Genomic DNA, 72,089 nt, shown 5'->3' with positions numbered 1-72,089 from the left:
GGCCGCCGCTCTGCTCACCGGCCCGGCGCCGCTCCTCCGCGACGCCTGCGTTGCTGGCCTCGCGTCACCGCACCCGTTCCGGTGCCGCGCGCTCAACCTCTGCTTCGCCGTCGCGCTCGACCGCCTCCCTACCTCCACGGAGCACCACCAGAACCACCAGGACGGATTCCGCGGTGCGGCGGCGCCGCCGCTCTCCAACGCGCTCTCCGCCGCGCTGAAGCGGGCCTACGCGCACCACCGCCGCATCGGCGGCAGCGCAGGCATCGATGCGGGCGGCGAGGACCACCGCGTCGGCGTGCCGCACCTCGTGCTCGCCATCCTCGACGACCCGTCCGTGGCGCGCGTCATGCGGGAGGCCTCCTTCTCTAGCACCGCCGTCAAGGCGGCCATGCTCCGCTCCCTCTCCGACCCGGCGGCCCCCGACTCTGGCGTGTACGTCAGCGCCACCAGGTCGCTGCAGCAGCACCGGCAAGCGTCGGGCAACCGGGACGAGGAGGTCGCCAAAGTGGTGGACGTGCTGAAGAGGGGCAAGAAGCGTAATCCGGTGCTTGTCGGCGACACGGCGGACGTGGACGCCGTGGTGCAGGAGGTCGTAGCGATGATACAGCGGCAGCGCCTCGGCAATGCGCGAGTCATCGAATTCAGCAACTTGGTCGACATGGATAGGTCCGAGCTGGTCTCCAAGATCAGGGAGCTCGGCGAGGCGATCAGGTCGGAGCTACTTGCGCCGTCGATGGCGTCGCAGAGCTCTGGCATCGTGGTCAATCTCGGCAACCTGCAATGGCTCGTAGAGGAAAGATCCGCGGCGGCCTTCGGCGAACCGCAAGAGATGAGGAGGGATATGGTGCTCGACACGGCGCGCGCCGCGGTGGCCGAGATGGCGCGCGTGCTTGAGCACTCCGGCGGCGAAGGCGAGCGCCAGCGCGTCTGGGTGATCGGCACAGCGACATGCGCCACGTATCTCAAGTTCCAGGTGTACCACCCGGCGCTGGAGAGCGAGTGGGACATCCAGGCGGTCCCCATCACGCCGAGGCCTCCGCAGCCGCCGTCGTCGCTCGGCCTCTCGCCGAGGTTTGTTACTAGGAAAATTCCTCTTTATTTTGTGTCACATCTCTCGTGAATATGTGACTAATTTTCTTGTTCGTGTCACAGTGGTGGCATTAACAGAGGCATCCTGAGCAGCTCGGTGGAGGTGTTGTCGTCGGCGATGACCGGTGCAACGACGCACAGGCCGGCGCCGAGCATGTGCAACGGCTGCATGGACGGCTACGAGCGCGAGCGCGCCCAGATGGCATCCTCTGACGCGAGCTCCCTCAATCCCGCCGAGAAGACCATGTCACGGTGGCTGCAGATCGGGACGCCAGCCAGCGCACGGCCACCGTCTTTCGACCGCGCACAGGTTCAGGAGAAGGAACGGGAGGCCGACGAGCTGCGACGTCGGTGGCTTGACCGGTGCGCGCAGTTGCACTCCTACGGCCGGCCTTCGGCGGCGGTTACCTGCTCCGAGTGGAACGGCGCAAGCGTTCTCGGCAGCATACAGGCGGCGATGCCAGTAAGGCCGTCTGCACCGCCTAGCGGCAGGGTGGTGGACACCGACCTCGCGCTGGGTCCGGTGTCTTCGACGAGGCCGGCGGCATCAGTATGCGACACGGACGTGAAGGTGCTCGTGAAACGGCTGACGGAGGCCGTCAGATGGCAACCCGAGGCTGCGGCTGCAGTGGCTGATACGATCGTGAAGGCCAAGCTCGGCGACGGCAACCGGCGATGCGTTGCAGCTAAGGCCGGCACGTGGGTCCTCTTCGCCGGCTCCGACGTAGCCGGGAAGAGGAGGATGGCCCAGGCGCTCTCTGTGGCGGTCTTTGGCGCGGACGCAGTCACCGTGCGGCTCGGCTGCATTCCGACCCTCGACGGCGGGGAAGATTCAGTCGTGTCGTGCCGCGGCAGGACGGCGCTGGACCGCGTTGCTGAAACTGTACGTGCCAACCCGTTCCGCGTAATCGTGCTCGACGACCTCGACCACGCCGATGACATCGTGCACGGCGCTATCGTGCGTGCCGTAGAGTCCGGCCGGCTCGTGGACTCGCACGGCCGCGACGTCGCCCTCGGCAGCGCCATCTTCGTCGTCATGTCAAGTTTGTCGTCGTCAGCGCCCGATCACCCTGCCGACTCGCCGTGGAACCTGGAGCTCCGGGTCCGGCGAGACAGCACGCCGAAGCGCAGGCCGGAACAACCGTTCGACGGAGATCGGCGCGTGAGAGCACGCAAGGCGCTACCGCTTGACCTGAACTTGTCCATGTCTGACGATCACATCCACGACGACGGCGACGACAGCGGTGGCGAGGGATCACGCAACTCATCCAGCGACCTGACGGTGGAGCATGAGCAGGAGTACGCACAGCCTGCCTCCGCCGCCACGTGCTCGGCACAGTCCAATATACAAGAGCTTATCAGAGCCGTCGACGGTACAGTAGTGTTCAGACCAGTCGACTTCGAGCCGCTCAAGCGGAGCGTCTCTGACATCATGACAACGAAGCTCGGGGATGACGGGTGGTCGGTGCAGGTCGACGCCGGCGTGCTCAACAGGTTGGCCGGCGCAGCATGGACGGCAGCTGGAGCATCGTCCGCCACGTCATTGGAATCGTGGGCCGACGAGGCGCTATGCCCTAGCATACGGCACTTGAAGCGTAGCCTAAGCACCAACGATGCCGACGGTGCAACGACGGTGAGCCTATCGGCTGTGGGAGACATCGGTCGGCGGAGAATGGACGGCGGTGTATTTCCGACGTCAGTGACAGTCGCCGTCGACTGAAATTGACGCGCGCGGTCCGGCGAGGGCACTTGCTTTTCTTTTTCTTTTGTTTGGTCATTAATATGATCATGCATGGTCGATGTACATTAGTGCTTGTAAATGTTTCAGCGATCGGAGGTCAATTAGGCACGGGATTAGAAATTAAGTTCACATTTCTGGTTTCATTTCATCCATATCGTCCATGGAATGATGGAAATGAGATCGACGTCTGCATGGATTGGGTGAAATCAGATTGCTCCCTCTGTTTTTATATACAAGGTCACTTTTAAAATACATTTTTCATCTATACAACCATACAAAGCCACTACACTAATTGAGGAAAATTGATTAGAATTCTATCTCCCAAGATGATACCCATTAATGTAAATGTGGCATGCAACCATACAGAAAAAAGCACCACATGCAACATGTTTAACTAGCCTGGAACACGAGAGCATTTTCACATAATTAAACGTGCTAATTATTAGTTGACTTTATTTTCTTAGTACCTAAGTTTGTGGCTTGTATACAAGAACGGATGGATTACTAGCAAGGACGACCCATATGATCACCTGAAGGTTTTGGGTTTAAGATCTTCGTTCATATCCCTCAAGATGAAAAGTCAAAGATTGATTCAAAGACACGACAGTGTATTTTTTTTTGGCTATAGAGGTGATTTGTCTGGTTACAAGGTACGAAGAAAGGTTTTGAGAAGTCGTGACATTGTGTCGGAGTCAATTTCGGTGGGCGTTCCTCCTCGAAGACAACACAAGACAACAATGATTCTAAACCAGTCCTGCAGATTCAACTAAACAACAAATCGAAGATGACGATGTAGGAGATGTGCAAGATGATGCACATAGTGGTGTAGATGACCGAGATGCTCCCGAGCAGCGAAGAGTATGACAGTACTGAAGAAGATAATCATGATCAGTAGCAAGCAACCGGCACCATATAGTCCACTAGCAAGCAAATGCCATGTTCCTTCCACTAGGTACATATCGGATCAATATGTGGTGTTATTGTCTGATGAACCTGAGTGCTTTTGAGAGGCACTGAACAACAAGAACAAAGAGTGGAATATGGCTATCCAAGAAGAAATAGATTCTTTGATCATACTTACATACTAGTAGAAAATATTTTATAGGGGTATGTGATTTGTGGCGTGGAGAACTAAAAACATGTCACAAGTAATATTGTGGTGTGGTGCATTTAGGTGCGCCACCGGTACGGGCCTACCACTGGGGTGGCACAACGAGTGTCACGCCACAACAAAATGTCCCACGAGCCAACCCCGGTTGGCCAACCTCAGCGGTGTGGCATTTTATCAACACTCCACTAAGAATTTTCTACCATGGTTGATGCATGTAAAATGCATACATAAACTTTGTCCTTTATTAGAATGAATTGTCACATATTTGCAACATATATGATGATAATACCATGTTTTACATTGATTTATGGGGATTTACCAATGATCCCATTTATTTGGTTTATAACTCTGTAGAACATGAATTCTCTGTTTTATGTATTTTTCACTTTCAGAGACCTATACAGAGTCAAATTGAGCTTGGATTTCTGGAGGGTATTTTTTCGTTGGGAGAAGCAACCCGGGCCCTGAAAGTTCACCTAGAGAGCCCTGAGGCCCAAAAGAGCCCAGGTGGCGCGCCTAGACATGTAGGGTGCGCCACCCCCTCTCTTTTGGCCAGCGATCGTCCAAATCACTTGATTCTTTTGTCCACCGACGTATTTTGACCTAAAAACCACTATATATATGGCCCCCAAGGTTCCTCGGGAGGAGAGCACCGCAGAAACACATAAACACGAATATACAAGTTGCATCAGCGAAGATTGGAGGGGTGAACTCCGCCAGAGCCGCCACCGGAGGGATCTCCAGCTTCTCCAACGTCTTCCTCATCATCACCATGATCAAGGGGGAGTAGTCCACCTCTGGACTACGGGTTTGTGGCAGTGGATTGATCTATTTCTCTCATGTTTTTCATAATTCTTAGTATCATATGAGCTGCCCAACATGATTATGGTCATATTTGTAATACCTATGTGGCAGATCTTTATTCTATGATATGATGCTATGAGATTTTGCTATACTTTGTGTAAGATGTATTGATAGATGCATATTATATACCCCGTTCTCAAGTATTAGTTCTGATCCAACTTGTATGCAAGAATGTGTGTGTGATGATGTGTGTATTAGATGGAATAGCATGGTTTTAATGATTGAATAGTGACAACAAACTCATGATCTATTATGGATTTACCTTTTATTTTTCTATCACATTAGGGATAAAGTGAATGCATGTGCTATGTTCATTACGTGACAAAAGTAATGATCTTGTTTGTTCAAGGTAGCATATTTGATATTCAAACATCATGTCAAAGTTCTTATGGCTATACTCTGTTAATTCTTAATACAAGATTGCTTGAAGTTATTCCTATCTTGTGGAGTGTAAGAGAGATGTGTTGCATCATCTCTATGTTAGGACGTGATGCCCATATGGATGCTTATCTTATACATGTTAAAGTTATTTTCTTCATATCTCATTGATAAATTTTTATTATCCACTACAACTTAAAAGAGATAATAGTCAAGTGAACCCTCGAACCCCGGTCCAATTTTAATCATAATAAACACCTTTCCATCACCTTTATCTTACTTTTTATTTGCAGAATTATTTTAATTCGAGAATACAAAAAAACTTTTATTTATTATTTGCACTCAAAAACTCAAAACAAACAAACCTTTACCGCTTTTATTTAGTTTATTTCAGTTGTTTAGTTTACTTTACTTTAGTTACTAATTTATTTATTTTTACGTACATGAAACCTTGTGCTTGACAACCACACGGTTGAGTTGGGGACATAAGGCTTATTTTTTTTAGGATTGCTAGAAGAAGGGAGGGAGAGACAGCTTTTTACGTCATTCCCTGAGAGTTCGATATAAACCCTCGGGTGACCCTTGTGGGGAAAATACTCAGCTGACAAAACACTATGCATTTGGAGTCCCAACGTCATCAGTGGTGTATCAACATTCTCGAAAGGAAGTGGTGATTGCAGCAGTTGAATCAAAAAAGTAAAACTAAACAGTAAACAATAGTAGCATATTTCCAGTTTTCACCGGAAGTAGTGAACTTGTGACTTCACTGACTAAAAGCGTAGGCATGAGGTGACAGTGGGGTGTTGCATGAATAATATTGATCACACTATGTAATACAAATAACATAGCGTTCATCGCTAACTCCGTTGTTTGTTGGTATGTGTTGTACATATAGTTATGTGTACTAACCAAAAGAATTTGCATAACATCTATTGTCCTACCTGCCCATTTCACCGGGGCCAACTTGGAACTACATGTAATTAAGGTATACCCTTTCGAATAGCTCGGAACAATGCATTAGCACTCCATGAACATACAATATCCTCAAACTACCACATATTTTCCTTGTTTTACCTAACTGTCACTTTAGGGTTCGCAGGTTCAACATAATAATATGCAATGCACTTTGCAGATACATACCAAACTCATATATGCGATGGGGCAATAAAAGTTTAGTGCTAAAATCATGCCACTCAGGCCCTAGCAATAATCATTAAATATAGAAAAGGTGTATCAACACCATACAAGAATATCCTCAAGATAAACACCTCAAATATCGATACATATGCCTGATTACATGATCAATCTCATCCAATCCCCATCCACCTCATGTGCCTATAGATAACTACTCACTCATGGTGATGGAGAGTGAGAACATGGTTGATGGAGACGGTGTTGGTGACGATGGTTGTGAAGATAGCGTCGAAATCCCCCTCTCCGACGTGGAGAGCAGGACGAATCTAACCCCCAAAATAAAGATCTTGGTGGTGGTGCTTTGTTTAACGGAAAGCTTCGTCCTCCCGTGAGGATAGGTTTTCGGGGTATATAAGGAGGTATGTGAAAGGAGGAGCTGAGACATCGTTCGAGGGCTGAAAGAGCCCAGGTGGCGCGACCTAGGGTGGGCCCCGCACCATCTGCTCTATTTACTAGCCTGTTGACCTCATGGTTTCCCACTTCATCTTATTTTGTTCCTCCTGAAAATTGCTAAGTGTGGCCTCTGGCCTTGCCCTTTTTGGAGTCTAGTAGCTCCTATAATCTTAAAATACTAACAAAAGGCTTTTCTGCCATACATAGTTAAAACCAAAATAAAGGGATTTTATAGAAAAGTCCCATAAATCATCTAAAAATTCTTAAGTAATGATATATTAATGCAAATAACAATATAAAATAGTCTTATAAGTTGTTATCATGATAATACAAAATGCACATATCAATATAACATGAGCTAGTCATAGAGGCGGGACTAGGAATATCTTATTTTGTGTTTATGATTACAAACATGTAATAGGTTTCCTCCAATATCAAAATATCCAGAGCTAGTACAATTGCAACATAAAATATAAACTTAATTATGAAACAAAAAAAATATGAATAATATAACTTTATTATGGCCTCCACGACATATTTCCTTCATGAGCAGCCTGAGGGGTTTCTTGTTGAAGGCAAAGAAGACTATGTGTGCAAGATGAAGAAAAATCTATATGGCCTAAAATAACACCAAGAAAATGGCACATGAAGTTTTATTCGGTCATGGGGAGAAAGGCTACAAGAGGTGTAGCTCAGACCAATGTATTTTTATCTAGAGGTTATCAGGTGATGATTTTACCATGTTGTTGCTCTATGTTGATGATATGTTCATTGTTGACAAGAATGTCTCTAGAATTGCTAGACTAGAGAAAGAGTTGAGAAAGTTTTGCCATGAAAGACTTGGGCTAGTAAATTGTATTCTCGACGTGAATATTGAGAGATAGAAAATCCAACAAGTTGTACTTATCTTAGGAGAAGTATATTGAGAAAGTACTTCGAAAGTTCAAAACGGACGAGACAAGGGAAGTAAGTTATCCACTAACATGTCATTTCAAGTTGAGAAAAACCAATGCCCCTCCACAGATAAGATGCAAAAGGAAATGCATAATGCTCCTTATGCTTTACCGGTCGGGAGTTTGATTTATGCTATGGTGTGAACACGACTTGACACTGCTCAACAGGTTAGTACGGTGAGAAGATTTATTTCTAATCCAGGAAGACCACATTGGGAAGCCGTCAAGTGGATTTCGATGTATTTCCGGGGCAACACAAATATGAAGCTTTGTTTTGGTGCTACTGAGCCCAAGACGATTGCTTATTCAGATTCAGACTTGACTGGAGATGTCGATGGTAGAAAGTGTGCTACATGTTATTTGATTACCCATTCAGGGAGAGCGGTGGCATGGCAATGCATATCGCAAAAGTGTGCGGCTTTGAACACAACTGAAGCCGAGTTCATAACAGTAACAAAGGCATATAACACCAATAAAACACCGTTCCACTAGTATTACATCGCTCAGAGTGGTACAACAGAAACATATGCGGGGCCAAGGCATGTCTATAGAATTAAAAATCTGACTCTTTACAAAAGATCAACATAACCTCCTACTTTACAATGAGGTAAAACTACAAATAAACTCCAGAAAAACGTCTCGTCATCTAATCTTATCAGGAACTCTACTTCTAGAGGGTTTGACTAGCTATAGAGGCTATGACTAGATTCTAGCTAATTAGGAGCTAGGTTTAGGGAGCTAGTTCCCTTTTACTACTAATCTAGATTTTCTCCTTATTGGATGTGGTATTTGACTCTTCTGACACGGTCCTGTCCCTTGAAGTAGTTGTTGACTCCTCGGCCTTCGAGTTGCACTGTAGATCCTCCTTCGATGCCTCCATATCTAAGCAGGGGATTTAAGGTGGGATGAGTACGAGCGTACTCAACAAGTTCATTATAGGAAAGAGGTGCTTAATGCACTAACTACAACCAGAGACCAAAAAGTCCAAGGCTATGCAAGTTTTTGTAATCATTTCTTCAAAAGGTTGCTTTTATTCTGAAGAACTATGTCCGTCAGCCTTCACCGGGTGTCTAGAACTTCATGGAGTTACTTTCCGGCCGCGTTCGCAGTTCCATAACCCGAAACAGGGAGTGACATGTCACGATTTGTTACACTCTGCAGAGGTGTGTTGCTTTACCCATAAGAGATCTTAACCTTGGTGCCAACCGGGCGTACTTTCCCGTCCACACTTCCATGGTGTGAGGCCCGGTATAAGGTCCTATCCAATATTGTATTCCTCCGCGACCTCGCACACCCACCCTTTGTTGCAATTCCGACCTTGGGTCCTCGCCGGTCTTGTATCACTTGGATACCTTCCGACCTCGACAACTATCAGGTTTCGCGACCTTGATACCTTCGCCGGTCATTGCAACCCCTCATAGACCGCATTACCGTGGGGAATTAGCATGGGATCCCCACCCACCGGTTGTTCTCGCAAGACACAACTGCTACGGTAAGCGCATCCGTTGATGTACGAGAGGAAGGAACACACTTGACTACTCCGTCCCACTCCAGATCTTATGGTTAACACGATTTTTACGGCACAAGAATCACTGGACGACATTTGTTGTTAATCCTAGATGGATATAAACCCATTGCAATGTAACCTCCACCATACTCACACCATGGTTCCATTGCCCACCACATAGTCATACTCATATTTATGAAATTAGCATTTTTGCTTCTCATGCAAGAGTGATAAGTATAGTACTTTGCAAGTAATTTGGTAAAACTACTCAAAGTAACATGAGCAAGCGATGAACTTTCCTTTCTTGACAGCAAGATTATGCAGCCAAGGTCTTCGATACAAAATAACTCCAAATTCTGAAATAGCATCATCGTCCGGTAAGGACGATGTTTAAAAGATTGGCAAGGATGCAATAATGCATAAGTATGAGATGCAATCGCTCTAAGCGTGACCTAACCCCGATGATTTAGGATTAGTGAGTTGGTATGCTTGGTTTAGGGTGTGTTGCACTTTTAGAGTGATTCACAAACACGGTTCTTATTAAGGGTTGATTATTTGGTATCATAATAAAGTAGTGCAATATATCACAACAATAATATTACTAGCACACAACAATAAGTTTTGATATAGTCCTAACATGTAATGAAAAGTTGTTGGTTTAGTACTAGATGGCATGGTTAATGATTACTTATCATATACTTCAAAAGAATAACTTTTAAAGAACATGTTATTTAATGAAGAACAAGTATGATAATTATGGTTGTGGGGTTCTATGGTTTACTATGGTTCCAAGTAGATTAAGGATTAGATGGATCACAACAAAGTTGGATTCATCAACATCTAGAGCTTATATGGTTTTAGTGAAGCACATCTTAAGCAAATCATTATACATGGGTGCTATCAAGGTTGGTAAACCTTACTGGTGGCTAGGGTTTATAGATCCTATTAAGTAGGGTTGATGGCTACTCCTTATTTACTTCAAAAGAATAACTTTTGAAGAACATATTACTTAAGTATTAAGAAGTATTTCAATTACGGTTGAGGTTATCTAGGGTTTGCTATTGGATCCATTAAGTAAGGAATAGTTGGCTCCTAGATATGATGGTTCATAAGTATCTAACACTATTATGGTTTAGTGGAGTATGCTATGTAAGGGCAAACATCAATCATGGTTACCATTAGGGTTGATCAAATTGGTTTGATACTAAAGGTGGTCAATTAAGGATGATGACCTTGGTAATCGGAATTAGGGTTTACACTTGCTTGATCCTATTTGATCATCTAGGTTTGATGGGTATGCATACATGGAATACTAAATTCTTTAAATTCATAGCTTGATTATGAAGTTGAATTATGAACAACTTTGAAATAAAAATAATAGTGGATTTGGCATTTTATTATTTTTAGAAGATTAATTATTAAAATAAAGACCATTTAGGGTTTAAATCCCTCTAATAAGGATTTAATAAGTTAATGATAAAGGAAATTAGTTTTAATGTTTTCCTTACTAACTTAATGGTTTTTTTATTTATTTTATAAAGTTTTCCTAATTATTGTATTTTAATTGAATTTAGGATAAAAGAAAAGGCTTAAATAATAAAGGTTAAACAATTAAATTTTAAATTAAAATAAAAATTCATATTATAGTTTTATTGGATAGATTTTATTTTTATGAACATTTTGATATCTCAATTGTATTTTTCTGAGCTAAGATGAATTTTATATATATCTGCAAAGTTACAGATATTTTCTGGATTTGAATTTAAATGGAATTACTAAATGTACCCGGGTTGGATCTAGCTACAGAGACTGACTGGTGGGCCTGTGGTCACGTTGGATACCACGTGGCTTTGACAAAGGTCAAAATTGCCAACATGGCAACCATGTGCTCCACCGGTGGCCAGTCAAGGACGGCGCCAGCGTTGGAGTGCTCCCGCGAGCGTGCGCGTGTGCTTGTTCGAACGAGGGCAACGAGGTGAACCTACTGGTGGTCGTGCCGCTCGGAAATGGTAACCGGAGCATGGCCGACGGTGAGGATCAGCGGCGGCGGACGGTGGTCGACGGTGACAGGGGTGCTACGACATGATCTAGGGCTCAATAAGATGCTCAGGAGATGCGCAAGGTCACCTGGATGCTTCCTGTAGGGTCGCCAGTGTCGATTGAAGACGGAGGCGTCGCGGCGGTTGATACGTCCAAAACGTATCTACTTTCCCGAACCCTTTTGCTATTGTTTTGCCTCTAATTTGTGTATTTTGGATGACACTAACACGGACTAACGCTGTTTTCAGCAGAACTGTTCTGGTGTCTTGTTTTTGTGCAGAAATCCAACTTTCAGGAAAAACCTCGGGATTTTGACGAAAGGGCCTATTTTCCCAGAATACCGACGTGAGCCGTAAGGACAAGTAAGGTGGAGGCCCGAGGCCCCACACCATAGGGCGGCGCGGCCCGGGGGGCCCGCGCGGCCCCGTGGTGTGGCCCCCTCGGCTGGCCTCCGACGCCCTCCTTCGGACTACTTATTCGCCTCGACCTAAAAACGCACGAGGGGAAGTCGAAGTCGCCAGAAACCCTCCAGAACGCCGCCACATCGCGAAACTCCGTCGCGGGAGCCAGAAGTCTCCGTTCTGGCACTCCGCCGGGACGGGGAATTGGAGGAGATCATCACCGCCATCACCGCCAACGCCTCTCCATCAACCAGCCATGTTTCCCCCATCCATGTGTGAGTAATTCCCCGCCGTAGGCCGAAGGGGATGGTAGGGATTGGATGAGATTGGTCATGTAATAGCATAAGATTGTTAGGGCATAGTGCCTAGTGTCCGTAGATGGTACTTTTATGATATTGTTGCAACTTGTTATGCTTAATGCTTGTCACTAGGGCCCGAGTGCCATGATCTCGGATCTGAACATGTTATTATTTCATCATGATATTCGTTGTTTATGATCTTACCTCGCAAGTTGTATACACATGTCGCTGTCCGGAACCAATGGCCCCGAAGTGACGTAAATCGGGACAACCGGAGGGAATGGCAGCGACGTGAGGATCACATGTGTTCACGGAGTGTTAATGCTTTGCTCCGGTACTCTATTAAAAGGAGTACCTTAATATCCAGTAGTTTCCCTTGAGGCCCGGCTGCCACCGGTTGGTAGGACAAAAGATGTTGTGCAAGTTTCTCATTGCGAGCACGTACGACTATAATTGGAACACATGCCTATTGATTGATTAGTACTTGGATACCGTTTTATTATTATCCGCAAATGCCCCGCTATGATTGTTACATGAGTTTCTCTCATCCATGCAACGCCCGTTATCCGTCCCCGTGCCTACGAGTATTTTAATCCCGTTGTTTACTAAAATCACTATCGCTGTCTTTGTTACTCGTCGCTGTTATTTCAATATCGCTACTCGCTATAAAACTCGTTACTACCGATAAACTCTTGCGAGCAAGTCTGTTTCCGTGTGCAGCTGAATTGACAACTCCGCCGTTAAGGCTTTCAAGTGTTCTTTGTCTCCCCTTGTGTCGAATCAATAAATTGGGTAATACTTCCTCGAAGACCGTTGCGATCCCCTATACTTGTGGGTCATCAAGACTATTTTCTGGCGCCGTTGTCGGGGAGCATAGCTTTATTTGGAAGTTCACTTGGATTGATATTGTTCGCTGCAAATTCTCCATCATGGGTAAAACTCGCGATACTAAGGTCGCCATATTACCATCCACTACAAGAAAAGGTACAACTCGAGTACCTCTCGCTGCTCTTGATTCACCATCTCGTGATTGATAAACTTGTTTCACCGCCATATGCTTCAAATGCTGGTACTTCTGCTGAATCTGAAAACTCTCATAATACTGATAATATGTCTCGCTGTGCTTGATGATAGTGGTTCATTGGGAACTTTTCTAGATGCTAAAATTGCTAGGTCTAGACAAATTGAAAATGCTCGAAACTCCCGATGTTACTACACCTGTTAATTCACCCGAACTTGAATACTCTAGTGATGATCTTGATGAAGATTATGTGGAACTTTATGATGATTTTATTGAAAAATGCCATGCTACTACCGATGCAAGAAAAATTAAAAAGTTGCTTGCGAACATACCGTTAGATATAAACTGTCTCCCGATCCTAAATTTGCCACATCTCCTATAAACATTAAGGATAAAGATTATGATTTTTCTCTTGATCTATCTCATATAGCTATTGTTGAGAAAACACCTTTTTGTGGTACTGAAAAGAAAGTGCTCGTTGAACACATGACCGAGTTATCTACCTTGAGTAGTTTGTTTTCTGATGATGTTAAGAAGCGTACTTACTTTGTTGCTAAAATCTTTCCATTCTCATTAAAGGATGACGCTAAAACTTGGTATAATAGTTTGCCACCTAGTTCTATTAAAAGTCCAAAAGAATTGCTTGCTGTTTTCTTTCGGAAATACTTTTCTCGCTAGTGCTCAACATGTCGCTTTGCGTAGAGTTTATAATTTTGATCGGGGAGATGAAGAGAAATTGCCTGAGGCTTGGGCGAGATTTTGCTCTCTTATTAGAGCTCCGCTCGACCATGATTTGGAAAAGCATGATTTAATTGATATATTTTATAGTGGACTAACCATTGAGTCTAGGGCATACCTGGATAGTTGTGCTAGTTGTGTTTTCAGGAAAAGAACTCCAGACGACGCTGAAGAATTATTGGCTAAAATAGGCCGGAATTATGATGATTGGACAACGCCTGAACCAACTCCAATGCCAATAGTGAAGAAGAGGGGTTTAATTAAATTGAATGATGAAGATATGAGGGAAGCCAAGAAGTCTCTCAAGGAGAAAGGTATTAAATCCGAAGATGTGAAGAATCTACCTCCTATAGAAGATATATGTGAGATAATTCCCCTTCATCCATGATTGAGGTAAATTCCCTTCAGCGCTTTACTAGGGAAGATATTCCGTATTCAAAACCTCCTGCGCAATGCTTAGATGAGTTTGATAATTATATTGTTAAGCAAGAAAATTTTAATATGAGGGTAGAGAATCATTTAATGGAAAATTCTCAAGCTATTAGTCAATTGCATGATATTGTGGAGAGAACCTCCAATGATGTTAAGATGCTTGTTAAACATTTTCATATGGTTCAAACTCAAATTGATCAACTCACTAAAGTGCAAAATGACTTGCTAGGAAATAATTCTAAAGAAAAACATGCTTATGAAGTAACAACTAGAGGTGGTGTCTCTACCCGAGATCCTCTATATCCCGAAGGGCATCCCAAAAGAATTGAACAAGATTCTCAACGCATTGAACCTAGAGCTCCATCTAAGAAAAAGAAGAAGAAACATAAAAATGTTGTAGAATCCTCCGAACCCGCTAATGATCCTAATAGTATTTCTATTTCCGATGCTGAAACTGAAAGTGGTAATGAACATGATAAAGATAATGATAAGAATGATGCTCCCGATAAAGAAGAGGTTGAAAAAGAACTCGAAAAGCATGCTAAAAATAAAAAGTATACTAAAGAAGATTTTATTACCGAGAAACATGGTAATGAAAGAGAACCTTGGGTGCAAAAGCAAATGCCTTTTCCCTGCTAAGAAACTAAAATCAAAGGAAGAAGAACACTATAATAAATTCTGTGATTGGATGAAACCTTTATTCTTGCAAATCCCTTTGACTGATGCTATTAAATTGCCTCCTTATTCAAAGTATATGAAAGATATTGTTACTAACAAAAGGAAAATCCCCAATGAGGAAATTTCCACTATGCTTGCTAATTACTCATTCAATGGCAAAGTTCCAAAGAAGTTGGGCGACCCAGGTATACCTACTATTCCTTGTTCTATTAAGAATAATTATGTTAAAACTGCTCTATGTGATTTGGGAGCCGGTGTTAGTGTTATGCCTTTTTCTCTTTATAAGAGACTTTACTTAGACAAGTTGATACCTACCGATATATCTTTGCAAATGGCTGATAAATCTACTGCTATTCCTGTTGGTATATGTGAGGATGTTCCTGTTCAAGTTACTAATAACTCGCTTGATATTAACCGATTTTGTTGTGTTGGAAATGCCTGAAGATGATAATATGTCTATTATTCTTGGGAGACCTTTTCTTAACACCGCAGGGGCTGTTATTGATTGCAATAAAGGAAAGGTTACTTTCAATGTTGATGATAAGGAACACACCGTCTATTTCCCCAAGAGGATTGAAAAAGCGTGCGGAGTTAATACTATTTCTCATGCGAGAACTATCAAAGTGGGAACCATCGATTGTCCTATATATGAGCCTAAAGAAGAATATCAAACTCTTGTGATTGGATCTATATCAATACAATTCAAGGTAACATGATTGATTTGAGGTTTATTTCTTCATATGCTATGTAAAATTTATTTGGTGGCAAGACTTGATCAACCTTGTTAACAAATACATCTTATATGCATAGAGGAGGTAAACAACATCTCTTTCTTCCTCCACTTGCTCTAGTTGCTGTAGCACTTTTATTTTGCAAAGTTCCTTAGTTGATTAGAGATTTCAAAATTTTCTCGGCCGTAATAATAAACTTAATACCCGTAAATGTGCATTTTTCAAAGTTTTCAAAAATTCACGAAAATTACACCGTTGGTCCTATTTTTCGACGAGGCACTGGGAGCACCGGAGGATGACCTGTGGGGCACCACAGGGTGCCACACCACAGTGCCGGCGCGGCCAGGCAAGGGGGCGCGCCACCCCGTGGTGTGGGCCCCTCCTTGCCCCACTACATCATCTCTTTCTCCCAAGCATCTTCTCTCTCCCGAAAAAACTCAAACCAACTTTCTCTCACTCGCGTTTTTGCTCAAGAGCTCAGGATTTTTCGATCTCTTTGCTCAGCCCAGATTTCTGTTTGAAATTTGGCACATTTGCTCTCCGGTATGTGACTCCTTCGATTATCCAAATAGAATTTTGTTTGGTTGAGTATATCTTGAATATTTTGCTGCTGTAGGTAACATGTTTAGTGAGCTTGCATGCTTGTTCTAAGTGGTAGAAATTAGTTTTGATGCATGATTAGTACTCTAGCAAGTTCCTATGGTAGTTCCCCTCAATTATATGTCACCAAATCAAGTTTTATATTGTTTGTTGAAAATTTCAGAAAATGGAAGGAGGTAGGCACCAACTCAACCAACATGAGTTGGAGGTGCCACAGGTCATAAGAGTTCACCGAGAAGAAGGAGTATATCCCACTTACTATCCGTGTACGGATTTCATGAGAAGTGCGGGGATCTTGCAGGACGTCCAAAATTTAATCTCTCGTGCAGGATTGGATGATTTTGTTGATGGGGAACCATGCCAATATGTGAAACTGACTATATCAGTAGTGCAAGATTTTAAATTCAATTGGACACGATCTAACCCCATGGTTCAGTACAAAATTTATAATAAAACTGTCAACTTGCCATTTAGTGATTTTTGTGCAGCAATCAGAGTGCCGCAATGGGGATCATGCGAGAAGATAAAGGGATCGCCGCAAGAGCTCTTGGACCTTTTCAAGATGATTTGTCATGGGAGGAGCTTCTCGGAGGACGATGGTAAAATCAGTAGTATTCATTTCCCAGCTATTCGTTACTTCGCCTATTTCATTACCAAGTGCGTTCTAGCGAGAAAGAATGGAGGTAAAGTAACTATCCCGGATCTAGCCTTTCTAGCTGCTGCATTACAAGGTAATAGGACTTATAACTTGGGAGCTTTGATAGCCAACAGACTTGCCATTAACCGTGAGAAGGGAGGAATTTGTGGAGGTCTCATCGCTTCTCGCTTATTAGCTATGCATAATGTAGGACCTCACCATCTTGATATTCCGCTCCCCATATAGAAGCTTGACATAGCTTCCATGATTAAGCATGAATTTCTTTCTAGTTCGTCTAATTTAGGGAACCTGTCTTATAGAATAAAATTTTACAAGAAATCTTGGACAAGGACTAAGAAAGTTGAAAAATTAGTAGGATTGCCTGCACCTTCTCCGTTTAACTTTGATTCCGGGGAGGATTGGTCGAGTCACGGAAAGTGCGGTTAACGCATACATCGAGGGAGGAAGCCATCGTGCACGAGACAACACGGATGAGGTCGAGGAACACCTCGACTCGTCATCCGATGCAGCAAGCTCTTCGCATCCACAAGCTGGGTATGAGGAACCCCCACGCTTTTCTTCCGCATCGGTACCTTATTATGACTACTCCACGTATGATCCACCGGCGTGGAACCCAGGCCCTCGATGGGGTTGAACTCCACTTAGGCCAAAAGCCTAAGCTTGGGGGGAGGTATACCGGCATCACTCATTCTTTGCATATTATGGTTGTTGATACTTGTATATACTTGTTTAGTTTGTTTGAATGGTTTTCTAATGAGAGGAAGATGATATTTGGGGAAGTGCTGCCTGAAAACAGATTCTGGGCTGTTACCGTAAAAATTCGTGCGCACAGCCAGAACAGTATTTTGCGAAGCCAATTTTTGTGCATGTTCCCCAGGTTGTTATCTAACTTTCATTAGTTGAACACTTTTTGAACTGAGTAACGTAAGATTTTTGTAAAAATCGATTTCTGTACTGTTGTCAGGTTTTGGCAGATTTCTGCCATCTCGCTTTCTCGTGTTTCTTTTAGTTTGCTATTTCTTGTTTCCACTTTGTTTCTTTCCTAAAACACAAAAAGACCAAAAATATTTCTGTTGTTTCTCTTCATCATTTGTTTATCTTGGTTTCTTGCAATTGTTTCGCTTTATTTGCTATTGCTAGTTTGCTATAAGAAAACCCAAAAAGATTTTTGTTTTGTTTGCTTGTTTCCTTTTGTTCTTGTTCTCAAATTCGAAAACACCAAAAATATTTGCTGTTCTTCTTTGGTTTGTAAAGTTCATTATGAGTTCAATGGTCTTTGGTGGCTGGAGCGTGGTTTTCATTTCATATTATCCAAGCTACACAAGTGAAAAGGCAATAATGACGATCTACGACAATCCGATTGTGGTGAGAGGCTCGGTATGAACTCTATTTGTTTTCATTTTTGTACATATACTCATCCATGTGAGCATGCTTAGTTGGTTCATGTGAGGTATATGTTATTTAAGAAAGTCTAGTAGTTCATGATCTCTCATGATTAGCTCCAATTTATTAATATGAGTAGCATGTCATGGATGTTTGCTTGCATTGTTTTATTCATAAGTAAGTATGGCATTGTGGTATCCTCCTCTGAATAATTCATTTATATCGACTTGGCACATGCTCACGCATGCATATGACTGAACAAAAGTCAATTAAGCCTCAATGATTTACATTGCTTCGCAGTTCTTGTATCACTTTTATGCCTCAGCTTAATTTATTTTGCCGCAAGCATGATTATGACAAGTCATCGCTCTCCCTGATTTGTCGCTCCCTAGTCTTTTGCTAGCCTTCACTTGTACTGAGCGGGAACGCTGCTCGTGCCTCCAAACACATGAAAACCAAGTTATTCCGAGTGTCCACCATAAATACCTATGCATGGCATTTCAAACCATTCCAAAGTAAATTCTCATGCGCTACCTTTAAAATCTTCAAAATGCTTCTTAATTTGTGTTAATGTTTCATAGCTCATGAGGAAGTATGTGGTGTTTAGCTTTCAACCTTGTCATTTACTTTTGACGGACTCTCATATGGAATAGTGGCACATCCGCTTATCCAATAATTTTGCAAAAAGAGTTGGCAATGGGATTCCCAGTCCCGAATTAATTAACTTAAATAGACACTCCTCCATGGTTTGTGATTGTTGGACGGCACCCGAAGGATTCGGTTAGCCATGGCTTGTGTAAGCAAAGGTTGGGGGAGTGTCATCATCATAATAAAACTAAACTAAAAAGGCACTCCTTCATGGTATGTGATTGTTGGCGGGCACCGAGGATTCGGTTAGCCATGGTTTGTGTAAGAAAGGTTGGAAGGAGTGCCACATAGAAATGCAAATAATTCATGGGAGCCGCTCTTGAAAGTCCGGTTGGCGAGGTAGTTGGTGTACCCATTACCATTCGTTGACAACAACAAACACCTCTCCAAATAATTTTACTCTCGCTTTACAAATGAAAAGCTCTAGCGCATGTTAATCCCTCGCTTCCCTCTCGCGAAGGGTCAATCTTTTACTTTTATGTTGTGTCTCCATCCTTTCTTTGAGCACTTTCTTGAGAGCACAACTGTCATTCTTAGTATAATATGCTTGTCTCAAAATATGATTGATTGTGGTATAACTTTGATGCTTTTATCTTTGACAATCACTACTTCTAGTCTTTCTATGAACTCCGCGAGGTGCCCGGGCATTTATGTTTTGCCAATCAAATACAGGCAAGCGAGATACCACTTTATCATACTCTCTTATGAACATTGCAATCCTGCCTATATACATGATTCATGATGCTTATTATTAATTGTTGGTACCTCTTCATGATTGACATAGCTGTTAGATGATCTTATTTGCATGTACCTTATTATGAACCGCTCAAGTATTAGCCATATCATGAGAATATATACATCATATGAGCAAATGTGTTCGTGAAAGTTCTTTTATCGCTCGGTTGTTAATCGAATTGCTTGAGGACAAGCAATAAGCTAAGCTTGGGGGAGTTGATACGTCCAAAACGTATCTACTTTCCCGAACCCTTTTGCTATTGTTTTGCCTCTAATTTGTGTATTTTGGATGCAACTAACACGGATTAACGCTGTTTTCAGCGGAACCGTTTCGGTGTCTCGTTTTTGTGCGAAATCCAACTTTCGGGAAAAACCTCGGGATTTTGACGAAAGGGCCTATTTTCCCGAATACCGACGGAGCCGAAGGACAAGTAAGGTGGAGGCCCGAGGGCCCCACACCATAGGGCGGCGCGGCCCGGGGGGCCCGCGCGGCCCCGTGGTGTGGCCCCTCGGCTGGCCTCCGACGCCCTCCTTCGGACTACTTATTCGCCTCGACCTAAAAACGCACGAGGGGAAGTCGAAGTCGCCGAAACCCTCCGAACGCCGCCACATCGCGAAACTCCGTCGCGGGAGCCGAAGTCTCCGTTCGGCACTCCGCCGGGACGGGGAATTGGAGGAGATCATCACCGCCATCACCGCCAACGCCTCTCCATCAACCAGCCATGTTTCCCCCATCCATGTGTGAGTAATTCCCCGCTGTAGGCCGAAGGGGATGGTAGGGATTGGATGAGATTGGTCATGTAATAGCATAAGATTGTTAGGGCATAGTGCCTAGTGTCCGTAGATGGTACTTTTATGATATTGTTGCAACTTGTTATGCTTAATGCTTGTCACTAGGGCCCGAGTGCCATGATCTCATATCTGAACATGTTATTATTTCATCATGATATTCGTTGTTTATGATCTTACCTACAAGTTGTATACACATGTCGCTGTCCGGAACCAATGGCCCCGAAGTGACAGAAATCGGGACAACCGGAGGGAATGGTAGCGACGTGAGGATCACATGTGTTCACGGAGTGTTAATGCTTTGCTCCGGTACTCTATTAAAAGGAGTGCCTTAATATCCAGTAGTTTCCCTTGAGGCCCGGCTGCCACCGGCTGGTAGGACAAAAGATGTTGTGCAAGTTTCTCATTGCGAGCACGTACGACTATAATTGGAACACATGCCTATTGATTGATTAGTACTTGGATACCGTTTTATTATTATCTCGCAAATGCCCTGCTATGATTGTTACATGAGTTTCTCTCATCCATGCAACGCCCGACATCCGTCCCCGTGCCTACAATATTTTAATCCTGCTGTTTACTAAAATCACTACTGCTGTCTTTGTTACTCTGTTGCTGTTATTTTACTACTGCTATCTGCTATAAAACCGTTACTACTCGATAAACTCTTGCGAGCAAGTCCGTTTCCAGTGCGAGCTGAATTGACAACTCCGTCGTTAAGGCTTTCAAGTGTTCTTTGTCTCCCCTTGTGTCGAATCAATAAATTGGGTAATACTTCCCTCGAAGACTGTTGCGATCCCCTATACTTGTGGGTCATCAGCGGTCACCATTTCCTTCGCAGTACCGCGAAAGGGAATGGTCAAATTATCCCTCCTCCGATCTCCTCTTGATGCATGATTGCACCAGATGAACAAGGACATCGAGGCGCTCCTCCTGAGCTCAACGACGGGCTTCGGGGTGGTTGAATCGCTGGGGCGAGATGGTGGCTGGCGGCTAGGGTTTCAGCCATGGTGACGAAAAGAAGAAGAACGAGGCTCTGGGGCTTCCTCCTTGTACTTATACGGCCACTGCGGTCGTCGTCGAGAGCGTGGTCAGCAAGGGCGGCCGGGACGTGGCTCTCCTCATCGCACTGGCGTCCTCCCGCGCATCGTCGATGGCGAAGACAAAGACGAAGACTTCGTCTTCGGTCTTATCCAGGCGAATCGGTATTTGGGCTGGGCCGCGGTGTGGTGATGGTGTTGGGCTGCTACGGCCAGGTTTGGTCTGGTAAGCCCTTTTTCCTCTCTTTTCCTTTTCTGTTTTCAATTGCATTTTTGAATTCTAATTTGAATTCAATTCTGTTTGCAAATTTTTTTACCTATTTTAATTAGGACTTAATAGCAATGACAATTACATGGTTTTGTTGTTCAGAACAAATATTTAATATATTTAAGCTTTATTGCAATTTTCAATTAGGCATGATTTTAAGCATTCATTTTAATTTCCTTTTTTCTTGTGGAACTAATCAATTTAAATTACTTTGAACTTGACTTCCCTTTTATGGTATAAATATTATTGGTTCTTGGTAATGGCTTAACCATATTGGTTTTACACTTGCATTTAAATATAGTTAACTTTTCAAATAGGTTTCTTAATGATGATAATTCAATCTATCACTCTCTTGGCTCTAAGAATATTTTATTAAGGTTTATAAGATTTCTCATTAATGTATAAGGTATTTACCTGGTATTCCTTTTCTAATAAAATACTTTAGGGTTGACCTTATTACTTAACTTCTTATTTGATAATGTGGTTACTTGCTTATTAGTTTATGTTCTCACCTATTGGCTAAGGACTTGGAACTTATGTCAAAACTTCTCCAAAGTTATTACTATTTTATCTTTTAATTTAACCATGAAATATTTAGGGTAGTTATTATCCTCATCATGGTTTGGTCTTGGTGATAAGGATGAGTGATTAATCACCACACATGGGTTTAATTATGGGATTTAGCACTAGATGTTTCTTATGTTCAACCATTGGAAACATAAGCATGGGCTCTGCTTATGATCACCATTCATAAGTTAGGGTTGAGCTATAGGCATAAGTTCTATGGGTAACTGACATTAGGTTGACTTGACTAACTAAAAAGCTAAGGATATGCTAGGGTTTGATCTTTCTTCCATTATACGGTAGTTACTTCAAAATATTTATAAGGTTGGCTTAGCTAATTGACTAGGCAAGGTCTTAGTACAATGTCATTAATTCTCTACTCATGATATGAAAAATGGTTTAGATTTGCTAGTAGTCTCCCTATGATTTTATGTGATGGATGATATCTACTTATTATACTAGGTTTAACTTATGGCTTATTCTCCTATTTCTCCAAAGCATGATCATGGCATTATCATGATCAACTTGTTCTTATAGCTCCTTACTTAAAGTTCTTAGGGTTTATGATCATTACCCAATGGTGATGATCATGCATGGTATGGGCTTCCCAAAGTATCACTAGAAGTATTTGGCTAGGGTTATACCAATTATCTCTCTCACTCCACAAGGACTTGGATTATAATCTATGGTTCTACTCAAGGAATGATGACGTGATTATCTAAATATATGGTCTGCCTAAGAATTCTACCTTACTATCTTCTGTAGCTTGTTCTTCAGAAATTCTAATAAACCTGCATCTTGTGGTATGCCTCCACCTCCTAGCTGCTTCATCTTGGTCCTATCTAAATCATGGAGTGGCCCAACTCTTTGGTTTGCTTGTATCATGGTACAAGATGATGAAATGGATGAGGTAGAGGGTTCCTTTTATAGGCTTGGACATGCTCTAGTATCATGACACATAGGTGGGTGACTCTTGTTTTTATTTGATGAGTAAGGTGCTTGGTTGTCATGCTCTCATCCATAGCAATCTTTTAAGCATGAGGTGTGATAACCCACAAGTATAGGGGATCGCGGCAGTCTTCGAGGGAAGTAAAACCCAAATTTATTGATTCGACACAAGGGGAGGTAAAGAATACTTATAAGCCTTAACAACTGAGTCGTCAATTCAGCTGCACTCGGAAAAGCACTAGTAACAGGGGTGATGTGAAAGCAGCAGTAATATAAGAGCGAGTAGTAACAGAGTAACACGACGACAGAGTAGCAGTAATATGAGAGCAATGGCACCGGAAAATAGTTGATACTACTTCCAATGTCATGTAGAACAAGTATATGATGATGAAAGATGGACCGGGGTTCCTAGCCGATCTACACTAGTGGTAACTCTCCAATAAAAAGTGACAAGTGTTGGGTGAACAAATTACAGTTGGGCAATTGATAAGATTCAAAGCATTAAGTTAGAACATCCAGCTTATTAATCATGTAGGCATGTTTTCCATATATAGTCGTACGTGCTCGCAATGAGAAACTTGCACAACATCTTTTGTCCTACCAGCCGGTGGCAGCCGGGCCTCTAGGGAATCTATCGGAAATTAAGGTGCTCCTTTTAATAGAGCACCGGAGCAAAGCATTAACACTCCGTGAAAACATGTGATCCTCATATCTAAGCCTTCCCTCCAGCTTGTCCCAATTTCTGTCACTTTGGGGCCTTTGGTTCCGGACATAGACATGTGCATACAACTTGTAGATACAATCTAAGCAATAAGTATAGAGCTCAAATCTAAGATCATGCCACTCGGGCCCTAGTGACAAGCATTAAGCATAACAAGATTGCAGCAACAATAACTTCACAAACTTTATAGATAGACTAATCATAATGTATCATCCATCGGATCCCAACAAACACAACACCGATTACATCGGATGGATCTCAATCATGTAAGGCAGCTCATGAGACCATTGTATTGAAGTACATGGGATAGAGAGTACCAACTAGCTATCGCTAGAACCCGTAGTCCATGGGGGAACTACTCACGGAGCATGATGGAGGCGGTGGCGTTGATGGAGATGGCTTCCGGGGCACTTCCCCGTCCCGCAGGGTGCCGGAACGAGACTTCGTCCCCGAATTGGAGTTTCGCGATGGCGGCGGCGCCCCGGAGTCTTTCTCGGAGTTTCGTCAATTGGTACCGCGTTTTTAGGTCGAAAGGGCTTAAATAGGCGAAGAGGCGGCGCGAGAGGGGCGACAGGGTGGCCCCACACCAGGCCGGCGCGGCCGAGGTGTGGCCCGCGCGGCCCACCGTGTGGTGGCCCCTCGGCTCTCCTCCGACTCTCCTTCGGTGTTCCGGATGCTTCCGGGAAAAATAGGATCTTGGGCGTTGATTTCGTCCAATTCCGAGAATATTGCCCGAACAGCCTTTCTGGAACCAAAAACAGCAGAAAACAGGAACTGGCACTTCGGCATCTTGTTAATAGGTTAGTTCCGGAAAACGCATAAAAACATTATAAAGTGCAAGCAAAACATGTAAGTATTGTCATAAAACAAGCATGGAATATCGTAAATTATAGGTACGTTGGAGACGTATCAGCATCCCCAAGCTTAGTTCCTGCTCGCCCTCGAGTAGGTAAACGATAAAAAGAATAATTTCTGTAGTGACATGCTACTTACATAACCTTGATCCTACTATTACAAAGCACATGAGATGAATGAAGTGACTCAAGGCAATAATCTATAGTTGCTAACAAATAGATAACATATAGCAAAACTTTTCATGAAGAGTACTTTCAAGACAAGCATCAAAAGTCTTGCACAAGAGTTAACTCATAAAGCAATAGATTCAAAGTAAAGGCATCGAAGCAACACAAAGGAAGATTTAAGTTTCAGCAGCTTGCTTTCAACTTTCAACATGCATATCTCATGGATAATTGTCAACATAAAGTAATATGATGAATGCAAATAAGCAAGTATGTAAGAATCAATGCACAGCTTGACACAAGTGTTTGCTTCTAAGATGGAAGGAAGTAGGTAAACCGACTCAACATAAAGTAAAAGAATGGCCCTTCGCAGAGGGAAGCATTGATTGCTATATTTGTGCTAGAGCTTTGGTTTTGAAAACATAAAGAGAGCATAAAAGTAAAGTTTTGAGAGGTGTTTGTTGTTGTCAACGAATGGTAGTGGGCACTCTAACCCCCTTGCCGGACAAACCTTCAAAGAGCGGCTCCCATTTTATTTTTATTTTTGTGTGGCACTCCTTCCAACCTTTCTTTCACAAACCATGGCTAACCGAATCCAGGTGCCTCGCCAACAATCTCATACCATGAAGGAGTGCCTTTTTATTTTAGTTTTATTATAATGACACTCCTCCCCACCTTTGCTTTCTCAAGCCATGGCTAACCGAATCCTTCGGGTGCCGTCCAACAATCACATACCATGGAGGAGTGTCTATTTTTGTTAATTAATTTGGGACTGGGAATCCCATTGCCAGCTCTTTTTGCAAAGTTATTGGATAAGCGGATGAAGCCACTAGTCCATTGGTGAAAGTTGCCCAACAAGATTGAAAGATAAACACCACATACTTCCTCATGAGCTATTAAACATTGACACAAATCAGAGGTGATAAATTTTGAATTGTTTAAAGGTAGCACTCAAGCAATTTACTTTGGAATGGCGGAGAAATACCATGTAGTAGGTAGGTATGGTGGACACAAATGGCATAGTGGTTGGCGTAAGGTTTTGGATGCACGAGAAGCATTCCCTCTCAGTACAAGGCTTTGGCTAGCAAGGTTGTTTGAAGCAAACACAAGTATGAACCGGTACAACAAAACTTACATAAGAACATATTGCAAGCATTATAATACTCTACACTCGTCTTCCTTGTTGCTCAAACACTTTTACCGTAAAATATCTAGACCTTAAGAGAGACCAATCATGCAAACCAATTTCAACAAGCTCTACAAGTAGTTCTCCACTAATAGGTTTAAACTACATGAAAAAACTTAATCATGATCTACTTGAGAGCTCAAAACAATTGCCAAGTGTCAAATTATTCAAGACAATATGAGGCATTTTCTGTTTCCAACCAAATAACCATAAGTGATGTAGCTTCCAACTTTTATCATTGAACATTAAAAGTAAAACGAAGAACAAGTGTTCATATGAAAAAGCGGAGCGTGTCTCTCTCCCAAACAAGGATTGCTAGGATCCGATCTTATTCAAACAAAAACAAAAACAAAAACAAACAGACGCTCCAAGCAAAGTACATAAGATGTGACCGAATAAAAATATAGTTTCAAGAGAAGAAACTCGATAATTTGTCGATGAAGAAGGGGATGCCTTGGGCATCCCCAAGCTTAGATGCTTGAGTCTTCTTGAAATATGCAGGGATGAACCACGGGGCATCCCCAAGCTTAGACTCTTCACTCTTCTTGATCATAGTATATCATCCTCCTCTCTTGACCCTTGAAAACTTCCTCCACACCAAACTCGAAACAAACTCATTTGAGGGTTAGTGCATAATCAAAAATTCACATGTTCAGAGGTGACACAATCATTCTTAACACTTCGGACATTGCACAAAGCTACTGGAAGCTAATGGAACAAAGAAATCCATCCAACACAAGCAAAAGAGGCAATGCGAAATAAAAGGCAGAATCTGTCAAAACAGAACAGTCCGTAAAGACGAATTTTAAAATGGCACCAGACTTGCTCAGATGAAAATGCTCAAATTGAATGAAAGTTGCGTACATATCTGAGGATCACTCACGTAATTTGGCATAATTTTCTGAGTTACCTACAGAGAATTAGGCCCAAATTCGTGACGACAAGAAATCTGTTTCGCGCAGAATCCAAATCTAGTATGAACCTTACTATCAAAGACTTTACTTGGCACAACAATGCGATAAAAATAAGATAAGGAGAGGTTGCTACAGTAGTAACAATTTCCAAGACACAAATATAAAATAGAGGTACTGTAGCAAAATAAACACATGGGTTATCTCCCAAGAAGTTCTTTCTTTATAGCCATTAAGATGGGCTCGACAGCTTTAATGATGCACTCGCAAGAAATAAGAGTTGAAGCAAAAGAGAGTATCAAAAAGCAAATTCAAAACACATTTAAGTCTAACCCACTTCCTATGCATAGGAATCTTGTACACAAATAAATTCATGAAGAACAAAGTGACAAGCATAAGAAGATAAAACAAGAGTAACTTCAAAATTTTAAGCATATAGAGAGGTGTTTTAGTTCCATGCAAATTTCTACAACCATATTTTCCTCTCTCATAATAATTTTCAGTAGCTTCATGAACAAACTCAATAATATAACTATCACATATAGCATGCTTTTCATGATCCATAAACACATAATTTTTATCAAGCTCAAAAATAGTGGGATTAAAACTTTCAAATACACTTTTATCAATAATATAACAAGATGGTTGATCAATCTCAAGAGATATGGGACTCATAGATAATGTCAAGACCTCTCCAATCCCATTTTCATTAGTAGTACAATTAATATTATCAAGTAACATAGGACCATCATCAAGAGCTTTATCATAAACATTTGGTACGCAAAATTCTTTAGTACCATGCATTTCGACATCGAGCACAAACAAAGCATTATCATAAGATTTATCAAAGTAGCATGGATTATCATAAATAACAGTAGCATAATTATTCTCACAAGTTTTACTCATAGGGAATATTTCAAGAGAATCCACAAGAACATAACATTCAACCTCTTTCGGTAAGCATGGAGGACAATCAAATAGTGTAAGAGATAAAGAGTTACTCTCATTAGAAGGTTGGCATGGGTAGCTAATCCATTCTTCCTCCTTTTGTTCATCACTCTCCTCTTCTTTTTCATCCAATGAGCTTTCAGGTTCATCAATTTCTTCTTCCACAGGTCCCTGCAAATTGTGAGTGCATTCTTGTGCATTAATGAGTCTCTCTTTATAATCAATGATATAAGGATTATCAGTGTAACTTTCATTGCAAAAATTAAGGATAGAAGAGACATAATCTTTAAGGTCCTTACAAACAACACAAGTTTCATAATTTTTAACCATGAAGGATTCTATCTCGGAGGCTCCCATAAATATGACAAATTGTTCTACCTCTTCAAACCCAAAATGAATATAGCTATTCCGATTATAGTTCTTAATTAAAAATTCCTCACTAAAGCCACATTGAAATTTAAGATGTTTAGTGTCCTGTTGAGAGCAACAGTTTATATCATGGCGTTTAAGCAAGATTTTAGCAATTGTATTCAATTTTTCTATCACAACACTCATAACTTTTCCCGTTCTTGATTCTCTATAATTATTATAATATTCTATAAGCTCCAAGTAAGTTATAGGTTCTCCCATAACACCAGTTTTTAATTTTTCGGTTTTTCAAATTTTTATGGATTTTTGGGTATATGAGAAAAGTAAAACAAGACAAAAAGAAACTAGACAAAAGTAAACTAAGAAAAATAAAACAAGACAGAAATAAACTAAGCACAAATAAACTAGACAAAAGTAAACTAAGCAAAACAAAATAAAATAAAATAAAAACAGAGATAGAGGTAGAGTGTACTCCCCAGGTGAACTTATGAGTAGAGCTATGCCTCCCCGGCAACGGCGCTAGAAAACGGTCTTGATAACCCACAAGTATAGGGGATCGCGGCAGTCTTCGAGGGAAGTAAAACCCAAATTTATTGATTCGACACAAGGGGAGGTAAAGAATACTTATAAGCCTTAACAACTGAGTCGTCAATTCAGCTGCACCTGGAAAAGCACTAGTAACAGGGGTGATGTGAAAGCAGCAGTAATATAAGAGCAGTAGTAACAGTAACACAGCAGCAGTAGCAGTAATATGAGAGCAATGGCACCAGAAAATAGTTGATACTGCTTCCAATGTCATGTAGAACAAGTATATGATGATGAAAGATGGACCGGGGTTCCCAGCGATCTACACTAGTGGTAACTCTCCAATAACAAGTGACAAGTGTTGGGTGAACAAATTACAGTTGGGCAATTGATAAGATTCAAAGCATTAAGTTAGAACATCCAGCTTATTAATCATGTAGGCATGTTTTCCATATATAGTCGTACGTGCTCGCAATGAGAAACTTGCACAACATCTTTTGTCCTACCAGCAGGTGGCAGCCGGGCCTCTAGGGAATCTATCTGGAAATTAAGGTGCTCCTTTTAATAGAGCACCGGAGCAAAGCATTAACACTCCGTGAAAACATGTGATCCTCATATCTAAGCCTTCCCTCCGAGTTGTCCCAATTTCGTCACTTTGGGGCCTTTGGTTCCGGACATAGACATGTGCATACAACTTGTAGATACAATCTAAGCAATAAGTATAGAGCTCAAATCTAAGATCATGCCACTCGGGCCCTAGTGACAAGCATTAAGCATAACAAGATTGCAGCAACAATAACTTCACAAACTTTATAGATAGACTAATCATAATGTATCATCCATCGGATCCCAACAAACACAACACCGATTACATCGGATGGATCTCAATCATGTAAGGCAGCTCATGAGACCATTGTATTGAAGTACATGGGATAGAGAGTACCAACTAGCTATCGCTAGAACCCGTAGTCCATGGGGGAACTACTCACGGAGCATGATGGAGGCGGTGGCGTTGATGGAGATGGCTTCGGGGGCACTTCCCCGTCCCGCGAGGTGCCGGAACGAGACTTCGTCCCCCGAATTGGAGTTTCGCGATGGCGGCGGCGCCCCGGAGTCTTTCCGGAGTTTCGTCAATTGGTACCTGCGTTTTTAGGTCGAAAGGGCTTAAATAGGCGAAGAGGCGGCGCAGGAGGGGCGACAGGGTGGCCCCACACCAGGCCGGCGCGGCTAGGGTGTGGCCCGCGCGGCCCACCTGTGTGGTGGACCCCTGGCTCTCCTCCGACTCTCCTTCGGTGTTCTGGATGCTTCCGGGAAAAATAGGATCTTGGGCGTTGATTTCGTCGAATTCGAGAATATTGCCCGAACAGCCTTTCTCGGAACCAAAAACAGCGAGAAAACGAGAACCGGCACTTCGGCATCTTGTTAATAGGTTAGTTCCGGAAAACGCATAAAAACATTATAAAGTGCAAGCAAAACATGTAAGTATTGTCATAAAACAAGCATGGAACATCAGAAATTATAGGTACGTTGGAGACGTATCAAGGTGGCATAGCTTAGGATTCAAGCTATGTAGATATTTTCATAATATGTAGCATGGGTATTATCATCTCATGTGATTTGTTTTTGGATAGCCAAGTGGCTTTTGTTACTAAATATCTTGTGAATGATTTTATGCTTGTGGGTGAGTCACTATATCATATGTGATTGTATTTATATTATAATTGGGATCAAAATGTCAAAGATAAGGATTATACCCCAATTTTGAATGGTGATGTTTGATTTGACCAAGGCATGATCATATGAGTTTCAAAATACTCATAGTTTATTTTATTCAAATAGTTTGAACTATAATTCGTAATGTAAACGAATTTAGTTTTGTGAAATTCCACATATTTAATAAGTTATGATTAAAATCAGAATGTTTGGCTTTTATGCAATTAGGTCCTTGTGTTTTACCATATTTGGTAATAAGTTTTAAAGTGAATTCAATTATACCTCAAGGTAGTTGCTCAACTTTTAAGTGTTAATAATCCAGAGTTTGTTTCTTATCTCTTTGATGTGTATAGACCTCTCCCATATCTAGGGTTTAATGATAAGCTTGTGTTGATCTTAAATTCAAAAGTTTAGTTCAAGAAATACCATGAGGTTCATGGTAGGAATATTTATTTGTTAAAGACATGAAAAATATAAGTCAAGAATAGTTTCTCATTTGTTTCTTGTTCTTTGATTTGTAGTTGCATATGAATCAAGGTGTTGGTGCAAGGAATACCCTATTATGATCTTTTAGAAGATCAAGAAATTGATCATTGCTTAAAGTGTTGTTGTGTTGATTTTAGTTCCAATGGATCTAACCCATAGATCAAATCATCTCTACCCAAAACAAGGTTTTTGCAAAGGTCACATTGAAGTTTATAGCACTTGACTTGATGAGCTACTTCAATTCAATCGAGTCAAGTGAAACTTCGCATTCTTGTGACAGGTTTTACTTGAAAGCGCGAAAATTCCCCGGATTTTCTATGCATGAATGCAATGCCCACATCTATTTCCTCTATTTTTGTAACCCCAAATCCTGGGATATTACACATTTGTAGTGAGACCTTCCATGATATTGGGAGGGGGAGTTTGTTGGGCCATGTCCCTCCACATGGAGGTGTGCTGGCAGCCAACATCAGCCTAGAAAGCACAACACGTATCAACACATTGATCGATGTTCGCATCCAATAGCTGAGCGACCTCCTTGAGAGGTAGAAAAGAGAAAACCCTAGCCACCATTTGTGGAAGTGTGTTTGAGAGCAAGCAAGAAGCAAGCCAGAAGTTGGCCACTATTGTGAGAGGAAGAGGGAACACAATAGAACACCACAACCAAGTGAGAAGAGAGGAAGAGGAAGGAGCGGTGAATTCTGTCCAGATTTTTGAGATCTGGCCGGCCTATCTTCAAGAAATTGATTGGATGATCATACATTTTTTATTGGCTCCAAACTCAGTGAGCTTGTTCCTTACTTTGAGTACTTTGATTTGGCTAGCTGGTTTGAGATTTGGGTCAGTTGGGAATTAGATTTGAAAGCAGTTTTATCAGTTCGGGCTGATGCAGCAGTTTCAGCATAGAGCAATTTTGGGAGACTAACAGTTTAGGCAAGCAAACGGTGTCACATTGAGCTATTTTTTTTGTCAGTATGCTTTCAACACATATGTATGATTGTCTACCAAATTTAATGCTAATTGGATCTATGATTTAAGATCAGTTTACTGATTACTAAAGGGGGACATAGACTCTAATATCCCTGCTATTAATTGTTGTATCTCCTCTTGTGGTTGTTGGTGCAGGTGAACAACGAGTTGAAGTGTGTTGTAATCTGTAGATGTTCTAGAGAAGACATTGTACCTAGGTTTCTCATAGTTAAGCTTGCATGAATCGGTTGGTTCACACCCGTGTTTTTTTCCCTTCTCACGATTGCTTCAGAGTTTTCACGTAAATTCTTGTGTCACTTGTGTGCGCTTGTGTTTATATTTATGCTGCGTATATATTATTTGAAGCAATCATAGAGAATCATTTTCACACAGGCTACTGGGCGAGGTTGTGTATCTCCTCATCCCAACATTTTTCAGCGTGAGTGTGCACGGTGATAGACATCATGTGTATATGTATTTCTCGAGCTGTCGTATGAGCCACCATGAAAAAATTATGTTCCAGGGCAGCTAGTCATTGTCATGCTCATACCGTTTTCGCAGGGACATCCCTACGGCTATGCGACTGTAGGAGTAGGGCACAGTACTACCAGTAAGCAGTGAGAATGAATTGGACCCGGTCAGGTCACGCAGCAGGAGGGAAGGAGAGAAAAGTTGGAGGGATGCGCCTTGGAGGCCGGCAATGGCCGAAAAGGAGTCGGCCGGAAGCGCGCACGCGCCTGCGCTGCCTGTCTGCCGGAAAGACGACGCATATGCATGACGCGCGCGGGTTGCTAGGCAGAAAGCAAAAGGTACGTAGTAGTAGAAAGTTGCCTCGCGAAAGAAAGCGTGCGCCACTAACACTAATTTACAGTTCTAACCCTGTGCTGCATATACATTCGGACTGTTGTACAGATTCCGATTCCTCCGATCGTCTGGGGCCTCCAAAGATTTTCACCATCCCTCTCTGTACGACACCTTCACTGCCGGCCTACGTTTGAATGTCTCACGGCCTCCAAAGAGGAGCGCGTGCTACACTATCATCGTATGATCACATCTCTTTCTCTACACTATCATCCTATGATCACACGTCCTTCTTGTTTGAACAATAATAATACTCTCTCCCTCTATAAATAGACGTCTGAAATTTGTCTAAATCTAGATGTATTTAGACACTATCTTGTTTAAGCAATAATACTCCTTCCGTCTATTTATATACATCTAAAGTTTGTCTAAAATCTAGATGTATCTAGACACTAAATAACGTATAAATACATTCAAATTTAGATAAATATGAGAACATAGCTAGTACTACTCATTGGGCTTCGTTGAAGACACATTTTTTTGCTTGGCTCCTCAGGCAAAATAGAACATGAACCGCAGACAGTCCCCAAAAACGTGGTTGGCGGGCCTAATTACAACACGTGTCATCTTTGCAAGCAAGAGACCGAGATCAGTTCGCCACCTCTTTAATTCCTTTAAGAATCGGTGGTGCACCATGACAAGTGGCTCTATGCCAAACCGCAAAGCCATAGCCTCCCTTTCTTTGCTTGCCACCTGAAAAATTTGGAACGAACGGAATGCTCAAGTCTTTCACAACAAGCACGTTGCACCCTTAGTCGTCTTAGATAAAATCAAGAGAGGAGCCTATTTGTGGGTAACTGTGGGAACTAATCGCTTGGGGAAAATAATACCGAAAGTGTAGTCCCTTGTATCTTTTTATGTAAGAACTATCAAGTCCAAAAACTTTGACTTAATTAATAGAATGACGCAAAGGTTTTGCCCCCGGTTCAAAAATAATGAGCAATATTTGGATAACGGGTGGCAATGGACAACCTTAAGAGACACTACGTATGGTGAAATTGCATGCTGTAGACAGTTGAACCATGAGATCGATCTGTTAGAAGAGATTAGGCAATTATATTCAACACATCCCCTAACATCTAGGCCGGTGCTCTTTTGTTTCTAGTCGCATGGGCCTTAGACGTGTATCGTTCGAATTTTTTAGGTAGGCCTTATTTTTAATATTGAGTTGGGTAGGATTTGAACCCATAATATTGTAGGTGTCCCATAACAGGGTTTTTTCTCGCCGAGATTTCGGAGACCTCGTTGGAAACCGGTTTTTCCGGTACCCAATTGTATAAGAAAATACCGGCCAATATTTGCTCATGTTTGGTAGTTTTCTCAATATTTAAATGATTTTGATAAATTTTGAACTAATTTTAATTTTTGTTTGAAGTATCTCGATTGGTATTTGGCCTGGTGGTATCTTTTCGAGAACGAGAAAAAAACCTTGCCTGATACCATGTAAAATTGCATGCTCTAGTCAGTTCAACCAACAAAATGATATATTGGAAGAGACTAGGCAATTATAATCAACACAAATACAGTGTGTATCTTTTCCTGATGTACTCCTGTCAGTTAATTAAACAAACAACATGTTAATCAGACCAACTGAACACTCCTGCCACTGTTGCTGGAGGTAATTGACTACTACCTATGAGCACAATGGCCAACGTTATCCCCTAAAACAGAACAAACTTCTACTTATATATGCTCCTATCATTCCTGCAGTACTACACTACATATCCTATCATTCCTGCAGCTGGTAGCTAGGTATGTGCAGGGCATTACATCGATTGCATTGAAATGGAAGGGAATAGAGGAGAATGATGGCTTGTCGCCGTGCTGCGCCAGATTATTCCTCCATCTCTCTCTGCTGGTAATAACGATATCTGTCTGATACAGCAGTTGTAGTGCCTGCTACAGCATCTTTCCATGCAAGATACAGATACTCCTTTTGGCCAGGACAATATGTTTGAATTTGGTGTACTAATGGACAATGGACAACCTTAAGCTGTACTCCTGTACCATGATTGATAGATAGTACTACTCCTGGTATACTCCAGTTAGTAGTAGTTAATTAAAAACAGAACATTTTAATTAGACCAACTGAACACTCCTGGTAGTACTAGTGATGCTGCAGGAGGTAATTGACTATTGCTTGTGTGCGCAATGACCAATGTTATCCCCTAATCAGAACACAACTTGTATATATACTCCATGCAGTAGCAGGTACGTAGGTGCAGGCAGCACATCGAACGCATTGAAATGGAAGGGAATAGAGGGGAATGATGCCTTGTCGCTGCGCTGCGCCAGATTTATTCCCCAACGAGATCTGTCTGATCTTCCAGCAGCTGGTGCTGATTAGCTAGTGACCAGATCACGCTGTACATTACATACAAGCGGCTGGTAGATGCCAGAGACAAAACGGCTGCCTGTTTAGGGATAAGGGCCACAGGACAAGGTAATGAGCTGCAACTTTCGTTACCCTGCTTGCTACAGCGAGACTGAGAGGACACGCATTAATGAACAAAAGCGTTCAGCTGGCCCATGTGCATGCTCATCTACTGCCTGAACGTACACGGCCGGTAAATCAATTTGTAAAACCCACCTTGTAGATTATGTTTTGCATCTTAAAAGTTATGTAACCAATTTACCACCGCAAGGAGCTGAAAATGCATTTCATCTACACACCCTACGTTTGCAAAAAGATGCCACAGATTTGTCCAAATTTAGACAAATCTGCGACATCCTTTTTGAGGGAGAGGGACATATTTTTTTTATTTGCACACCGATTGCACTTCATTTTAGGATAGAGTGAATTCCATTCTTTACTCCGTAGTTATGTATTTGTTACACATATTACTCCATTTAATGAAAATTTATCTAGAATGTGTATCCATTGAGAAAGGTGTGAGGTGATGAACGGGATTTAAAATTTCAGAATGATGACAAGGAAATCTGATCGATGCTAACCTCCGATCTTTACACATTTTTGTCGCCGCCACATCGACGTAACATGGCGGTTCTATCTAACCAAAACAAGAAAAATGATAAAGTGGGATAAAACTATGTTAAGGTCTACTAAATAATAAGTGTCACGAATGAACAACTATAGTATAAAAAGTATAAGATGTTTTTTTTTTAGAAATGTAAACCTTTTTAGAAGGTTATTTAGCTTTCTAAAAAAGGCTTACATATGATATTAGTGTTGTGGATGAAGAATGTATGCATAGAACATACATGATACTAAAATAAACAGTGATTGATTTCTAAATTATATATACACGTAGGGATGCGAAAACTCAATTTGGCTCCCGGGTGCATATGCCATCCACCCCCCAAAAAATTAAGTATTAAAAAATTCTAACAAAAAAATCACATGTATATCTTGATAATCTATGTGCGTTCGTTTCGTGAAACTAATATTTTTTTGCTGTGGATGTAAAAAAAAACAAAATATTTCTCATAAAAAGCCTTATTTTTAGCACCAAAAATTGCTTGTATTACACAGCCTAAACAACAAGTCGATTTTTCATGAAAAGACTTTGTGCACGCGTAGCATGTGAAGATATACATGTGATTTTTGTTTGAAATTTTTTAACACTTGAAAATGTATCAAATATGCATTTCAAAATAAATTGAGCGTATGCACGCAAGAGTCAGAACATCAGTTCGGGATCAGATGACGGCAGTTTTGCCAATATAGTATAATAAATACTAGTGGTAACACAAGTTTATCCCCTTGAGTTGGAGGTGTAGTGGGTAGGTGCACTCAGCAGGTAGCTAAACAAGGAGTGACAACAAATAGTAGCGGCAAAGTGGATGATGGGCAAGCATAAACAAGGAACGCTCCAAGGACAAGACTGCTCCGTGTTTAGGGGCAAGCGCCAGAGGACAAGAACAGGGGCACGTTAAGCACGCAACAACCTTCGCTTTGCCAACTGCAGTGCGGGGACTCACTCCACTGATGATAAAGTGCTAAATTCCACGATCGGCCCTGCTTTGGCTGCAGCACAACACAACACAACAGGTAGCTAGAGACTAGAGAGATAGAGCGAGAGAAAGAGAAGAAGCTGAGCTAGGTACGTGCTCTGGGAATGTACTGATTGCTCCGCCCGGTTCCGGTGGTGCCTAGCTAGTCGTAGCATCAAAGTGAGAGCCACTGACTGACCAGGGATGCATGCATGGCGACGGCAGCTTTCGACATTTATTTTCACCCGGACCACATTCACCCATACTTTCAGTGCCATCGGTAAAACAAACCCACCCCACTCAACTCCACTTGGCCGATGTGTAAAAAAAAGCAGTGGCGCCATGGTGGCAGCAAGAAGCACCGGCTACATCTACATCAACGCACGTACCACTACAGATTACTTTTGTGCAATGCAGAAATACCCTTGGGATTTTGGAGAGAATTGTTGCAATGTCGAGTATACTCAAGCCTTGGCTTGGCTGTGTTAGAATTTGGTCTTGCCCATAGCCCAATTTGTATTGCCTTATGGTAATTTGCTTATCTTTTCAACAACATGGTTGGTTAAGCATAACAAATTCGCATATCCCGATGATCAGCCTGCAATATGTACTGAATGATGGTTTCATCGCTCCCTTCCCTTTACCTTTATGGTGTGAAGGATCGGTCCAGTCTTTGAGCAATCAGGCGTGAAATTCATGGTATCTTCGTGTGTATTATTTTTTCTTACAAATAATCACTTATATTTGCCTGAGGTGGTCATTGTCAAGCGTTTTGCCGCCAAGATTGTTCACGGTTTATAACTTCTTGGAAGTGAAATGCGGTGTAGCGGTGTGTTGAGTGGAATAGTTGGTCGTGTGCAATTGTAATAACTTGCTTCCTTAGTATATTACTCCGTCGATCTGATCCATAATAAGTGTCGTAGATTTAGCACAAATTAATTTGTACTAACTTCGTACTAAGTCACTGATATTTGTTATGGATGAGATGGAGTAGATTTTTGTTTTTCGTTGATATATTAGTTTCCAAAAAATAATTAGTAGTAAAGTTTCTTAGAAGAATCCCAAAAAAAAGAAATTAATAGAAGATGGAAAGTTGCAGTGTCTTACAGTAGTAGTGTCTCCTTTTTTCCATTTATTGGCGGGTTGGTCACTTCTTTCTAAGTATTACTACTCTATTTTCCCGAGCTCTAGCGATCCTGTTATTTTTTTTTCAAAAATGAAAATCGTATTTCAGAAAAAATCTGAAAAAATGTCGATGTGGCTATCCTACAAACATGCAAAATATTAATTTAATTGTTTTTTTATTCTGAGATACATAAAAATGAAAAAGTTTGAACCCAAGTATACTGAACAATGCTCATTTTCAAATCTCTTAAAATTATCAAATTTGTCAATCTTGTGTAGCCCACATTACAAAGAATTTTAGGTTGCCATTTTGCATGCTTATAAGATGTATATATCATATCATTGACTACGTCCATGTTTTAACTTACAAATATGATTTTGGATTTTTTAAAATAAATAAATGGATCATTAGGGCTTGGGAGCTGAAGAGAATTTTCGGGAAAAAGAAGTAGGAATGAAGTTTGAAGCATGAAGATAAGTACTTGGGCCCAAACCTGCTCATTCAACGAGCCATCCATCCAGGCTGGAAGGTAGCCCAGCTAAGAGTCACGAACAAAGGCCCAGAAAGGGAAGAGGGGGAGAACAAAACGATGGAACAAGAGACAGAAAACCTTACCCTTACTCTGATCCCATCATGGCAGGACCAAATCCTTCCGCAGCTATGGCGGCGGCGGCCGCCACGCCGGCGAGAGCTTGGTGGCGGCCGGAAATTCCAGCGACCGCCGCAGCCGCAGCTGGCAACTGCTTCTTCCGTCCTGGAGCGAAGCGCTTGTGAGGCCTCTTGTCTAAGCTCCGTTTTAATTAAGATTTGTTTCAAGGTTTCCTTATCCAATTAGTGCTGTGGATGAGTGAAATTGGCTTGTGTCATCTCGCAGCATGGGTCTGCTGATCTTTAATTTAGGGTAAAGGTGGGATCTTGGGATTCTTGAATCTTGGTCGTTGCAGTTACACAACACTGCTGTAGTTAAGCCAGGTTACTATTTATTCCCCTCCATGAATCCATTAGTATATTTTTTTCACCGCGCTCAAGTAAATGATAGTAGTCCATAGTGAACTGTGAAACATAACACTGTATCAGGATTAGAAACATAACACTGTATGCAAATTTGGGTCTGAAATTCTGAATTGAAGTGACAATTGTAGATTTGTCACCATGGCACTGACTGAATAATTACATTTTGTTTTCTCGTTAGTCTCTATGAGGTACGCTTAGTCCCCTCAACGCAGTAGTATATTCTAGTACTAGGACTTTTGCAGTCACTCCTGCCTTAATCGATTATCCATAACATCTTGTTATTGATTGAGTATCTGCCACTAGCCCACTAGGTTGCTTCCTTTCGCTCTATCCCGGTTTCAATAATTATCAATGCCTTGTACTAAGCGGCTTAACTCAATGTTAGCAGTTCAAAACTTTAAATACAACCCTGTTACTAGTAGTTTAGATTTCTTTACCCTCACATCGATGATCTCTCTCTGAAACTTTGGAACAGATTGGCATGGTAAATGTGCTGCTGACCATGTTGAACATATCTTTTCCAGCAGCACAGGGCTTCTAATGACAAGCACCCGCTTGCACCCCAAAGCGTGTACGCGTCTGCACGTCAAGAGCGGGGAGGCAGAAGGGAGCCCAAATGCCGATACCGACACCGAGACCACCGAGGCAGCTCACGTCGTAGTTGACGAGGAGACCCTCCGTCATGACCTCGAGACGGCGATTGAGGAGGAGGACTATGCCCAGGCGGCCCGGCTCCGGGACGAGCTGCGCCACCTCCGGGAGGACGGGCGGTCGTCCCTCCTGGCGGCCAACGCGCGGTTCTACGACGCGTTCCGGGATGGCGACCTGGCGGCGATGCATGCTCTGTGGGCCAAGGGCGAGCATGTGTACGTGGTGCACCCGTCGGCGGGGCGGATCGCGGGCTATGATACGGTGATGCGGAGCTGGGAGATGGTGTGCGACGCCGACTACGAGTTCCCGCTGCGATTCGACCTGCAGGACGTGGAGGTGCACGTCAGGGGGGACCTCGGCTATGTGACGTGCCTGGAGATGGTGAAGACGAGGGGCAGTGGCAGCTGGGGCAAGCAGATTGCCACCAACGTCTTCGAGAAAGTGGGCGGCGAGTGGCGGATGTGCATCCACCATGCCTCCCACCTCGACGACGACGAGTAACCATCCACTGGTTCTAGGAGATGCATGTGCAAGCTCAAGCTCGGGGAGGTTTTGCGGTACAGACGGGAGCGTATAGAGATCATACTGAACTATTCGGCAGAGTTGTTGAGACATACGATCCTATCTTCTTCTATAGTTGTTGCATTTTTGTATCATCACATTCATTCAGTATTTTTGACGAATCAGATACCAAAAACCATAATCATACAATATTTTGGGGAGTAAATATATTGGAGAGGGCAGTTTCTTTCATTGTGGGACTGCGGGTGCATCCCAGTTTTGAACAGGTTGCACCTTATTTAGAGTTGGGTTAAGAGACTTACCAGATTGGAGATGGAAAACCAGGTTGCGGGGGAAATCAGGTTGTAGACTATATGAAGAGCTTGAAACTGCAGCTCATCTTATTTTGGGGTGGTTCGTTTCAATTGGTGGCTGGTGAAAGAAGCGCCCGGATTGGAGCAACATCCGAGTTTTTTTTGTTTTTTGTTTTATTTAAAGGAGCCATCCGAGAGTTCATGATGATTCTTTTTTCAAATTGCTTGAAACATCCGGGCATGGGTCTAACTTCCTGGGGTGGTATTGTTACCTGAAGCTTTGGTGTTTTTGTTGGTGTTTCCTGTTAAGAACCGTCTCTCTCCTCCTCCCTTGGAGCGGCGGCGGTGATGCTCCTACCCACGCGTCTAGAGGGGGAACGCGGGATTCCCTCGGCCGGCGGTGGTTCCGGCGGCGGCGAAGCTCCGTGGGCAGCGAGCTGGTGTTGTCGTCACTGGTTGGTGGCGGGGTGGTGAGGCGGCGCCTGGTGGTGCCCTCCCGGCCCAGATCCGGGCCCTTTGGGCCCAATCTAGGTCCCGGTGGGCCGGTTCCGGGTGGAGCTGCTGCTTCCGGTGGGCAGGGGAGGTGTCCAGAGCGGAGCATGGCTGGGGTGGCGGTGGGCCGGTTCCGGGTGGAGCTGCTGCTTCCGGTGGGCAGGGGAGGTGTCCAGAGCGGAGCATGGCTGGGGTGGCGGCGCGTGTCCTGCAACATCCCGACGGGGGCTTCACGAGCACAGGCTAGGTGGGTCTGTGCTCGGCCGGGCCAGGTGGGCTTGCTGTGCCCCTTGTCGCTGGACTGGTACCGCCGTTGGCAGTGAAGGCAGTTCCCTCCTGCGTGTTCAATACCTCGCCGGTTCTCGGTTTCGGGATCCTCCTTGGTCCTGCTGGCCTTGGTTCGTTGGTCACGGTAAGACGGCAGTGGTGTCCCTATGGTCGTGGTGGCGCAAGTTGGTGGGCGATGTGTTTGGTGGAGCAAGATGGAGCATCCGGGGCAGGGTTGCGAGGGTGGGGAGAAATCTTTGTCGGTCTGGCAGACACCAACGCGGTGACGCCTGCGGGCGCCATCTTCCCTTCCTGAAGGGCGTTGGGTGAAGCCTTCCTCCCTTGTCCCTGCGGGCGCGTACCGTGGGAAACCCCAGGATTAGTTCGGGCAGCCGCGTCGTCGTCGCATCCCTTCTTAGATGTGTTGCTTGGCACGCGGAGCTTCAGATTGCTAGGAGCGTGGTGGGAATTCTCCGGAGGGCGCTGTGGCTACATGTAAGCAGTAATCTGAAGCCACAGCGCAGATGTTGAAGGTTTACATGTTGGGGTAGATGTGTTTGCTGCTGTTAGGGTGCTCTGCTTGGTGGGAGCTTACATGTTGAAGGTTTACTTTCGTTTCTTTTGGTAGCTCGATCGTGTGTGTTCCTAGAGCCGGATCTATGCTTTTCGGGGCTCTTGGACGAAATCAACAGAAGGATCCCTTAAGGCCAATATATGTACTCATATTTATGATAGGAAAAATAATGAAATGCTAAAAAATATAACAAATATTTTCACTAGTTTAATTAACTCAAATAAAAACCAAATACAATGATTCCGTCAACAATTACGCTTTAATGCTTCAGAAAAAATATTCTTTGTGCATTCCTAGATGCGAAATCATTGCAAACAATCTAAGATATCCTTCTCGATACAACATGTAGCTAGGCCATTCAATTTGTCTAGTCACATAGTTGACCTCAAACAATTTTTCAGCAGCTTCAATTTAGAGAAATTTCTTTCAGCCGAGGCTACGGTCACATGTATAGCTAAAAGGATACGATATGCAAGTGACATATTTGGATAACAATAAACAGTTGTAACAAACTGAAGAATCTCAAGTACCGACAAATCATCTGGCAAAGTTACTTGCGGCACTTTCATTCAGAAACAAAATAACCAAGATCAACATCAACAGCCTCTTTATGAATTAAAGTTTTTGCAAAAGTAGTGCAATCTTTTCGTAGATTACTATCATCTAGTGACTTAAGATTTTTTTAGTTGAATAAGAAACCAAAAACCTTTTCAAATGCCTCCAACCTCTCAAATCGATCATCCAATGAAGCAATTGCAGCCTCAACAATGATAAGAAAGTAATTAACTCTGAAGGATTCAATAGTTGATAGTTGTAGTTCTTCCTTGATTTCATCAAAATGCTTATTCCTTTTACTTTGACGCTTAATTTCTACAAAATTTTGGGTCTATGCCCATATCCGATGCAATGGCTTTGGCACTCTCAATACTAGTATAGAAGCCGTATTCTCTCAACGTTTGAAAGAATGATATTACCCGTTCAAGGTGTTTGATAGCATCAATGCATACAATTTCTTCCTCTAACTTTTTGAAAATAAAATATCATGCCAAATAACCATGCCAACTAAAATTTCAAATTTCTCAAGTGCACTGACCAAACCTTGAGCATCACTTATTGTCGCTGGATCATTAGTAGAACCCTTTGCCAATTCCTTCAAAGCTGATATTATATGCGGAGTTCGGTTCCATATAGGTTGCACACTCTTTATTCGACTCTCCCAACAAGTATTAGACAAAGGTTTACCAGTTAGTTTTGGAACATTATCAAGAAAAATCTTCCACCTTTTAGAAGAACGTGCAAATAATACATATCTACGCTGGATAATACCGAAGAATGAAATAACTTGTTAGTTTTGCCGTATCACGGAGAGTGAGATTCAAACAATGACATGCAGACAACATATATAATGCTTTCGGCTTTACTATAAGCAAACATTCTGGACATCTTGATTTTTTCCTTCATGTTGGAACCATCGTCATAACCTTGCCCCCTCAAATAAGGGACATCCAAATCAAGAGAATCCAGTGTATCCATTAGTACATTAAAAAGTTCCAAACCTGATGTGTCATCAACCTTCAAGAACTCTAGGAAAAACTTCTCCACTCTTGGAACGTTACTTGATAGGTTGACACACCACACAATGAGCGTCATTTGCTCTTCATTTCTCACATCCCGGGTATAGTCCAAGATAACAGAGAAATACTTTGCGTCTTTGATGATCTTTAAGATAACCATTTTCATGGCATCGACGAGGCGTGAGATCAACTCATTCTGAATATGGTGGCCAAGATAATGATGATGAATCTCATTATTTTGAATGCGCCTAATATGTTCTTGCATCACAAGATCAAATTCATCAATCGTTTCAATCGTGCCTAGAAAATTGCCTTATTAAGCATAACCAGAGGAAACAGAACCCGCGAACTTATTTGGGTCTCATTATCTGATTAATGGAGGTGGGGATAACCTCCTGGCTGTTTTCTAAGGATTGTCATCTCTTGGTTCAAGGTTTCGTCTAAACATTCATTGAGCATTCTCGCGTGAGGAAGTATTGTGGCTTAATGAACCACCATGTTTTCTCATGCAATCTTTTGGTGGATGATCTATCAATTCTTGCTATCTACAATGATAATAAGCTTGTTTATATTGTCCCAAAACAACAAATAGTCCCAGCCAAAATGATAAGCGAACATTAGTTGTTGGTGGAGAAGACCTACATTATTTCATCTGTGTAGGAAGATAAATTTTATCCTTTTTACCATGCTCCTCTGAAGATGGTGTCACACAAAAGTCCAACTGCTCAATTCTCCACTAAAGTGGTCATCTGGGTTGGTGTGTCAACCTTGGAGAGCATGCGGTGTTTTGCAGTTTTTGTCGCATTGTTTCTGACGAAATTATTGTGATATCTTCATGTGTGTTTTCTTTGGAGGCCATTACAGTGTTATTATGTTGATTGAAACAACAGCTCATACAGTTTTCAAAGCCTTCAAGGTAACTCACTGTATATGTTTATTTTACATCTTTTCATTAGAAATACTGAGACACAAAATTCGAACATATTGACAGAATACGTATGGGAGAACTGCAGTAGATATAGTAACTAACTAACTAGGCCTGGGTGTTGCCCACTCCACATGGAGGATAAGGTTATCATAACCATACCCATTGAGCTTGCTGATAGCCTTCTCAGCATCCTCCCTGTGGACGAAGTTGACGAAGCCAAAGCCCCTGCTCGATCCAGTCCTCTGATCCAATGCAACATAGACACGGCTGACCTGGCCAAATGTGCGGAATAGCTCGTGAACATCAGCCTCACGGGTGTCCTCTGATAGATTGGTAACACGGACAGAGTTCTCATCGTTCCTGCGCCTCATCTCAGACCCATTACCTTGCGGTGCGTCAGACCTCAACCTCGGAGGAACATATGATCCCTTATTAGTAGGCAGTGCTTGAGGTCCGTCAGAACTAGTAGGTCTATCAACAGTATCTGTCGCTTGAGCAAGGTCTTTGTAGGGGCACTTTGAGGTCCAGTGGTCACCCTTCTTACCGCAGGTTCTGCAAACCATGAGAACAGCACCCTTGGTTGCCAGTGGATCAGCAGAAATACTTGGTTCATCAGCTTTGCTCCCTACAATTAAGTGAAGAGTTAAAAATTACGAGCACAGAGATGCAACAAATCCAGCTAGTTTGTGGGCTCCAGAACAACAATGGTAAGTAATTATAAAAATAGGAATCAGTACTAATGGCAATATTAAGAAGATCCGTGTAACTGTTTGAGCAGAGAAAAATACATAGACAGAAAAAAATCCATGGCACAATAACGCAAGGTTAAGTTTGGGTTGGCTACAACAGAAAGACAGCTAACATGCCCAATTGATGGAAAAGTCATCATTCAGAACCAGTGTCTATGTATCAGTGTATGCATAACAAACTTTAACCTACTCAACCGCAGCACCCATTACTGAATGTCAATATGATCGGCAAGAGCAGAAGATCATATAAAACAAAATGCAGAAGGTTATGTTTGGTTTTTTGGTAACATAATCATAACATCACAGGAAATTACAATGAGGAGAACGTGGGCACCCTTAATGATATTAATTAATGCGTTAGAATCCTAATTCTTGTACTTCAAAAGCCACAGTGCATTAGAACTCGACGTGGAAAACCCATGGTCAGGTATTCTACATGGCCTGCACTCAATGTACTTCAGTCACCTACCTAACTCAAACAGAATCATAGTTTAAAATAGCCGGCTATAGCCGGGCTATAGTCCACTATAGCCTTTCCCGCATGGTGTGGCTAACTGCATTAGCCCGCTAAAAGGTGTCAAAATCCTTAAATAGCCGGCTATAGCTAGGCTATAGCCGGGTTATAGCTGTTTTGGGAGGCCGCGGCTATATCCTGTAGCCGGCTATTTTAAACATTACAGAATACAGTTATCCAAATATGTAGACCTCCTGACTCAATTATATTCAACTGCGGCTTCTCTCAGTTATTTTTCATAAGAGCTTACAAAACTAGCATTTTGTCCCCTTATACACCACACCAGCATTGCTTCAAAACACATCAACGTACAAAAAAAAGTTTTGAGACCAATGGTATAGGTTCATAGCTAGCAATCTATTTACTGTCCTCCAAATGTCCATCTTGATTTGTTGCGAACTAACTAGGAATATCTAATATACACGTAGGTTATTGCATTACTTTGAGAGCCTAAAGGCCAGTTCCTACATGTACCAGATAGATCGCCAATCTCGGTTTTATAATTATAATTCTACAATGGATGACATCAATCCAACATAACTCGATCACGAATATGGCTAGCAACACAGTAGTTGAAACGAAACAGATCAATCGACGCCGACCTAGCCGGGGATGTATACACAAAGTCGACGAACCTGGGGCGCGTGGGCGCTCGAGGCAGATCTCCTCAGTGGAGACGACGGTGAGCCGCGCGGACGCGTCATCGCTGCTGGCGGGATCGCCGAACTTGGACCAGTTGCGGCGGTCGACGGCCGCCTTGGAGAGGCGCGTGCTGGCGAGCTTGCGGACGCGGGTGGTGGTGGTGACCTTGACCTTGTTGCCGTCGTCGTCGAAGCGGTACTCGATCGTCTTCTTGAGCCCGTTCTCGTCGGGCCCGGTGACGACGCGGGGCGGGAGGAGGAAGTCGAGGTCGCCCCCGTCGTCCTCCTCTACCTCGCCCCATCGGATCTTCGCCGCCGCCATGGTTGTCGCTGGTTCGCTGGTGATTCGCTCGGGTACGTGCTAGGGTTCGGGGTGCGGGGGTCTGCGCGGAGGAGGGCTATGTGGTTTGGTTGCGACTTGGGGTTTTGTATGATGTGTAGTCGGGTTTAAGCTTCCGGAAGGGTTTTATTTAGCGAGGTCGTGGCATAGAAGAGGACTACGGTCTGGACTCTCGGAAACAATTTGAGTCGGTTTCCAGTATGGCGTCCGTCTTCTTGGGCCCTTGTTGGATCAGGGCCTAACTGGAAACCCTTTGGGCCGTAGGACGTGTTCTTAGGGTCTGCTGATGGAACAATAGAAGATGTGGGCCACCTTCCCTTCCCAGCAGGAGTTGCCGCAGGCCGTAGGGAACTCATGCGATGGAAATCTTATCAAACTCTAGACCTAGGCGCCCCGTGGCGATCTAGGGTTTCCTGACCTCGACGTCGGAGTTTCCGCCGGTGAGGGATCCTTCCCATCCTAGCTTTTGTTTAGGTTTCTCCCTGGGCTGCTCCCGAATCCGGCTGGGCTCTGTCTCAGCGTGTCTTTCGTTCCTTAGCTTTGTACCCTGGGAAAAACTAGGGTTTTGGCGTCTCTTCTGGATCGGTGATGGCAAGTCCGGCGACCTCAAGCAATCATACCAGTGGGTCTGGAAGCAAGAAGGAGGAGGCGATTGGAGATATGTTGAACATGCTAGGCATTGAGGATGATGATCTGGTATTTGAGGAAGAGGAATCTGCACCAAAACAAGGTATCAAGTGGATGGCTCTAGAAAAGGTACATACAACAAACAACTTCAGTCCTATAACTTTCGAGAATCATATGCGGAAAGCATGGTCTCCAGCTAAGAAGGTTGAGTTCAATCATCTCGAAGGGAATTTATTTACAGGTCAGTGCTTTTGTCTGGGAGATTGGCTGAAGGTGAAGGAAGGGGGACCTTGGCTATTTCGCCGGAATATTGTTTGGATTGAGGAGTATGATGGACTGGTAAATCCGGATACAATTGACCTGAATTTTGTTTGATACTTGGCTCCAAATACACAAGCTGCCGGTTGGTTACCGTAGTTATGCAATGATAAAGAACCTTACTGAAAATAAAGTGGGAAAGGTTCTGAAAGTTGAAACTAATGTCCAAGGTATGGGTAATTTTGGGCGGGTTAAAATAAAACTGGATGTGATGAAAGTCATGGCTAGGTTTGTCTCTATTGTGAGAGAAGGTCAGCGTGAAATCTACAAGATACGATATGAGAAAATGCCTCGATTCGGCGGTGCATGTGGTATGCTTGGTCATAGCCACTTAGAGTGCGGTTCTGGGGAACATGAGGAAGACAAACTCAAATGGGGTGATTTTCTGAAAGCTGAATGGGAGACTTGGTTTGGCTGTGGTTCTTCCAATTTTTGTGGAAGTGGCCAAAGGGGTGGTCGCTTGGGACGGTTTGGAGAAGGTTTGGGTGCAAGGGGAGGCATATACATTGGTCGATCCCTCGTCCCGTTGACGAGGCGGTTCCTCATTAATACCCACCATGAGGGGTTTAGGGTTGACGGAAGGCGGCGATGGAGATTCCGGGAGCGAGAGAAGGCACGACGTACCCAGGTTGACGTCCCCGCGGTGGACGATCACTACATCCTGCTAGCAATCCAGTATACGATAACATGTGTACAGGGGGCCGTCGTAGGAGGATTTGTATCTAGTCTAGTTCTAATCTGCGGGTTGCGATGTCTAGGCATATCGTGTGTATGTTTTCTGTTTCTGAATCTGCCGTAAGAGGTACCACAGCCTGGCTTTATATATGCAACCAGGCTAGGGTTTACAAGAATCCTAGTAGAATACAAATTAAAGTCTTCTTTCTTGTAGTCCAAGTCGATATTACGTGTGGGTCCAGCTTGTTGATTTATTGTGCCGGTCCATCTTGATAATCTGCACCGGGTATAGCAATGTTGGGTACCCGAAGGGTAATGCCCACATCAGTAGCCCCCGAGTGTTTGGCCAAAGTGAAGCTTCGGACAGGGACTAAAGTCTTCATCATCCGAATGTCTTGATAATCCGAAGAATGTTGAATCCTGTGCTTGATGTAGAGTCGAAGTTATCTTTATCGGGTGCGTGGCCAGCGCTCCCGATGGGAGTAGCCCCCCGAGTCTATGGATGTGTGCTTGCAACCGTGCGTAGACTTAAGTTGTACTACTCGAAGAGCTTGATGTTGATGTCGATGTCTTCAAATTATTCCATCATCCGATAATTTTAAATCTATAGGGTCTTCAAAATTGTGCAAGCTTCGAGAGAAGCCGAAGAGCTGGATTGTTAGAACCTCCAGGTCCGTTCTTTTTCTATCGACGAGGCTTCCATCTTTTTATCGGGTGCGCGGTTAGCGCTCCCGATGGGAGTAGCCCCCGAGCATGTAGATGACTATGAAGTAGTCATGTATAGGGTGTAAAATGCTGAGTCGAGTATCGTATACTTCTTCGAGTTCCAAGAACATTTGGATGTCTTTTGATGATGTTGCAGATGAATCGATGATTTTGATGATATCAAGGAGGAGTCGACGATTTTAATGATGTTATGGAGGAGTCGACGATTTTTATGATGTTATAGAGGATTCGATGATTAGTCCACGACAACACCCGAACGTAGGGTGCGATGTATGCCCGACGAACTCAAGGAGCCGTGTACTTTTGTAAATCGTCGGTGGCAACACCCGAACATAGGGTGCACTGTAGGCCCGACGGACTCAAGGAGCCGTGTATTTTTGTAAATCATCGATGGCAACACTCGGACATAGGGTGCACTCTAGGCCTGACGGACTCAAGGAGCTTTGTATTTTTGTAAAGTGGTTATCAATAAGTTGTGAGTGATCAGTTCACGTTGCAGGCCCGATGGACCAGTAGTAATCACAACATATCTTGTTGAGCCGTATTTATTTTGCGTGATTTCTATCGATTGCAGCACTCACATGTTCCTTGAGGCTTTGATGAAATCGTTCGTATTTTTGATGTATTATGGCAGTCCATAGATTTTCATCAATTGCAGCACTCACATGTTCCCTGAGGCTTTGATGAAATCGTTCGTATTTTTGATGTATTATGGTAGTTCATAGATTTTCATCAATTGCAACACTCACATGTTCCCTGAGGCTTTGATGAAATCATTGATAGTATAAGGATTCTTCATGCTTTCTTGAATTTCAGCGCTCCCAATGGGAGTAAACGCAATAGTCGAAGATCTTCCAGGACCCCCCGAGTAATTCCAGCGCTCCCGAAAGTGCATGGGGTTAATATTATATAAGATGATATCTATTGAGGATCACGGGCGATGAATCCACTGACCTAGAACTCCATCGGGTCAATATTTATATAGCCATAGAAGATAAATCCATTCATAACCATAGATGATGAAGCCACTGACCCGGGAGTGCATCGGGTCAATATTTATATAACCATAGAAGCTAAATCCATTTGATAACCATAGAAGATGAAACCACTCACCCGGAAGTGCATCGGGTCAATATTATATAAGATGAAACCAATAATAACTATATAGATGAATATGTTGCCCACATGAGATAAATCCACTGACCCAGAAGCTCATCGGGTAGTATTGTATAAGGAGAAACAAATAAAACCATATAGATGAATCCCTTGGCCCGGAAGTTCAATAACCATAGAGAATAAATCGATTTTTGTCCAATGTAGTAGTTCTTGGCCCCGGTATTTTTACTTTGCAGTATCGGAGTAGTCGGGTGTATTTGAGGTAACGATGTAATGGCACATCCCTGACTGTTCGGGTCAATTGACTCCTGGTAAAGGAACACTTAGCTCTTTTTTATATCGGCTGCGACGGAGATGACGTGGAAGCATGTCGTGCGGCAGATGTAGACAATGTAGTCGCGCGACGCTTGGCTGTAAGTAGTCGATGAAGAGGACACAATCGATGTGATGGATCCTCGATAGGCGAGCCCCGAGCGTGGTAAGTGTGCGATGTTGGGTCCTCGACAAGCGAGCCCCCGAGTGCGTCGAGTGCACGACGGCGGGCGCGGTCGACCGAGCAGAGTAGTGGAAGCTTTGTTTCAATCTGCAGTTATATTGCAATGCGCAAATATGCGCACAAATAATAGCTCGAGCCAAAAATATTTGGCCAAATAAATTTTACGAGTAATAATTAATTGGAAATATAGCACCTGATAATCTTTGTGTCGGATAACGAGTCCGTGATTTGATCAGACGGAGAATCACAACGATTTTTCAAGCAATTTTTCGTGCTTGACCAGTATCCATATCGAGGCTTTGAATCCACGGCTGCACCTGAGGTGGTCCGTGCTCCAGTCAATACGTAATTATCTTCCCATAATCGATTCGCCAGGGAGTAATTAAGGCTTCCTTTGAATAGTACTTGGAACTTGATCCAAATACTGGTTCGTCCACGAGCTGAACGCTTGGCATGGTTGATTCCCTTGCATCGGTGCCTCGTCCCGCGTGCTCGATTCCTTTGCTTCACAAAGACATATTCTAGACTCATGTTACCGGTCACCTTGCGACTTCATCAGCTAGAATTCCACACTTACTTTTTTGTGGATGTCGATGGAGCAGCTGCTATTTTTTGGTGATGACGAACCGATCGGATGCGATCTATATGTTGTCGATGATGATGGATCCCGCCGGATAACGGAATCTGGTCGCCGCGTTTTCTACAGACGGCGTCAATTGACGAGGCGGTCCATCGGTAATTCCCACCATGAGGGGTTTAGGTCTGACGGAAGGCGGCGATGGAGCTTCCGAGAGTGAGAGAAGGCACGACGTACCCAGGTTCACGTCCCCGCGGTGGAGGATCTCTACGTCCTGCTAGCAATCCAGTATATGATAACATGTGTACAGGGGGCCGCCGTAGGGGGATTTTTAACTAGTCTAGTTCTAATCCACGGGCTGCGATGTCTAGGAGTATCGCATGTATGTTTTATGTTTCTGAATCTACCCTAAGGGGTGCCATATCCTGGTTTATATATGCAACCAGGCTAGGGTTTATAAGAATCATAGTAGAATACAAATTGGAGTCTTCTTTCTTGTAGTCCAATTCAATATTACGTTTGGGTTCAGCTTGTCGAGTCCTTGTGCTGGTCCATCTTGATAATCTGCATCGGGTATAGCAATGTTGGGTACCCGATTAATGCCCACATCACCCGTGGTGTCACAATGCGCTACAAAATCTCGGGGATGATACCTTGGATTCTGAGCTTCAGGATACTGCTACTAGCCCGGGAAAAGTGAAAGACATGGAGCTTGACAAGAAGGATCACACAAATCCAGCTGCTAAGAGATGGGAGACCTACCATTCGATGACAAGGATAAAACTATTGAAACTGCTAGTAATAATAATGTCCAGGCAACGATGATCACGGAAGGGCAAATGAGTGATGGAGTGGATAATGAGAAGAATGAGAAGGATAGATACACGTGTACCAAGAAGGAAAGAGCTAACTCCTTCGGCGGAGTCTCGCGAGGGCTCTCTCCGATCGTGATACATCGCAAACGTATCTATAATTTTTCATGATCCATGCTTGTTTTACACCAATTCTACTATGATTTACATACACTTCGTTACACTTTTATACATTTTCCGGCACTAACCTATTTACAAGATGTCACAGTGACAATTCCCAATTTTCTTTTTTTAGAAAAGCTGCACAAGAAACATTCTCGGAATTTGATGTGACAAAAGCCGAAGTCAATATTTCTCCTTAACAAAGACATAGACCAAAGGGGGGCGAATAAGCGCTAGAGGGAGGCCAGGCCAACCCTAGGCGCGGCCCAGGCCCTGGCCGCACCAAGGGGTGGTGTGGGCCCCACGAGGGCTCCACCGACCTCGCCATTCCGCCTATTTATTCACGATCTCGGGAAAACCCCAGACACCCGAGTCTCCATCCACGAAAAGTTACGTCGCGGCCGCCCTCGTAGAACCCATCTCGGGCTGTCGGAGAGGCAAATCATCGCTGGAGGCATCTACATCTTCATGCCCGCCTCCAAAGTGATGCGTGAGTAGTTCATCCCTAGACTATGGGTCCATAACAGTAGCTAGATGGTTGCTTTCTCCAATTTGTGCCTCATGTTTAGATCTTGTGAGTTGCCCTACATGATCAAGATCATCTTTATGTAATGCTACATGTTATGTTTGCTGGGATCCGATGAATATTGAATACTATGTTGAGATCGATTATATATTAATGTCATATGTTATTTCTGATCTTGCATGCTCTCTGTTGCTAGTAGATGCTCTAGCCAAGTAGATACTTGTGACTCCAAGAGGGAGTATTTATGCTCGATAGTGGGTTCATGCCTCTAGTTTTCTGGAAGAGTGACAATAACTTCTAAGATTGCAGATGTGTTGTTGCTATTAGGGAGAAAACAACAATATTTTATCCGAGGGTAATTTTATGTTTACATTACACACAATGCTTAATGCAATTATCTGTTGCTTGCAACTTAATATTGAAAGGGGTGTGGAAGCTAACCAGAAGGTGGATTTTTAGTCATAGACGCAGTTGGATTACAGTCTATGTATCATGTTGTAATGCCCAAACGAATCTCATAGTAATCATCTTGTCATGTATGTTCGATATTCTGTCAATTGCCCAGCTGTAATTTGTTCACCCAACATGTTATTTATCTTTATGGAGAGACACCTCTAGTGAACTATGGACCCCGGTCCTTTCCTTTACACTAATAAATTGATCCACCGCAATCCTGCTCCATTTACTTAATACAAACTCTGTTCTATTTAATTACTGCAAACATCTCCTTCCACTCGATACATTTAATCCTTTGTGTTCAGCAAAACCGGTGAGATTGACAACCTCACTGTAAGTTGGGGCAAAGTATTGTGGTTGTGTTGTGTGCAGGTTCCATGTTGTTGCTGACGCCGGTAGTGTGCCCTGCCACTAGTCAGCTAGCAACACCTTCAGAAGTCACGCCTTTCTCCTACTGGTCGATTAAACCTTGGTTTCTTACTGAGGGAAACCTTGGTGATGTGCATCATACCTTCCTCTTGGGGTTCCCCAACGGTGTGCAATCTACGCTTATGAAGTTCTTTTTCTGGCGCCGTTGCCGGGGAGAAAGAGGATTTCTGCAAGGGTAGTCTCTCCTCTCCAATCTCTTTACTTTGTTATTGTTTTGCTTAGTTTACTTTACTTTACTTTGTTTGCTTATTTATATAAAAAACACAAAAAAATTAGTTTCTATTATAGTTGTTATTTTGTTGTTTTACTTTTTAGCTCATTATGTTTTCCCTAAGTACATTCCTAAATACATATCAATAGGTAGTGGTTCTATAATTGGGAGAGATAACATTGGAGAATTCTTTAATCATGTAAGTAAGCATAAAGAAATTGAGGCTAAATCCATAATGGAACTTGCTCCTGATTATGAAACTGCTACAACTTATTTAGTTCAAATGCTGGAGGCTAGGTTTGTTAATCTTAACCCCATAATGCAGCAAATGTTTCTTAAACTTCATGAAATTGGGAGTGATGAAAAGAGAGATTTTATTCTAGAAACTTTGCTTGAAAAATTAAAGATGTTGTTATAGAAGCTAGGAAGTCTTTGATCGGTTTAAGATGCTAGGCTCAAGTGTAGATGTTATTAGCAAACTTGAAAAGATAGACAAGATCAAATTGGAAAATAACGAGGAAATCAAAATACCAACACCTTTCAAACTCATAGGAATGCATGAAGCTCTCGAAAAGAATTTTGATTGGATTGTTCCTGAAAACCCATTTGATGAAAATAGTGAACCCAAAAGTGTTGAGAGGGGGTTTTCTAAAACTTTTATGGATAGAATACAATTCCTAGTTGAAAAGGCTCCCGATATTTATGATGTTGATGCTTCTTCTCTTGATAATACTTGATGCTCGCCCTTTTTCTGCGCCTAGCCAAAAGGCGTTAACGAAAAGCACTCTTGGGAGATAAACTATGTTTATTTTCTGTAATTTGTCTTTTTGTTGAGTCTTGGAAGTTATTGCCTCCGTAATAACCCCTCCTTACCATTTTTATTTTGTTTTTGTGCTAAGAATAGCCTCTAATAGGAAGAAAGTAAGATTTGGGGAAGTTGTCCAGAAACAGATTTTGTGATGTTACCATAAATATTCGTATAAATATCCATAGCAGATTTTTGAGCTATCTTTTTCTAGGCATATGCCCCGGGTTATTATCTAACTTTCGTTAGTTGACCACTTTTCAAGATGAGAAACAGAAGATTTTCCAAAAAAAATCGATCTTTACCTCCTGTTCTGTTTTGACAGATTTCTCCATTATTTGCATTTGCCTCTTAAATCTCTTTCTTTTTTAGTTCTTTTAATCGAAGATCTTTTTAAAAAGTTGCTACAGTAGCTAATGCTTTAATAGATGTTTGATATATGTTATAACTGAACCCAAATTAGTTTCCATTATAGTTTGCTTCTTTATATCGAAGATGATCTTTTTTGCTTCTTTATATCAAAAACACAAAAAATTAGTTTCCATTATAGTTGTTATTTTGTTGTTTTACTTTTGGGTTTTCTATTTCCGTGCCCTCGGGTCCTTAGTTGTACTCAGTTTTCCCCAGCTCCTTAGTTTTTCCTCAATTTCCCCAATCCCTTGTCTGAAACCCGCAGAAGGAGCTCGGACGGAGGATTCCCGTTAAGTTGACCGTTGGTTGGTGCTGGCAAGTGGGGCTGCTGTTTGTGCCCCGCAGTGGACACTTCTCCACTTATCCAAATTATCGTGGGACCCACAACTTGTCCACGTGTTATCACCAGAATTTGACCGGATCAGAGGTGGGCCGCGATTGAAGATAAGCTTGAAGAATATATATAGAAGAAATACATGAATCGGCCTTGTGTACCAAGTTTGGGCTAAATTGCCCGTGTATCTGTAACATAGTAGATCACATCTTAGTTTAGAAGTTAGAGTTTTACCCGTGCACGGTTCGGTGCACGCCTGAATTAGAAAGTCCCTTGTACTATAAATATGTATCTAGGGTTTATGGAATAAACAACAACCAACGTTCAACCACAAAAAAATCTCGGCGCATCGCCAACTCCTTCGTCTCGAGGGTTTCTACCGGTAAGCACCATGCTGCCTAGATCGCATCTTGCGATCTAGGCAGCACAAGCCTGCCCACGTTGTTCATGCGTTGCTCGTACCGAAGCCTTTTTGATGGCGAGCAACGTAGTTATCTTAGACATGTTAGGGTTAGCATTGTTCTTCGTATCATATGCTGTCGTAGTGCAACCCTTGCATGTCTAGCCGCCTCTACACCTATCTTAGGTGTAGGGGCGGCACCCCGCTTGGTCATAGTTTAGTAGATCTGATCCGTTACGGTTGCTCCTTGTTTCATCAAGGATTAGTTTAACATCCGCAATAGTTAGGCCTTACAAAGGGTTGGAGGATCCAGCGGCGTGTAGGGTGGCGTTTGCTAGCCCTAGAAAGGATGTTCCGGGGATCAACCTCGTGTTGGTTTTTAGGCCCTGTCTAGGATCGGCTTACGGTCACCGTGCGCGAGCGCGAGGCCCAGTCGTGAGTAGGATGATCCGATTATGCGATGAAAACCCTAAATCGTCGTATATCTAATCAGCTTTATCTTGATCAAGCAGGACTGATGTCTACGGGAGCTTCTATTCTTGTAGACAGTGTTGGGCCTCCAAGAGCAGAGGTTTGTAGAACAGCAGCAAGTTTCCCTTAAGTGGATACCCAAGGTTTATCGAACTCAGGGAGGAAGAGGTCAAAGATATCCCTCTCATGCAACCCTGCAACCACAAAGCAAGAAGTCTCTTGTGTCCCCAACACACCTAATAGGTGCACTAGTTCGGCGAAGAGATAGTGAAATACAGGTGGTATAAATAAGTATGAGCAGTAGCAACGGTGCCGGAAAAGTGCTTGCTCGGCGTGTAGTTGATGGTGGTAGTATTGCAGCAGTAGTAACGCAAAGAAACAAGAAACAAGCAGTAGTAACTCAGCGAGTATTTAGGAACAAGGCCTAGGGATTACACTTTCACTAGTGGACACTCTCAACATTGATCACATAACAGAATAGATAAATGCATACTCTACACTTTTGTTGGATGATGAACACATTGCGTAGGATTACACGAACCCTCAATGCCGGAGTTAACAAGCTCCACAATAATTCTCATATTTTAGTAACCTTTAGTGTAAGATAGATCAACGAGACTAAACCAAGTACTAGCATAGCATGCACACTGTCACCTTCATGCATATGTAGGAGGAATAGATCACATCAATATTATCATAGCAATAGTTAACTTCGCAATCTACAAGAGATCATGATCATAGCATAAACCAAGTACTAACACGGTGCACACACTCGTCACCTTTGCACACGTGCAGGAGGAATAAAACTACTTTAATAACACATCACTAGAGTAGCACATAGATAAATTGTGATACAAACACATTGCAATCATAAAGAGATATAAATAAGCACCTCACTATGCTCTTCAACAATGAATAAGTATTCCGTGAAATATGGCCTAAGAGACCCACACGAGTGCACACACTCGTCACCTTTACACACGTGGGACGAGGAGTCTCCGGAGATCACATAAGTAAAACTCACTTGACTAGCATAATGACATCTAGATTACAAGCATCATCATATGAATCTCAATCATGTAAGACAGCTCATGAGATTATTGTATTGAAGCACATAGGAGAGAGATGAACCACATAGCTACCGGTACAGCCCCGAGCCTCGATGGAGAACTACTCCCTCCTCATGGGAGCAGACAGCGGTGATGAAGATGGCGGTGGAGATGGCAGCGGTGTCGATGGAGAAGCCTTCCGGGGGCACTTCCCCGCTCCGGCAGGGTGCCGGAACAGAGACTCCTGTCCCCCAGATCTTGGCTTCGCGATGGCGGCGGCTCTGGAAGGTTTCTGTGGTTTTCGTCGAACGCCCCGAGGTTTTTAGGTCAGGGGCTTTATATAGGCGGAGAGGCGGCGCATGAGGGCTTCTGGGGGCCCACACCCTAGGGGGGCGCCCCCCCTTGGCCGCGCCGGGGTGTGGTGTGGTGGCCCTGCCCCCTTCTCCGGCGGTTCTCGTGTGTTCTGGATGCTTCCGGGTAAAATAGGAACCCGGGCGTTGATTTCGTCCGATTCCGAGAATATTTCGTTACTAGGATTTCGAAACCAAAAACAGCGAGAAAACAAGAACCGGCACTTCGGCATCTTGTTAATAGGTTAGTTCCAGAAAATGCACGAATATGACATAAAGTGTGCATATAACATGTAGATAACATCAATAATGTGGCATGGAACACAAGAAATTATCGATACGTTGGAGACGTATCAAGGACCACCATATATTCGGACACCCCGTCTGAATCATGGGTGGATCGGCTCTTTGAGCCGATTCACAGGATAACCTGAGAGCCGATCGAGGCTCGTATTTAACGTTTACGTGTGTGCCCTGCAGGAAACTAAGCGAGGCATCATCCACACCTTCCTGACCAGGTATAGGTCAGGTGGCACGCCCTTGTGATAAACATCGGACGTGCGACCAGGAGGCTTTGCGGGCCGTCGCTCCGAGGGACTGGGGCCAGCCGCAGCCCTAGTTGTTCCCGGCTCTACCGTGCTGACCGTCTCTCGCCCGCCGGGGGTTTCGACGTCAACACATTCTCGGCACGCCCGGTGGGACACTCTTCGAGCAACCATGTCGACATCCACAGCTGAGATGGCTGGCGACCCAGTCACGTACGCAGAGCTGCCTGATGAGCACAAGAAGAAGTACGATGAGCTCAAGGCTCTCTTTGAAGCCGATCAAATCGGCTCTTTCTCGAAGACCCGTTCTCATGGCATAAGGTGGAACAGCTTTACAGCCGAGGGTGCCCTCGACCAAGTAGATCTGTCCACCCCTTCAGAAGAACGGACCAGAGCTCTGCGCCGGGAAGTTAACTACATGGTAGCTCATTCTGTTTACCGCCATGGCAAAGACAAAAAGAGAGCAGTCACTCTGGTGGCAAAGACAAAGAGGAGGCCGGTTCAAGCGATCGGTTTCGATATAATGATAAAAGGTACAACAATGAAGACGGTATAGAGTCTTATAATGCTTTCAATATGTCTTTTATGTGAGTTTTGCTGTATCGGTTCATACTTGTGTTTGCTTTAAACAACCTTGCTAGCCTAAACCTTGTATCGAGAGGGAATACTTCTCATGCATCCAAAATCCTTGAGCCAAACACTATGCCATTTGTGTCCACCATACCTACCTACTACATAGTATTTCTCCGCCATTCCAAAGTAAATTGCTTGAGTGCTACCTTTGAAATTTCTATTCTTTATCTTTGCAATATATAGCTCATGGGACAAATAGCTTAAAACCTATTGTGGTATTGAATATGTACTTATGCATATTATTTCTTATTAAGTTGCTTGTTTGGCGATAACCATGTTCCTGGGACGCCATCAACTATTTCTTTGTTGAATATCATGTGAGTTGCTATGCATGTTCGTCTTGTCTGAAGTAAGGGTGATTTATCATGATCAAATGGTTTGAGTATGCATATTGTTAGAGAAGAACATTGGGCCGCTAACTAAAGCCATGATCCATGGTGGAAGTTTCGAGCTTGGACAACAAACCTCAATCTCTTATGAGAATTTTATCTGTTGTTGAATGCTTATGCATTAAAGAGGAGTCCACTATCTGTTGTCTATGTTGTCCCGGTATGGATGTCTAAGTTGAGAATAATCAAAAGCGAGAAATTCAATGTGAGCTTTCTCCTTAGACCTTTGTACAGGCGGCATAGAGGTACCCCTTTGTGACACTTGGTTAAAACGTATGCTATGCTATGATAATCCATGTAAATCCAAGCTAATTAGGACAAGGTGCGGGCACTATTGGTATACTATGCATGAGGCTTGCAACTTGTAGGATATAATTTACATAACTCATATGCTTTATTACTACCGTTGAAAAAGTTGTTTCTTATTTTCAAAATAAAAGCTCTAGCACAAATATAGCAATCCATGCTTCCTCTCGCGAAGGGCCTTTCTTCTACTTTTATTGTTGAGTTAGTTTACCCATTTCCTTCTATCTAAAAAAGCAAACATTTGTGTTAACTCGTGCATTGATTCCTACATACTTGCATATTGCACTTGTTATATTACTTTATGTTGACAATATCCGGAAGATATACACAAGACTGCATTCAGAGTACCAGGTTCAGTGGGCTTGTTTGAATATGTAGTCATGACATTTGGACTGAAGAACGCTGGTGCAACGTACCAAAGAGCCATGAACTGCATATTTCATGATCTGATCGGCAAACTGGTTGAGATCTACATTGGCGACGTGGTGGTCAAGTCTATCTCTGTAGAGGGACGCTTGGAGGATTTACGACGCATCCGGGACCGAACTAGGAAATTCGGACTAAGGATGAGTCCAAAGAAGTGTGCATTTGGAGTGACGGCCGGTCAATTCTTGGGCTTCTTGGTTCATGAACGCGGAATTGAGATCGGCCTAAAAAGTCAGGAGGAAGTGCGCACAATGAAGCCGCCTATCACGAAAAAGGAACTACAGTGTCAAATCGTGCAGAGAAGTTGAGAAGGCAAGGCGATATGATGAAAGGCTCTGCGACGGTTCTGCTCTGCCATGACATGACCCTTCGAAGGAAAAGCATAATGATTTTGGAAATGTCATTTCCAAAACCAGGGGGGCATGTGTTATCACCAGAATTTGACCGGATCAGAGGTGGGCCGCGATTGAAGATAAGCTTGAAGAATATATATAGAAGAAATACATGAATCGGCCTTGTGTACCAAGTTTGGGCTAAATTGCCCGTGTATCTGTAACATAGTAGATCGCATCTTAGTTTAGAAGTTAGAGTTTTACCCGTGCACGGTTCGGTGCACGCCTGAATTAGAAAGTCCCTTGGACTATAAATATGTATCTAGGGTTTATGGAATAAACAACAACCAACGTTCAACCACAAACAAATCTCGGCGCATCGCCAACTCCTTCGTCTCGAGGGTTTCTACCGGTAAGCACCATGCTGCCTAGATCGCATCTTGCGATCTAGGCAAGCACAAGCCTGCCCACGTTGTTCATGCGTTGCTCGTACTCGAAGCCTTTTTGATGGCGAGCAACGTAGTTATCTTAGACATGTTAGGGTTAGCATTGTTCTTCGTATCATATGCTATCGTAGTGCAACCCTTGCATGTCTAGCCGCCCTTACACCTATCTTAGGTGTAGGGGCGGCACCCCGCTTGGTCATAGTTTAGTAGATCTGATCCGTTACGGTTGCTCCTTGTTTCATCAAGGATTAGTTTAACATCCGCAATAGTTAGGCCTTACAAAGGGTTGGAGGATCCAGCGGCGTGTAGGGTGGCGTTTGCTAGCCCTAGAAAGGATGTTCCGGGGATCAACCTCGTGTTGGTTTTTAGGCCCTGTCTAGGATCGGCTTACGGTCACCGTGCGCGAGCGCGAGGCCCGGTCGTGAGTAGGATGATCCGATTATGCGGTGAAAACCCTAAATCGTCGTAGATCTAATCAGCTTTATCTTGATCAAGCAGGACCACCATATATTCGGACACCCCGTCTGAATCATGGGTGGATCGGCTCTTTGAGCCGATTCACAGGATAACCCGAGAGCCGATCGAGGCTCGTATTTAACGTTTACGTGTGTGCCCTGCAGGAAACTAAGCGAGGCATCATCCACACCTTCCTGACCAGGTATAGGTCAGGTGGCACGCCCTTGTGATAAACATCGGACGTGCGACCAGGAGGCTTTGCGGGCCGTCGCTCTGAGGGACTGGGGCCAGCCGCAGCCCTAGTTGTTCCCGGCTCTACCATGCTGACCGTCTCTGCCCGCCAGGGGGTTTCTGACGTCAACACCATGTTAGCGCGCCGGACCCACAGCTTACCCAGGTGACCGTTGCAAAATGGGAGCCCGAGCCAGCCCCGCGCCCGTGCCCGTGCCATTGCTTCCTCTTTCTTTCCCCGCGCCCGTGCCTGTGCTATTGCTTCCCCTTTCTTTCCCCGCACCCCATTGTTCTTCTTCTCCGCCAGCGGCAGCCCTTCTCCGGCAGGCGGGTGATGTCTAGTTTCTCTTCGACTCCCGTTCTTCATGGCCGCGGTATGGACCCGTGCCTTTGACAAGATGCCCTCGACCGCCCACGCCAGAGCCTCGCAAGCGGTCGATCTGTAAGACGGACGACAACGGCAACCGTGGACGTGAGTTCCTTGCATGCGAGAGCTTGCCATATAGAGAGGGGGATAAGGTTAGATCTCGCTCCAATTTCTCTGTTTTCTCTCGATTTTCTTGTTATTCCCTCGAATTTGGGATTTAGGGTTCACGTTGTTGTTTTCAGATCCTAAAGAAATGCAGGCATTTCGAGTGGATCGATGTGTACGTTCAGAGGCTTCAATTGTAGGAATCAATTGGTGCTATTGGGGAGCGCAATTTGGGAGGGGGGGCTTGCTGTAGAGAATGCGGCGGAGAGAGGAGCCGTTCCGATTATGCCTAATGCTCCCAATGCAGGACCGGTGGAAGTGAAGGGAGAACTGAAGAAAATGAACAAGCAGTTAAGGCAGCAGATCGAGTTGAAGAAGCAAGCTAATCTGATGGCTGGTTGTTTTTTCTATTGTATAATTGCGATCGGATTCTTATCATTGCTCACCAGGCACTAGAAGTTGTTACAAGGGATAACTTGTTACAAATCCATTATTCAGTTACATGTACTTGTAGTTGTTTTCATAATTAGTGTGTGCATTCACTAAAATTACCAACTATATTGGAATGCTAAAGAAAGTTGATAATTGTTAGAGGGGTGACAAATAATCCATTCACTGAAATCCCCCAAATATGCCAAATATGTATGTCTCATGTTTCTACCAAAATTACCAAAACTATATTCCCAACTATCTATACCTAATAATAAAGGAGCTAAGGTTTCCGTGGTTCGGTCCGTCGGTTTCTGCCAAAAAATTTGGTCAACACTTTTTTTAGGACCGTTTTACCCTCCCACTAAAGTACATATTATGTACTTTTGCCATGTACCGGTTCGGTTCTTTCTACCGACAGAAAAATCCCTGTCTTTCCCGTCGTTATCGTCCGCGGACTGTGGGAGCCGGGAGGAGGTGCTCAGGCATCCGCCGCTGCGGAGTGCGCCTTCGTACAGCGAGAAAAAAGTTCGACAACACCCGGCCGCCCATCGCCCGCCGTAGTCGATGTGCCGCCCGTGGTGGACCCGTGCCCGTCGGGGTACACGACCGCGTGCCTTGGCTTGCGCGTCCGGCAAACATCTGGAGGATTCGCCTGCGGCCGCGATGGTGGGAAGGGACCTGACGGAGCGACGATGAGCGGGAGGTGCACGGTGGAGGGACGAGCAAGGCTCGAGCCTGCCTAAATTGATGCGGATCGTTTGTCTTTGGTAGGTACTTCCTGATTTTTTTCCGCGGGAGAATCAATCAATTGATTGATACTGTATGAGAAAGGGTAACGCTGACGTTCCTCCGGGGGAACAGCGATCCGATCCCCCGCCTCCTTTGCACGCCACGCGTCCTTGCAGGCAGAAGAAAACGGGAGCACGTGGTGGGGCCCACCCCATCTTACCACCACTACCTTATCTTTTCATCATGCCGATTTCCCCAATCTCTCACGGAGCACGCGTCCATGGCTGGAGATGGAGCACCGCCGCGCGCCCCACGCTGCCGCGCCCCCATGCTGCTGCGCCACCACCTCGCCTACCCCCGCCATGGCTCCCATCCCTCCCGCCTGCTCCGCGCACGCCTCGCCATGATTCACTCCGGCGGCCATAGCCGGATGTGAGAGCCAGGGGAGGTCGTCGGCCGGCACCGTCGCCGGCAAACACCAAGTGTTGCGAACCGCGCCATGCCGCTGCGCAGGCTCCGCCATGGATTGTTCAAGGCGGGCGCCGGGTTGCTGATAGGGGCCTCCGTCGATGGCATCGGTTCTACAATAGTCCGCCGCCGTTGCTACGTCTTGCTACCCCCGCTGCTACATCCGGCCGCCGCCGTCGGCGCTGCAGGCGCCGCCATGGCTCTCGCCGCCGCCGCCATGGGCCTCCCTCCGCCGTTGCTGCAAGGCGCACCGCCATGGCTCTCGCCGCCGCCTCTGCAAGGCGTGCAGTCATGGGCCTCCCTCCGTCATGCTGCAAGTCTGGCCGCCATGGCACTCCTCCGCTGCTTCAGTTCACTGCGGGGCTGCTCCCATCGTGGAGACGCCTTGCTACCAAGCCATGGGGCAACTGCTACCATTGTGTAGGTGCCTTGCGGGCTACCAAGGCACTGCGGGGATGCTACAGTGTCCTTTGTATTTTGCTACTTTTCTTCTATATTCTTGCTACCATAGCATATATTTTTTGCTACCAATTCTCCGGTGAGGTTTCCGGCGATATCTCCGACGAGGTTTCCGGCGACGTCTCCGACGACATCTCCGGTGATGTCTGGAACTTTGCTACAATACCCGATTTTTTTTGCTACAATAGTACAACATTTTTGCTACATCGTCTCCGGCGAGGTCTCCGGCAAGTCTCCGACGAGATCTGTGTGTATTTTGGGTGAACCGTGTTTTGCTACAATTGTGTTGATTTTGCTACAAACGAACCATTTTTTGCTACTTTGGTACATTATGGTAGCAAAAGTGGGACTGAGGTATACTGTGACACGTGTCATGATCTGGACGGTCCAATCAAGCTAATCCAACAGCTGTCCACCCGGGGGATTAGACTAATCCCCCGGGGGACGCTCAGCGTGACCCTATGAGAAACTACGGACACCGAGCGGCGTGAACTCGCGTATGCATTCCCTCCCAAGTTTGATAATATACGGACTGACTGACCAACTGATTTCGTACTGTTAGAGAAGAAAGGGGATCTTCAGCTCATCTGCTTAGGTACAGTCAAGTCGGCGGCAGAGAGAAGAAAAAGGATTTCATTTGCAATGCTGCTGCAGCTGGTAGCCTATTTATTTGCCATTCAGATCTGTGTGATGTCTATATACAGCCTAGCTGAAATTTGGTATCCCACTGCAATGTGAAGGACAATATATGCCGAAAAATAAATTAGTTTTCTCACACTTCTTCCGCTCGATGAGACAAAAGCCGAATCATGTGTGGATGCGTTGGTGGCCTGGTTCACATTAATTCAATGGGCCGTGCAAATTCGTTCTCATGAAATCCGTCACGTACAAATAATACCTTGGATCTTGCCGTGTTAGATAGTCCCACATCGCTACATTATACCTTTCTCCACCGGTTTATATACATCAGATTTCTAGAATCAGCAAGCCACCTCCAAGAATAACAAGGAAAGAATCGAGAGCAATGAACAATGTGAGCCGCCAACAAGGAATTAACTCTGATTTGATCTGAAGGAACATCTCCCCGACATAATGGAAAAGCCTCCTCGGAGGGAAGGGGAAGAAAAGATAAGTGGCGATGTGGGGTGGCCTGGAGGAGGCCATGGCCTCGAGCTCGGGCACGGGATGGTGGCGCTCGGCTGCGCGGCGGAAGAAGGCCGACGGCGGGGCTGTGTCGAGCAGCGGCGACGACGCCGTTAGATGCAGAGCTGAACTAGCGGATTTTCTGATGACGTGTCGATCTTCTCGACACCACTAACAAAGGATATTTTTACGCTTCCGCAGCAACGTGCGGGCATTGTCCTAGTATTCCCTAAAAGAAAAGGAAAGCTAAAGATAGTTGATAGTTGTTAGAGGGGTGACAATAATGCATTCACCGAAATCCGCAAATATGTATGCCTCATGTTTATACCAAAATTATACCACTTTTAGGCCGTTTCAAATTACCAAAACTATATCCCAAACTATATTCCATAAAAGAAAAGGAAAGCTAAAGATAGTTGATAATTGTTAGAGGGGTGACAATAATGCATTCACCGAAATCTGCAAATATGTATGCCTCATGTTTATACCAAAATTATACCACTTTTGGGCCGTTTCAAATTACCAAAACTATATCCCAAACTATATTCCCTAAAAGAAAAGGAAAGCTAAAGATAGTTGATAATTGTTAGAGGGGTGACAAATAATGCATTCACCAAAATCCGAAAACTATATTACGTGGCAAACTCGTTATTGCACATAAATAGAGGGGTGGCACTCTCCACCGATAGAGAGAGAGGGGTGGCCACGAAGAGAGAGAGAGAGAGAGAGAGAGAGAGAGAGAGAGAGAGAGAGAGAGAGAGGGGTGTCCACGAAGAGACGGAGAGGGGTATACTGCCCGTTAGATCAGTTGATCAACGGTTCGTGGAGTCGATCCGTGTGACAATGGCTCAACCAATCAGGATATGTTTGGGCTTCTGAGAGCATTTGTAACAGAACTTGAGGGCAAAACTGAGTAGTACTAAGAATCCAAGGGCACATAAATAGTAAATAGACTAAGGGATTCAAATAAAAGAATTACAAAATGAAAAATGCGTGTTTTGTACAATATAATTCATATTGGGCTACATCAGATTATTTGCAATTCAAATATACATGAGTGTGACAATTATGGCATCATTTAGACAAACTATGTTTTTGGGGAAGATGTTTTGCAAAGGGGTTTGAGTGGAAAACCATGCATCTTCATAGCTACACTAGTGATTATGAGAAGTGGCAATTTGTGGTAAAACTTGATTTATATATGTTTGTTAAGGTTTTCTAGGTGGCAGGTTGCGTAGGAAGACTCCATGAGTAGGTGCCACTATGTTTTTATTTTTTTGGATTTGTTTGCGCATGAAATGACTCAATTAGCTATGTTAATCTCATTTGTGAATCTCTGTTGACCAGCTACTTGAGGGTTGATGTCTACGGGTGCTTCTATTCTTGTAGATAGTGTTGGGCCTCCAAGAGCAGAGGTTTGTAGAACAGCAGCAAGTTTCCCTTAAGTGGATCACCCAAGGTTTATCGAACTCAGGGAGGAAGAGGTCAAATATATCCCTCTCATGCAACCCTGCAACCACAAAGCAAGAAGTCTCTTGTGTCCCCAACACACCTAATAGGTGCACTGGTTCGGCGAAGAGATAGTGAAATACAGGTGGTATGAATAAGCAGTAGTAACTGATGGCGTGTATTTCACACGTTCGTTGGGCAACCCCAAGAGGAAGGTATGATGCGCACAGCAGCAAGTTTTCCCTCAGAAAGAAACCAAGGTTTATCGAACCAGGAGGAGCCAAGAAGCACGTTGAAGGTTGATGGCGGCGAGATATAGTGCGGCGCAACACCAGGGATTCCGGCGCCAACGTGGAACCTGCACAACACAACCAAAGTACTTTGCCCCAACGAAACACTGAGGTTGTCAATCTCACCGGCTTGCTGTAACAAAGGATTAACCGTATTGTGTGGAAGATGATTGTTTGCAGAGAAAACAGTAAAAACAAGTATTGCAATAGATTGTATTTCAGTAAAGAGAATTGGACCGGGGTCCACAGTTCACTAGAGGTGTCTCTCCCATAAGACGAACAACATGTTGGGTGAACAAATTACAGTTGGGCAATTGACAAATAAAGAGAGCATGACAATGCACATACATATCATGATGAGTATAGTGAGATTTAATTGGGCATTACGACAAAGTACATAGACCGCCATCCAACCGCATCTATGCCTAAAAAGTCCACCTTCAAGGTTATCATCCGAACCCCTCCAGTATTAAGTTGCAAAGCAACAGACAATCGCATTAAGTATGGTGCGTAATGTAATCAACAACTACATCCTTAGACATAGCATCAATGTTTTATCCCTAGTGGCAATAGCACAACACAACCTTAGAACTTTCTGTCACTGTCCCAGGTGTCAATGCAGGCATGAACCCACTATCGAGCATAAGTACTCCCTCTTGGAGTTAAAAGCATCTACTTGGCCAGAGCATCTACTAATAACGGAGAGCATGCAAGATCTTAAACAACACATAAGCATAACTTTGATAATCAACATAACAAGTATTCTCTATTCATCGGATCCCAACAAACGCAACATATAGAATTACATATAGATGATCTTGATCATGATAGGCAGCTCACAAGATCCGACAATGATAGCACAATGGGGAGAAGACAACCATCTAGCTACTGCTATGGACCCATAGTCCAGGGGTAGACTACTCACTCATCACTCCGGAGGTGACCATGGCGGTGTAGAGTCCTCCGGGAGATGATTCCCCTCTCCGGCAGGGTGCCGGAGGCGATCTCCAGGATCCCCCGAGATGGGATCGGCGGCGACGGCGTCTCAGTAAGGTTTTCCGTATCGTGGCTCTCGGTACTGGGGTTTCGTCACGGAGGCTTTAAGTAGGCGGAAGGGTAGGTCAAGAGGCGGCACGAGGGCCCCACACCACAGGGCCGCGCGACCAAGGGGGCCGCGCCGCCTAGGGTGTGGCCCCCTCGTGGCCCCTCTTCGTCTCGTCTTCGGTCTTCCGGAAGCTTCGTGAGAAAATAGGCCTCTTGGCTTTTATTTCGTCCAATTCCGAGAATATTTCTTTACTAGGATTTCTGAAACCAAAAACAGCGTAGAAACAAAGAATCGGCACTTCGGCATCTTGTTAATAGGTTAGTTCCGAAAATGCACGAATATGACATAAAGTGTGCATAAAACATGTAGATAACATCAATAATGTGGCATGGAACACAAGAAATTATCGATACGTTGGAGACGTATCAGCATCCCCAAGCTTAGTTCTGCTCGTCCCGAGCGGGTAAAACGATAACAAAGATAATTTCTGGAGTGACATGCCATCATAATCTTGATCATACTATTTGTAAAGCATATGTAAAGAATGCAGCGATCAAAACAATGTGTATGACATGAGTAAACAAGTGAATCATAAAGCAAAGACTTTTCATGAATAGCACTTCAAGACAAGCATCAATAAGTCTTGCATAAGAGTTAACTCATAAAGCAATAATTCAAAGTAAAGGTATTGAAGCAACACAAAAGAAGATTAAGTTTCAGCGGTTGCTTTCAACTTGTAACATGTATATCTCATGGATATTGTCAACATAGAGTAATATAATAAGTGCAATAAGCAAGTATGTAGGAATCAATGCACAATTCACACAAGTGTTTGCTTCTTGAGGTGGATAGAAATAGGTGAACTGACTCAACATTGAAAGTAAAAGAATAGTCCTCATAGAGTAAAAGCATCGATTGCTATATTTGTGCTAGAGCTTTGATTTTGAAAACATGAAACAATTTTGTCAACGGTAGTAATAAAGCATATGCATCATGTAAATTATATCTTATAAGTTGCAAGCCTCATGCATAGTGTACTAATAGTGCCCGCACCTTGTCCTAATTAGCTTGGACTACCTGGATTATCACCGCAATACATATGCTTTAACCAAGTTTCACAAAGGGGTACCTCTATGCCGCCTGTACAAAGGTCTAAGGAGAAAGCTCGCATTTGGATTTCTCGCTTTTGATTATTCTCAACTTAGACATCCATACCGGGACAACATAGACAACAGATAATGGACTCCTCTTTAAATGCTTTAAGCATTTGACAACAATTAATTCTTTTCTCATTAGAGATTTGAGGATGTTTGTCCAAAACTGAAACTTCCACCATGGATCATGGCTTTAGTTAGCGGCCCAATGTTCTTCTCTCACAATATGCATGCTCAAACCATTCAACTCGGTGTAGATCGCCCTTACTTCGGACAAGACGAACATGCATAGCAACTCACATGAAATTCAACAATGAGTTGATGGCGTTCCCCAGTAAACATGGTTATCGCACAACAAGCAACTTAATAAGAGATAAAGTGCATAATTACATATTCAATACCACAATAGTTTTTAAGCTATTTGTCCCATGAGCTATATATTGCAAAGGTAAATGATGGAATTTTAAAGGTAGCACTCAAGCAATTTACTTTGGAATGGCGGGAAAATACCATGTAGTATAGGTAGGTATGGTGGACACAAATGGCATGGTGGTTGGCTCAAGTATTTTGGATGCATGAGAAGTATTCCCTCTCGATACAAGGTTTAGGCTAGCAAGGTTATTTGAAACAAACACAAGGATGAACGGTACAGCAAAACTCACATAAAAGACATATTGAAAACATTATAAGACTCTACACCGTCTTCCTTGTTGTTCAAACTCAATACTAGAAATTATCTAGACCTTAGAGAAACCAAATATGCAAACCAAATTTTAGGATGCTCTATGTATTTCTTCATTAATAGGTGCAAAGCATATGATGCAAGAGCTTAAACATGAGCACAACAATTGCCAAGTATCACATTACCCAAGACATTTTTAGCAATTACTACATGTATCATTTTCCGATTCCAACCATATAACAATTTAACGAAGGAGAAACTTCGCCATGAATACTATGAGTAGAAACCAAGGACATATTTGTCCATATGCTACAGCGGAGTGTGTATCTCTCCCATAAAGTGAATGCTAGGATCCATTTTATTCAAACAAAACAAAAATAAAAACAAACCGACGCTCCAAGAAAAAGCACATAAGATGTGGCCGAATAAAAATGTAGTTTCAGGGGAGGAACCCGATAATTTGTTGATGAAGAAGGGGATGCCTTGGGCATCCCCAAGCTTAGACGCTTGAGTCTTCTTGATATATGCAGGGGTGAACCACCGGGTGCATCCCCAAGCTTAGAGCTTTCACTCTCCTTGATCATGTTGCATCATACTCCTCTCTTGACCCTTGAAAACTTCCTCCACACCAAACTCGAAACAACTCATTAGAGGGTTAGTGCACAATATAAATTGACATATTCAGAGGTGACACAATCATTCTTAACACTTCTGGACATTGCATAATGCTACTGGACATTAGTGGATCAAAGAAATTCATCCAACATAGCGAAAGAGGCAATGCGAAATAAAAGGCAGAATCTGTCAAAACAGAACAGTTCGTATTGACGAATTTTAAAATGGCACCAGACTTGCTCAAACGAAAATTCTCAAATTGAATGAAAGTTGCGTACATATCTGAGGATCATGCTCGTAAATTGGCGTAATTTTCTGAGCTACCTACAGGGAGGTGGACCCAGATTCGTGACAGCAAAGAAATCTGGAACTGCGCAGTAATCCAAATCTAGTACTTACTTTTCTATCAACGGCTTAACTTGGCACAACAAAACTCAAAACTAAGACAAGGAGAGGTTGCTACAGTAGTAAACAACTTCCAAGACACAAAATAAAAACAAAGTACTGTAGGTAAAAACATGGGTTGTCTCCCATAAGCGCTTTTCTTTAACGCCTTTCAGCTAGGCGCGAAAGTGTGTATCAAGTAACATCGAGAGATGAAGCATCAACATCATAGTTTGTTCTAATAATAGAATCATAAGGTACCTTCATTCTCTTTCTAGGGAAGTGTTCCATACCTTTCTTGAGAGGAAATTGATATTTTATATTGCCTTCCCTCATATCAATAATAGCACCAACAGTTCGAAGAAAAGGTCTTCCCAATATAATTGGACAAGATGCATTGCATTCAAAATCCAAGACAACAAAATCAACGGGAACAAGATTATTGTTAACGGTGATGCGAACATTATCAACTTTACCCAAAGGTTTCTTTGTAGAATGATCAGCAAGATTAACATCCAAATAACAATTTTTCAGCGGTGGCAAGTCAAGCATATTATAAATTTTCTTAGGCATAATGCAAATACTTGCACCAAGATCACATAAAGCATTGCAATCAAAATCTTTAACCTTCATCTTAATGATGGGCTCCCAACCATCTTCTAGCTTTTTAGGAATAGAGGCTTCGCACTCTAATTTCTCTTCTCTAGCTTTTATGAGAGCATTTGTAATATGATGCGTGAAAGCCAAATTTATAGCACTAGCATTAGGACTTTTAGCAAGTTTTTGCAAGAACTTTATAACTTCAGAGATGTGGCAATCATCAAAACTCAAATCATTATAATCTAAAGCAATGGGATCATCATCCCCAATGTTGGAAAAAATTTCAGCAGCTTTATCACAGGCGTTTCAGCAGCTTTAGCAGTTTCAGCAGTTTTTCGCGCTTTGCATGAGAAGTGGAAACATTGCTAACACCAATTCTTTTATTAGTATGAGTAGGAGGTGCAGCAACATGTGTAGCATTAGCATTACTAGTGGTGGTAATAGTCCAAACTTTAGCTATATTCTTCTCTTTAGCTAGTTTTTCATTTTCTTCTCTATCCCACCTAGCACGCAGCTTCAGCCATTAATCTTATATTCTCATTAATTCTAACTTGAATGGCATTTGCTGTAGTAGTAATTTTATTATGATAATTCTCACTAGGCAAAACTTTTGATTTCAAAAGATCAACATCGAAGGCAAGACTATCAACTCTAGAAACAAGAATATCAATTTTACCAAGCTTTTCTTCAACGATTTGTTAAAAGCAGTTTGTGTACTAATAAATTCTTTAAGCATGGCTTCAAGTCCAGGGGGTGAATTCCTATTATTGTTGTAAGAATTTCTATAAGAATTACCATAGCCGTTGCCATTATTATAAGGATATGGCCTATAGTTGTTACTAGAATTGTTCCGGTAAGCATTGTTGTTGAAATTATTATTTTTAATGAAGTTTACATCAACA

The 72,089-nt window shown here is 43.4% G+C and overlaps 3 protein-coding genes across 3 annotated transcripts in view; 2 read left to right on the top strand and 1 right to left on the bottom strand.

The window, feature by feature from the left end:
* LOC124690855 (protein SUPPRESSOR OF MAX2 1-like) overlaps nucleotides 1-2,809 on the top strand; it is a 2,961-nt gene extending 152 nt beyond the window's left edge. The window contains exons 1-2 of the mRNA XM_047224184.1: nucleotides 1-1,071; nucleotides 1,153-2,809. The exon at nucleotides 1-1,071 is cut by the window's left edge and continues 152 nt beyond it. Coding sequence (XP_047080140.1) covers nucleotides 1-1,071; nucleotides 1,153-2,809 — 2,728 coding nt within the window. The remainder of the gene's footprint in view (nucleotides 1,072-1,152) is intronic.
* A 35,798-nt stretch (nucleotides 2,810-38,607) lies between these two features.
* LOC124688672 lies at nucleotides 38,608-40,369 on the top strand. The gene is made up of 2 exons (XM_047222314.1): nucleotides 38,608-38,761; nucleotides 39,530-40,369. Exons 1-2 carry the CDS (start codon nucleotides 38,625-38,627, stop codon nucleotides 40,155-40,157), a joined length of 765 nt encoding a protein of 254 aa, XP_047078270.1. The 5' UTR covers nucleotides 38,608-38,624; the 3' UTR covers nucleotides 40,158-40,369.
* Nucleotides 40,370-44,407: 4,038 nt separating this feature from the next.
* Nucleotides 44,408-46,532, bottom strand: LOC124688671 (eukaryotic translation initiation factor 3 subunit G-like). Its single transcript, XM_047222313.1, has 2 exons — nucleotides 46,205-46,532; nucleotides 44,408-44,931 (listed from the first exon to the last, which is right to left on the bottom strand). The coding sequence occupies exons 1-2, from the start codon at nucleotides 46,530-46,532 to the stop codon at nucleotides 44,408-44,410; spliced, it is 852 nt and encodes a 283-aa protein (XP_047078269.1).
* Nucleotides 46,533-72,089: the final 25,557 nt, after the last annotated feature.

This window comes from Lolium rigidum, chromosome 2 (genome assembly GCF_022539505.1).
Source record: "Lolium rigidum isolate FL_2022 chromosome 2, APGP_CSIRO_Lrig_0.1, whole genome shotgun sequence".
NCBI lineage: Eukaryota > Viridiplantae > Streptophyta > Magnoliopsida > Poales > Poaceae > Lolium > Lolium rigidum.
The sequence above is the reverse complement of the archived record's forward strand: the minus strand, read 5'-3'. Positions and strand labels throughout refer to the sequence as shown.

Excerpts from the sequence above, each read along its gene's own strand:
- LOC124688672 (XM_047222314.1), top strand. The coding sequence starts at position 38,625 with ATGGCAGGACCAAATCCTTCCGCAGCTATGGCGGCGGCGGCCGCCACG. Across the intron at positions 38,762-39,529 it reads CGTCCTGGAGCGAAGCGCTT|CAGCACAGGGCTTCTAATGA; the intron begins GTGAGGCCTCTT and ends TATCTTTTCCAG.
- LOC124688671 (XM_047222313.1), bottom strand. The coding sequence starts at position 46,532 with ATGGCGGCGGCGAAGATCCGATGGGGCGAGGTAGAGGAGGACGACGGG. Across the intron at positions 44,932-46,204 it reads CGAGCGCCCACGCGCCCCAG|GGAGCAAAGCTGATGAACCA; the intron begins GTTCGTCGACTT and ends ACTTAATTGTAG.